General features: G+C 45.7%; 1 protein-coding gene across 2 annotated transcripts; it reads left to right on the top strand.

Annotated features, from left to right (window-relative positions):
- The first annotated feature begins 5294 nt into the window (after positions 1-5294).
- NEK2 (NIMA related kinase 2) lies at positions 5295-18578 on the top strand. Of its 2 annotated transcripts, none has more exons than XM_077813788.1 (9): positions 5295-5439; positions 5964-6181; positions 8674-8914; positions 10505-10587; positions 10871-10997; positions 11176-11395; positions 12479-12533; positions 12614-12684; positions 17605-18578. In XM_077813788.1, the coding sequence occupies exons 1-9, from the start codon at positions 5344-5346 to the stop codon at positions 17820-17822; spliced, it is 1329 nt and encodes a 442-aa protein (XP_077669914.1). In that variant the 5' UTR covers positions 5295-5343; the 3' UTR covers positions 17823-18578. The 2 variants fall into 2 exon arrangements, with proteins under 2 accessions (XP_077669914.1, XP_077669915.1); XM_077813789.1 differs by having other exon boundaries at positions 5964-6073.
- The last annotated feature ends 47987 nt before the right edge of the window (positions 18579-66565 follow it).

Below are 66565 nucleotides of genomic sequence, written 5' to 3' on the forward strand. Positions count from 1 at the left end.
CACAGTCATGCTGGAAGGGCATAACAAGAGGGGTCCCACAGGGATCTGTTCTGGGTCCGGTTCTGTTCAATATCTTCATCAATGATTTAGATAATGGCATAGACAGTACACTTATAAAGTCTGCGGACGATACCAAGCTGGGAGGGGTTGCAAGTGGTTTGGAGGATAGGATTAAAATTCAAAATGATCTGGACAAACTGGAGAAATTATCTGAAGTAAGTAGGATGAAATTCAATAAAGACAAATGCAAAGTATTCCACTTAGGAAGGAACAATCAGTTGCACACATACAAAATAGGAAATGACTTCCCAGAAAGGAGTACCGCAGAAAGGAATCTGGGGGTTATAGTGGATCACAAGCCAAGTATGAGTCAACAGTATAACTCTGCTGCAAAAAAAGCAAACATCATTCTGGAATGTATTAGCAGGAGTGTTGTAAGCAAGACACAAGAAGTAAGTCTTCTGCTCTACTCCATGCTGATTAGGCCTCAACTGGAGTATTGTGTCCAGTTCTGGGGGCCACATTTCAGGAAAGATGTGGACAAATTAAAGAAGGTCTGGAGACGAGCAACAAAAATGATTAAAGGTCTAGAAACCATGACCTGTGAGGGAAGGTTAAACATGGTAACAGTTTTCAAGTACATAAAAGGTTGTTAGAAGGAGTAGGAAGAAAAATTGTTCTTCTTAACGTCTGAGGATAGGACAAGAAGCAATGGGCTTAAATAGCAGCAAGGGAGCTTTAGGTTGTACATTAGGAGGGACGATCAGCGAGTTATCTCAAGTGGCTATACACAAATGCAAGAAGCCTGGGAAACAAGCAGGGAGAACTGGAAGTCCTGGCACAGTCAAGGAATTATGATGTGATTGGAATAACAGAGACTTGGTGGGATAACTCACATCACTGGAGTACTGTCATGGATGGATATAAACTGTTCAGGAAGGACAGGCAGGGCAGAAAAGGTGGGAGAGTTGCATTGTATGTAAGAGAGCAGTATGACTGCTCAGAGCTCAAGTATGAAACTGCAGGAAAACCTGAGTGTCTCTGGATTAAGTTTAGAAGTGTGAGCAACAAGGGTGATGTCGTGGTGGGAGTCTGCTATAGACCACCGGACCAGGGGGATGAAGTGGACGAGGCTTTCTTCCGGCAACTCACGGAAGTTACTAGATCGCAGACCCTGGTTCTCATGGGAGACTTCAATCACCCTGATATCTGCTGGGAGAGCAATACAGCGGTGCACAGACAATCCAAGAAGTTTTTGGAAAGGGTAGGAGACAATTTCCTGGTACAAGTGCTGGAGGAACCAACTAGGGGCAGAGCTCTTCTTGACCTGCTGCTCACAAACTGGGAAGAATTAGTAGGGGAAGCTAAAGTGGATGGGAACCTGGGAGGCAGTGACCATGAGATGGTTGAGTTCAGGATCCTGACACAGGGAAGAAAGGAGAGCAGCAGAATACAGACCCTCGACTTCAGAAAAGCAGACTTTGACTCCCTCAGGGAACTAATGGGCAGGATCCCCTGGGAGAATAACATGAGGGGGAAAGGAGTCCAGGAGAGCTGGCTGTATTTTAAAGAATTTTTATTGAGGTTACAGGGACAAACCATCCCGATGTGTAGAAAGAATAGTAATTATGGCAGGCGACCAGCTTGGCTTAACAGTGAAATCCTTGCTGATCTTGAACACAAAAAAGAAGCTTACAAGAAGTGGAAGATTGGACAAATGACCAGGGAAGAGTATAAAAATATTGCTCGGGGATGCAGGAGTGAAATCAGGAAGGCCAAATCAAACCTGGAGTTGCAGCTAGCAAGAGATGTTAAGAGTAACAAGAAGGGTTTCTTCAGGTATGTTAGCAACAAGAAGAAAGTCAAGGAAAGTGTGGGCCCCTTACTGAATGATGGAGGCAACCTAGTGACAGAGGATGTGGAAGAAGCTGATGTACTCAATGCTTTTTATGCCTCTGTCTTCACGAACAAGGTCAGCTACCAGACTACTTTTGACACGGTCTCCCACAGTATTCTTGTCAGCAAGTTAAGGAAGTATGGGCTGGATGAATGCACTATAAGGTGGGTAGAAAGCTGGCTAGATTGTCGGGCTCAACGGGTAGTGATCAATGGCTCCATGTCTAGTTGGCAGCCGGTATCAAGTGGAGTGCCCCAAGGGTCGGTCCTGGGGCCGGTTTTGTTCAATATCTTCATAAATGATCTGGAGGATGGTGTGGATTGCACTCTCAGCAAATTTGCGGATGATACTAAACTGGGAGGAGTGGTAGATACGCTGGAGGGGAGGGATAGGATACAGAAGGACCTAGACAAATTGGAGGATTGGGCCAAAAGAAATCTGATGAGGTTCAATAAGGATAAGTGCAGGGTCCTGCACTTAGGATGGAAGAATCCAATGCACCGCTACAGACTAGGGACAGAATGGCTAGGCAGCAGTTCTGCGGAAAAGGACCTAGGGGTGACAGTGGACGAGAAGCTGGATATGAGTCAGCAGTGTGCCCTTGTTGCCAAGAAGGCCAATGGCATTTTGGGTTGTATAAGTAGGGGCATAGCAAGCAGATCGTGGTCGTTCCCCTCTATTCGACATTGGTGAGGCCTCATCTGGAGTACTGTGTCCAGTTTTGGGCCCCACACTACAAGAAGGATGTGGATAAATTGGAGAGAGTCCAGCGAAGGGCAACAAAAATGATTAGGGGTCTAGAACACATGACTTATGAGGAGAGGCTGAGGGAGCTGGGATTGTTTAGCCTGCAGAAGAGAAGAATGAGGGGGGATTTGATCGCTGCTTTCAACTACCTGAAAGGGGGTTCCAAAGAGGATGGCTCTAGACTGTTCTCAATGGTAGCAGATGACAGAACGAGGAGTAATGGTCTCAAGTTGCAGTGGGGGAGGTTTAGATTGGATATTAGGAAAAACTTTTTCACTAAGAGGGTGGTGAAACACTGGAATGCATTACCTAGGGAGGTGGTAGAATCTCCTTCCTTAGAGGTTTTTAAGGTCAGGCTTGACAAAGCCCTGGCTGGGATGATTTAACTGGGAATTGGTCCTGCTTCGAGCAGGGGGTTGGACTAGATGACCTTCAGGGGTCCCTTCCAACCCTGATATTCTATGATTCTATGATACTGCACTGGGCAGCACAGCATGGGGAGGAGGTGACCAGCCCTCTGTGGAGAAAGAAGTGGTTCGGGACTATTTAGAAAAGCTGGACGAGCACAAGTCCATGGGGCTGGATGCACTGCATCCGAGAGTGCTAAAGGAGTTGGCGGATGTGATTGCAGAGCCATTGGCCATTATCTTTGAAAACTCATGGCGATCCGGGGAAGTCCCGGACGACTGGAAAAAGGCTAATGTAGTGCCCATCTTTAAAAAAGGGAAGAAGGAGGATCCTGGGAACTACAGGCCAGTCAGCTTCACCTCAGTCCCTGGAAAAATCATGGAGCAGGTCCTCAAGGAATCAATACTGAAGCACTTAGAGGAGAGGAAAGTGATCAGGAACAGTCAGCATGGATTCACCAAGGGCAAGTCATGCCTGACTAATCTAATTGCCTTCTATGACGAGATAACTGGCTCTGTGGATGAGGGGAAAGCGGTGGACGTGTTGTTCCTTGATTTTAGCAAAGCTTTTGACACGGTTTCCCACAGTATTCTTGCCAGCAAGTTAAAGAAGTATGGGCTGGACGAATGGACGATACTGTGGATAGAAAGTTGGCCAGATTGTCGGGCTCAACGGGTAGTGATCAATGGCTCCATGTCTAGTTGGCAGCCGGTATCAAGTGGAGTGCCCCAAGGGTCGGTCCTTGGGCCGGTTTTGTTCAATATCTTCATAAATGATCTGGAGGATGGTGTGGATTGCACTCTCAGCAAGTTTGCAGATGACACTAAACTGGGAGGAGAGGTAGATACGCTGGAGGGTAAGGATAGGATACAGAGGGACCTAGAGAAATTAGAGGATTGGGCCAAAAGAAATCTGATGAGGTTCAACAAGGACAAGTGCAGAGTCCTGCACTTAGGACGGAAGAACCCCATGCACCGCTACAGACTAGGGACAGAATGGCTCGGCAGCAGTTCTGCAGAAAAGGACCTAGGGGTTACAGTGGACGAGAAGCTGGATATGAGTCAACAGTGTGCCCTTGTTGCCAAGGCCAATGGCATTTTGGGATGTATAAGTAGGGGCATTGCCAGCAGATCGAGGGACATGATCGTTCCCCTCTATTTGACATTGGTGAGGCCGCATCTGGAGTACTGTGTCCAGTTTTGAGCCCCAGACTACAAGAAGGATGTGGAAAAATTGGAAAGAGTCCAGCGGAGGGCAACAAAAATGATTAGGGGCCTGGAACACATGACTTATGAGGAGAGGCTGAGGGAACTGGGATTGTTTAGTCTGCGGAAGAGAAGAATGAGAGGGGATTGATAGCTGCTTTCAACTACCTGAAAAGGGGTTCCAAAGAGGATGGATCTAGACTGTTCTCAGTGGTAGCAGATGACAGAACAAGGAGTAATGGTCTCAAGTTGCAGTGGGGGAGGTTTAGGTTGGATATTAGAAAAAACTTTTTCACTAGGAGGGTGGTGAAACACTGGAATGTGTTACTTAGGGGGAGGTGGTGGAATCTCCTTCCTTAGAAGTTTTTAAAGTCAGGCTTGACAAAGCCCTGGCTGGGACGATTTAGTTGGGGATTGGTCCTGCTTTGAGCAGGGGGTTGGACTAGATGACCTTCTGAAATCCCTTCCAACCCTGATAGTCTATGATTCTATGAAATACCCCTGCGAATCACCAGAGTAAATTGCCTAGGGAGGTTGTGGAATCGCCATCGTCCGCAATTTTTAAGAGCAGGTTAGACAAACACCTGTCAGGGATTGTTTAGATAATACTTAGTTCTGCCATGAGTGCTGGGGACACTACAAGAGTGCAGGGGACAAACTGCTATCTGTCGGAATTTGCTTCATCAGGCAGCAGTTTTCTAAAATCGGTAACGCATCAGTAACTGCTACAGGCAGCACATTGCTCCAGGGAGCAGGTTCCTGCACTACACTCCGTGGATGGGCCTTGTCCGCCTGCTCCGAAGAGGAGGGGGCGGTGCCCGCGGAGAGACGCAAAAAGGGGGTGGAGCTAAGTCTTCGGATCCCTCCTGGCGTCGCGCCGCACCACGCCTCGCGCCGCCCTGGTTGCCTAGCAGTGGTAACGGCCGTTACGCGGCGTGCATTGTTTACAGGAGAGTAGCCAATGGGAGGGCAGGTGGGGCTGCGGCGCCGGGCCAATGGGCGGCGGGGGCGGCGCGTTTAAACGACGGCGACAGGTAGCTGCGTAGTCGCTGTTCTGTTGGCTGTGCTTCAACGTGTCGCGGCGCCATGCCGAGCCGGCCCGAGGACTACGAGGTGCTGCTCACCATCGGCGCCGGCTCCTACGGCAAGTGCCAGAAGGTGCGGCGCCGGGCGGACGGCAAGGTGAGCGGTCTGGGGCCGCGCGCGGGCCCCGGCGCTGCGGGCTCCGATGGCCCCGCACCTCTCTGCTGCCCGGGGCGGTTATCTCGCCTCGTCGGCGGCTCCGGCTGGTCGCTGTCTGACGGCGGGCCAGCCCCCTGCTGCCTCTGGCGGCGCCCGGCAGCGGCGCTTCCCCCACAGGCGGGCTCTGGAGGGCTGGCTGGGGCTGCGCTCCCCGAGCTCGGCCCCTGCGGGTTCGGGGGCTCGCTGCTGGCCCCCCGTGGGTTAGGGGTGAGGCGGATCCGCTGGAGCGGGGACACTTAGCACCCCACGGGTCGGCTCGTGGGAGGTGAGTCGGGGCGGCTGCTCTGCAATGTGAAGCTGCCCGTCGCTCGGCCGGCTTGGGACAGGGGCCGCCCCGTGTTCGTCTCCGCCGGCTCGTCAAGCGCTGCTAGCTGGACAGTTAGCTTGTGTCTCGGCTTGACCAGCTGTCCCTAGGGGGAGCATTCGTGTTTTGTCCGCTAGTCGCGGTGTGCACTGTCTTTCAGGTCTTAGTTTGGAAAGAGCTTGACTATGGCTCTATGACCGAAGCCGAGAAACAAATGCTTGTTTCGGAAGTGAATTTACTCCGGGAGCTGAAACACCCAAACATTGTCCGGTATTATGATCGCATCATTGACAGAACTAACACAACCCTGTACATCGTGATGGAGTATTGTGAAGGAGGTGACCTGGCTAGTCTAATTGCAAGATGTACAAAGGAAAGGCATGTGAAATCTGTTTATGGGGATCTCATGCTCTCCCATCTAAATAACCGGAGCATTTACCAGAATTAAGCTAAATCAAAATGCGTCTCTTTGTAATCCATTAGAAACTTGGGTTTGATACATTTAATCACCTCAGACTTCTAAATACTCTCAAGTCTCTTCTTAAAGTATAAAAAGGTATACTTTTTTAAAAGGTATAATTTAGTAGAAGTTGTGTTAAACTGACTTCTGTTGATAAAATACAGAAAAACTGAGGTACCACACGCACACTGGAATAGTCACTATTGCAGGGATTTAAAGTAAAACTAAGAAGAAATTTGGTAAACTGTCTTAAAAGCAAGTTCAAATATATTAAACCTGCCTCAAAGCCCCTTTCCTGTCTTGTGGGTTTTAGAATGTGCTTTAATTTTTTTTCTCTTGAGTCCACTTGCCCCTAGATGTGAGAACTATCTATAAGAGAAGTGGTGAAACTATCCTAACAGAACTTACTGCTTCAGCTCAAACAGAATTCTAATATAATTTTGTCTGACTTGGCTCTAACCATACAAGTCCCAGAGCACTTTAGAGTGGGTGACCTTGACAGCTCCTCCATGCTGTCTGTTAAATGTCCCAGGATGCAAAACTAAAATCACAAATTGAGACTTTGAGATAAATCACTTGAATTGTTCTACATAACAATGCTCTGGGCCAATTATCTTCTAGGTTTTGCTGTGTGATACTTACAAAGAGGAGAGAAAGGAATGGATTTTCTGTCCCAAAAATGGGATGGCTGTGGGGCCCACTTCCATATGGGGTTAGGTGACCCCAGAGTCTGACCCTCTATGGGAAACGCTGCCCAACTGTCATCTTTGAAAAGGCCTTTCCATCATAAGAATGGCTATCAACACTGATTCTCTTGTGTCCAGTATATACCACTAAAAAAAAGGAAATTAATGCCTTAAAACAAAATCCCTGTACACTGTGTGGCATTTTTAATTCCCCAAAAGTGCCAAAATGTCATGAAGTCCACTAGTTGCTCTGAGTTTAATCCCCAAGGCCAATATTTTGGTGCTACTGAGGTCTTCAAAACCCCTGTTCAGCTGCTGCCTAAAGCCCCAAGACATCTAAGTTTTTCTGCCAGTGAGCATGCTCACAGTTGTATTGTTCTAAGGTATAAGACCAGTGTTTAAGTGCCAAGCCCTGAAGCATTGCCCTGCATATCTTGTTGGCAGTACCTAATTCATAGGTGTGCTCTGAGGTTGCTTAAACTCCCACACCATAGTTGAGAGGTGGCCTCCATTAACCCAGGGATGAGATTTGGGTTCAATTCCCCTTCTGCCTGATGTGGAGAAGGGATTTGAACTTGGGTTTCCCACCTTTCAGGGGAGTGCCCTAACCACTGGACTAGTCATTCTCTCTGGCCCAATGAATATTTAATTGTTTATATACGGTGGACTGATTCAATAGGAGAGAGAGCAACCCACACCAGCATAGCCCAGTGGTTTGGACACTCACCTGAGAGGTGGGAGTTCAAACTTCCTCTTCACATAATGCAAGGTCTCCCACATCCCATGTGAATGCTCTAATGAGTGGGCTAAATACTATAAGGGAAGTTCACTCCCCTTTCCCTGGCATTTCTTGGGTGTGTGGTTTTTTTAAAAAAAAAACTCCAGGAGAGAGCTCACTGCTGAGAATCCCAAGCAGAGATGGACATTTCCCTCTTGGATAGAGTTAGACACCTAAATCCCTTTGAGGAGTGTGGATTAAGACTCACCCCTCTCCTCAGCTTAAGCAGTTCCAACAGGTAATGCTATCTCTGCCCAGTGTGCTGGCTTTTTTTGTAAATCCTATTCTTGGGTATCTAACTCTCTCCATGCAGTGGGAGCCTAGGTGCCTAACTTGAGGTTGTGGATTCCACTGGATGGGAATGTACATAAAAGTTAGCACTGTTACAATACTCGCATTACTTTGTGGATCTAGCCCTCTGTGTTACTGCTATTTGCTTTGCATGGTAGATGTTAGGATACTATTGCCATGGGTGGTAGTACAAAACCCTAAGATGGGAACAAATAGTTAATTAGAGGGTGACTTGTATACTTTCTCTATTTACTGTATTTACAAGATCTATAAAAAGGGGTACTTGTGGTACGTTAGAGACTAACAAATTTATTTGAGCATAAGCTTTCATGAGCTACAGCTCACTTCATCGGATGCATGCAGTGGAAAATACAGTGGGGAGATCTTATATACACAGAACATGAAACAATGGGTGTTACCATACACACTGTAACCAGAGTGATGGTAACACCCATTGTTTCATGTTCTGTGTATATAAGATCTCTCCACTGCATGCATCTGTAGCTCATGGAAAGCTTATGCTCAAATAAATTTGTTAGTCTCTAACGTACCACAAGTACTCCTTTTCTTTTTGTGGATACAGACTAATGCAGCTGCTACTCTGAAACCTTACAAGATCTATATTACTCTAAATTAACTTCTTCTCCTTTCCTAGACACTACTTAGAGGAAGACTTTGTTCTCCGCATGTTGACTCAGTTGACCCTGGCCTTGAAAGAATGTCATAGACGGAGTGATGGTGGCCACACTGTGTTGCACCGTGACCTAAAACCAGCAAATATTTTTCTAGATAGCAAGCACAATGTGAAACTTGGAGACTTTGGATTGGCTAGAATATTGCACCATGATACCAGTTTTGCTAAAACATTTGTTGGCACTCCATATTACATGTCTCCAGTAAGTGTTCCAAGATCCTGGTTTCTTCTGCAACACCTGGCTTTTTAACAGAATTCCTCAACATCTTTAGAAGTTTTTAGTTAATGAAACCTATAACTAAATCTTAATTCCTGTAGCCAACTCCTTTTTAACTAGGGACAGACCTTTAAAACTTGTGTTTGGGGGAGGGAGGGGGGAACTTGCCTGCAACAATTCTGCATCATATATCAGAATGGTCTTGTATATGACTGACTTTCGGGTTTGATATGACTTAAGCATCAAGTTTTTTGGACTGTAAAATTTCATAAATTAAGTGTTGTACTGTTTCTGGTGTGTTAGCTATAGGATGGGTTCTCAACCTGAGGGTTGTGGACTTCCCCGCCATCTGAACTGGGTTGAAAATGTGCTCAGGGATCTGTGTTTGTTCTGTCTCTCCTCTGTGTAGGAAGGGTAGTGATGGAGTTCCGAAACTGTTTTTCTGTTACATGGAGTCATGGTATAATTAGTTAGCCTCTTACAGTTTGTATGGCAACTTCCACCATGTGTGTGTAATCTTACGATATGTTCCAGTCTGTGCATCTGATGAAGTGGACTATAGCCCACAAAAGCTTATGCTCTAATAAATTTGTTAGTCTAAGGTGCCACAAGTACTCCTGTTCTTTTTGTGGTATAGAACAAGTTGAGGACCACTGCCATCAGACTATTGTGCATACTTAATAAATCCACAACACCTTTCTCTCAAATCCATGTGTTCAAAGAGAACATCTGTAGCATTCTTGTTCCTATCTTTCTCAGAATGAGGCTGGAATAGCTCCCTTGCCTCCTGATATTTTACTTTTGAAGGCTGCTGTTCCTGAGTCCAGCACAAATTAGAACTGTGCACTAGTCATCGCTCACCATCCTAAGAAGATCCTTTCAAAGACAGCATTCTTAGTTCTTGACTACAGTTGATGTGAAGCTCTTAAGAACCTCCATCATGGCTACTGCCCCAGCTCTTCTCCCTGGGAGAACAGACCTCTTACGAGGTATTGTTTGTTAGTACCATCCTTGTCTTGTTAGGTCTACCCCCTGCAAGTCACGTTTCTGAAGTATCTGCCTTGGTATCTTGGCACTGACTTTTACTTGATTCTTGTCTTCTCACATCTGCATAGTAGTGCTGCAGTGATGGAGTAGGGTACTCTACCTTCTTCAAATGATTGATCTACAAGGGTTCTTGTCCTCTGTGGCACATAGACTTGGGAGTGAAAATCCTGCAAGGTCATGTCAAAGCTCACTACTTCTCTTTTGCTTCTGTGCTCTATGTGCAGACTCTAATGGAAGTTTGTTTTCCCTGTATAATGTCTTGCATTTGTACTGATCCAAAAAACTGATGCAGTTTGAATAAAGCTTTGCTCCAGCTCAGTTATTGCTGTAATATCTTCTTTATTCTGAATTGTACTAGCTTGAAGTAGCTATTGTGAATTAAACTGCAAACTCACCAGTGATAATTTAGTAGGTTGCACAACTATTAGCTGATCCTTCATGGAGAACTTGGTTCTGCTGCATTATTGTAAATGAATTGCTGTACACCTTCCTGATAACACATTTTAAATAAAGGCTTCTCTTTCTTAGGAACAAATGAACCGCATGTCATATAACGAAAAATCAGACATCTGGTCTCTAGGATGCTTGCTATACGAGCTATGTGCACTCTCGTAAGTATAAAGATAAATGATGTGAGACTACTTACACTTCAGTTATAGTATGTGACTAAACTATAAACAGGTGAAGACCAAAGTTTGTCTAAAATCTTAATCCAACAAACTGTTTTGTTTCCAAAATATTTTAAAAATCAAAAACCAGCTCTCTTCTAGACACTAGAAGAACCTTGATTGAAGTGGTAAATGGAGATTTTCCTCAAACACAATGAAAACCCTTTAACACCTTTCCAGTTAAACAGTGAAAAGAGCCTTTACAAAAATACATACTGTTCTTCAGGCCTCCATTTACAGCTTATAACCAAAAGGAGTTGGCAGAGAAGATAAAAGAAGGGAAGTTCAGACGAATACCCTATCGTTATTCAGATCAGTTGAATGAACTTCTTAAAAAGATGCTGAATTTAAAGGTAGGAATTGACTGCTGTGTTCACTAATACTTCAATCTGATACTTAAAGCATTTCAGAGCTTTAATTTTACTGTAGGATGGAACTTGTACAGTTTTTCCTCCATTAAGAAGGGAATTGGTGTCCTAAACTTCTTAAACTGACACTGTCACACTCTTTCCTTGGCTTGTTTCTTTTAAGGACTACTGTCGACCCTCTGTTGAAGAAATTCTACAGAATCCCTTGATAGCTGACTTGGTGGTAGAAGAGCAGAGAAACCTCTCGGAGAGGAGAGGACGAAGATCAACAGAGCCAGAAAGGCTGCAGCATTCAGGCACTGCAGTAAATGAGCTAAAACTGAAGGAACAACAGTTGCAGGAGAGAGAACGAGCCATAAAAGAGAGAGAGCAACAACTGGAACGTATGAAATTCCATTCTGGGAGTGGGGAGGTTAATCAGACTGGTCTGAAAGCCTATGAGGGGGTAGTCCAGATTGTAGATGCAGCCTGTCAGACTTTTAAAACTACCATTTTCTCTTTTGAATTTAATTAAACCTTACCTGGTGGTCTAATCCAGGAGTAGAAACCTAGGTTGGGATTGTGGGGGGTGGAGAATGCTTGCTATGAACAGCCAAGGTTACCAAAACCTACAGAACATGGGGCCTGAATCTGCCTGAAACAATGTGTAGCCATACAGGGTAAAATGCATGGAATGCTACCAAATCAAAATGGTAGCATTTTACTCTGTACTGGCTCTATACTGTGAATATGCAGTTGCCCAACAGATTTGGATCCTTGCTCTGTATAAATGCACAATTAGTGTTAGCTACAATCTATGAAAATTATTGGAGGTTGTGATGTGGCACAACTTAAAAAGGGGTGTGTGTGTCTTTGGAGACTGTCCATTGGAGGAATATCCAAAACTGTTACGAAACACAATTGTCAATAGAGCTCATAGCAGTGAAGCTATATGGTCAGTTCTTTAACTAATTGGATTTATGTAATGGATAACACTTGAGTTGTACTTGCCATCTTTAGCTGCATGCAGTTAACTTATATTGTGCCACAATGGGAACATCTATTTTGAAATTCAAGCCCTGCATATGGCACAGCTAAAATAAAGTGTCTGTGCAAAATGGCAGGACTGAACACTAGTATAGCTTCAGCCAGCCATGCATGATTAGACTAGAAAACAAGACTCTCTCAGAGCATGATTGATATTTTAAAGCAGTATGAGGATTCCATGATGGAAGAACGTTATGCATCACTTAAACTCCTTCGTGTCCAGTCACTGCCATATCCCATGAAGAGCATGGGCTGAGAACCTGTCTCTCTACACAGCAATGTACTACTTTGCTACCTAGAGCAACAAAGCAGAAATTTAGGGGCTTGACACTTCAGTGATTACCTGCTTTTCTACATGAAAATCTGTCTTGGGACCAGGCTTCTCCTGTTTGGAAAACACCAGAAATCTGTGTTAACTTTCTTCATATGCTTACTTCCAGAGAGGGAGCGGGAGCTATGTGTTCGTGAGAGACTGGCAGAAGATAAACTTGCTAGGTATTACACTGTAACCCAGGTTAAACTTTAAGATTGTTTGCTGTAGAAATGGTTTATTAACTTATCTCATTTCAAAACAGGGCTGAGAACTTGATGAAAAACTACAACCTACTCAAAGAACAGAGGATATTGGCAGGTGCAAAAAGCCCAGGTATGAGAATAAACAGACAGCCACTTGAACTAGTAAACACAGATTGGCACAGCCATGAGGATGCCCTTGACATTCTGCATGCCATGAAAAGTCCCATCTTACCAAACAAACTACATAAACTTCTGTAATGGTTTTGAACAGAAACTTGACCACATTTTTTAAAGTGTCACATGGAATGAACAAAAACTGCTGTACAATGGGATCACATCTGCTGCTGTCAATATTTATTGAACCTGAACATCAGAAATAAGGGAAGGGTGTTAATATGAATTTACTTTCTCTAGCTAGTTCTAGGTTTCAGAACGTTAGTAATTTGTGAAATCAGATCCATGTAATTATGATCTAGCTTTAAAATTTTAGTCTTCAATAAAACATAAGGCATGTCTTATGACCACTCAGCCTTCGCTTCATGGATGGCTTTAAAAGAGAAGGCAGATTTACACTACCTTTTTTCCACTGATCTTAAGGGTGGCTCATAGTTCACATAGTCTAACATACACTGAACTTGCAACCGAATGAGTCAAATTATACTTGGTAGAAACCTCAGCTGATTTAGAACAAAGAGCAGTAATTTTCCAAATCCAATCCAAAAAACAGACATGGTACAATACCTTGCATAACAATTTAAAGCTAGATTGTGGAATTTAGGCACCTAAATCAATTTTCTGAATCAGGCACTCTTGTGGTTCAGAGACCTGTAAGCTTCCCCCTTCATTCTGTAGGCACCTAAATTTTTTGCCATAAAAGTTCCCTAGGTGCCTATGTTCTGTCTCTGGGCATGTGCTTTGCAGCAGCATACCAAGTACCTGGATGCCTAAGCCCCAGTGTGTGTGGTGCACAAACCAGGAAAAGATAGGTATTCTTCCACCTAAGTCACATATGCAGGGCCTGATCCTCTAACTATGGCCTAAAGAAAAAGAGTACTTGTGGCACCTTAGACTAACCAATTTATTTGAGCATAAGCGTTCGTGAGCTACAGATCACTTAATTGGATGCATACTGTGGAAAGTGTAGAAGATCTTTTTACACACACACACACACACACACACACACCATGAAAAAATACCTCCTCCCACCCCACTCTCCTGCTGGTAATAGCTTATCTAAAGTGATCACTCTCCTTACAATGTGTATGATAATCAAGGTGGGCCATTTCCAGCACAAATCCAGGGTTTAACAAGAACATCGGGGGGGCGGGGTGTAGATTACCTTGCATAATGACTTAGCCACTCCCAGTCTCTATTCAGTCTCTCTGTTCTAAGTCAGCCATAAAAATGTTGGCATACTGTGGGGCCATGCCGGTACCCATAGCAGTGCCGCTGATTTGAAGGTATACATTGTCCCCAAATGTAAAATAGTTATGGGTAAGGACAAAGTCACAAAGTTCAGCCACCAGGTTAGCCGTGACATTATCGGGGATAGTGTTCTTGACGGCTTGTAGTCTATCTTTGTGTGGAATGTTGGTATAGAGGGCTTCTACATCCATAGTGATCAGTGGCACTGCTATGGGTACCTGCATGGCCCCACAGTATGCCAACATTTTTATGGCTGACTTAGAACAACGCTTCCTCAGCTCTTGTCCCCTAACGCCCCTACTCTACCTGTGCTGTATTGATGACATCTTCATTATCTGGACTCATGGAAAAGAAGCCCTTGAGGAATTCCACCATGATTTCAACAATTTCCATCCCACCATCAACCTCAGCCTGGTCAGTCCACACAAGAGATCCACTTCCTGGACACTACAGTGCTAATAAACGATGGTCACATAAACACCACCCTATACCGGAAACCTACTGACCGCTATTCCTACCTACATGCCTCCAGCTTTCACCCTGACCACACCACAGGATCCATCGTCTACAGCCAAGCTCTGAGATACAACTGCATTTGCTCCAACCCCTCAGACAGAGACAAACACCTACAAGATCTCTGTCAAGCTTTCTTACAACTACAATACCCACCTGCGGAAGCAAAGAAACAGATTGATAGAGCCGGAAGAGTTCCCAGAAGTCACCTACTACAGGACAGGCCTAACAAAGAAAATAACAGAACGCCACTAGCCGTCACCTTCAGCCTCCAACGCATTATTAAGGATCTATAACCTATCCTGAAGGATGACCCAACACACTCACAAATCTTGGGAGACAGGCCAGTCCTTGCCTACAGACAGCCCCCCAACCTGAAGAAAATACTCACCAGCAACCACATACCACACAACAGAACCACTAATCCAGGAACCTATCCTTGCAACAAAGCCCGTTGCCAACTGTGCCCACATATCTATTCAGGGGACACCATCAAAGGGCCTAATAACATCAGCCACACTATCAGAGGCTCGTTCACCTGCACATCCACCAATGTGATATATGCCATCATGTGCCGGGAATGCCCCTCTGCCATGTACATTGGTCAAACTGGACAGTCTCTACGTAAAAGAATAAATGGACACAAATCAGATGTCAAGAGTTATAACATTCATAAACCAGTCGGAAAACACTTCAATCTCTCTGGTCACGCAATCACAGACATGAAAGTCGCTATCTTACAACAAAAAACTTCAAATCCAGACTCCAGCGAGAAACTGTTGAATTGGAATTCATTTGCAACTTGGATACAATTAACTTAGGTTACCTTGCATAATGACTTAGCCACTCCCAGTCTCTATTCAAGCCTATTTCCCCCTGTTTTTTCCTACCCCCCCACCCCCCGACGTTCTTGTTAAACCCTGGATTTGTGCTGGAAATGGCCCACCTTGATTATCATACACATTGTAAGGAGAGTGATCACTTTAGATAAGCTATTACCAGCAGGAGAGTGGGGTGGGAGGAGGTATTTTTTCATGCTTTGTGTGTATATAAAAAGATCTTCTACACTTTCCACAGTATGCATCCCATGAAGTGATCTGTAGCTCACAAAAGTTTATGCTCAACTAAATTGGTTAGTCTCTAAGGTGCCACAAGTACTCCTTTTCTTTTTGCGAATACAGACTAACACGGCTGTTACTCTGAAACCTAACTGTGGTCTGTTTGCTCTCCAGATTGGGTCCCCATAAGCAAGCTTACATAAAATAGCTGGGGGGTGGAAGGGGCAGGAGGAGGATTACCTCCCTCAAACTCCTAGCCAAGTTCTTTAGAGTATTCACATGGGATATAGGAGACACTGATCCAATGCCCACACCATCATCATTCCACATGAAGTAGTCTTCTACAAGCCTGGTTCTAGCTGTCATATGCTGCTTCAGCTTAATCACTAAAAATAGCATTGTTTTAATGTCTAATTGTCTGCCTATTAATCCCTTGCCTCTTGCAATATTACTACTTTCTGATGCTCTCCCTTTCCTGATATAAATGTGGAAGAAGTCTGCAAGAGGTGTCCTGCTTCTCTTTCGTCCCCTTGCCGTCCCCTTGCCGCCCCCATCCTCCTCTTTGTAATCATTCAGGTTTACTTAGTTATGCTATAATGTGACAATTCCTAATTTAATATCCTCTGCATCTTTCATGGTTTTTAACTTTCTCTTATAAAGAGTTTGCTTGCTGTAGAACAGACCTAGCTAGAAGGCTGCACCCAGGTCTCTACCTTCCCTATCTCACTAAGCTCAGCTTTATTACCCTTACAAAGGGCCTAGTTTTACATCAATCACAGAAAAATCAGAGTAACACTGAAACTCTGTTCCAGTTACCTCACACTACCAGATAAATCAATCACTGTTCTCTTATAGCTCTACTAACTTGCATGGGTTTTAACTTTAAGAAAAATGCTAACTAGGAGGTTTTTTCCCCTATTAAGTCCCCTAGTATTTTCTTTCAGGACTAAATTCAATTGTTGCGATTACCACTAGGCTTCTGCACTGGCAGAGGCTCCCTGCAGAATCCATCATGTTTAGGCAGGTTGCTTACTAAGACCTTCTCACTCCCTGTGGTTTGAGAATCAAACAAGTTTTCTGCAAAACCGTGCAGAGCTGGGACTTTATTATGGAAGCATGGCTGAGCAAAATTGAGTTCTTGAATCATTGCATTAAAACTAAACTGCTGCTAGTGTAAAATGGTCAAATGTGAACTCTGCCCTTGTTCTCGGGAAGCCTGCAAGCTATGCTGTCATTTAAAGACAAAAATGTGTACAGGTACGCATGGCTTACCTGCACCAGGGAAAAACATCCCTTACATTTTCAGAAGATACTGAGTACTCCTCGGTGACTTTTTTTCTGAAATAGCATGTCATTTGTTGTGGCATAGAGGGGTAGGTAAAGTGTTCTCAGTACATTAATATTGACTAGGCCTGATTCAACTAGTGTCAGTACATAGGTCAGGCCTCTGGGTTATGTAGCTGTTTTATCCTATACTTCACTGCAACACTCAAGCCATCAAGAGTTTCTATAATCGAGTGCTGAACTTGGAAACTAAACATCTTTCACTATCCAGCACCCTCCACCTTTATTTTGACTCATTGTATCACTGCTATCTGTATCCTTGCTCTTCTGCAAAATAAAGGTACTCTCCTCTTCTTGTGTGCTCGTTGTAAAGAGATGACTAAACCAAACAAAAGTAAGTCTCTACAGCCCTTTCTATCTTAGGTCTTAAGTAAAATTACAACCTCCAGTAACCTATAGCACTGTCATGTTAAACAGAGCTTTTGTATCCTATATAACTGTCCCCTAAATAAGCTGGGTGGGTGGGGAGGCAAAGGATGGCATTAGTTGGAAACTCAAAAGTGTGAATTACATATGAACAGCATTTGACTCTATTGATTCAAATAAAGCTGTTTGGCAGTTACTCTACTTAATACATGTGTTAACTTAGATCCAGATTAGGTTCCCCTCTGCAAAGTGACTGGCACTGATATGAATGAATAAACTAATATTGAGGAACACTCATTCAATGAAAGTCAAAAGCCCTTTTCTTCACTCTTTCTGTCTTTAAGATGAAGTGCTACTTCCCTCTTCAGCAAGAAAGAAGGTTCACTTTGGTGCAAGTAAAGAGAATGCTATATCCAATGATTTGGAGAATTATCCTCTCCCAAAAGAAAAATGCTCTGAGCTGAAGAAACGCCTTTATGCTGCTAACCTGCGGGCTCAAGCATTGTGCGAACTGGAAAAAAATTATCAACTAAAAAGCCGGCAAATTCTGGGCATGCGCTGAAACTGTGTACAGTATTTAACATTTTAATGTCACTTAAGAATGTATAGGTACAACTATTTGTGCTCCTTTTGTCTTGATTTTATTTTTTTACCACCATCTCAATCCTGTTTTGTTTTAGCAGAGATGCTACCATTTTAACTTTCTTTTACATAAAAGAAGTTATGTATGTGTTTCCCTTTTCGATGAATTTTCCATCATAGACTGTCCATGCTTGAAAGGACACTTCAGTGGAACAGAAGGATAGCTTTGATAAATAGTCAAACATGAAAATACTTGTTTGACGTAGAGAGAGAAAGTGGCTAAGTTGAGAGAATGAAGGATGTCTATAAATTAAGAATTAATTCTGAAACTACATAAGTGATGTAGGTAGCTTTTTTAATTTAAAAAAGTGTCTTGATGTGATAGATGTATTTTTCTTTCAGTTGAAAAGTTCTATGAAAACCTTTAAAAAAATTAGTGTGTAAATTTACCTGTTGTACAATTATTTTACACCATTTCCTTTTTTAGATCAAAGAAATCTTGTATCCTTTTGTTGCCACCTTATACTTTTTAATTTTAAAAGTATTTTCTGTAATATTGTAAACATACAACTGCTTGTAGCTATTCTTGTTTCATATGACAACAAGAGCAAAGATGTGAAAAGGTTGCTATTCTACCCCCTTTCACCAATTAACTGATCTACCCGTAACTGAAGGTAGACATAATGTACTAAAATAAAAATCTATTTTCCAGCATCCATTTGCAGGTTCCTAATAATGGAGCTGTGTGTTTTCTCTTGTGTGGCTGATTCATCCCAAATCTGGGGGGGGATAGGCGGGGGGCAAGAAGGGAGAGTAGGTAGATATCCATATATTTACCAAAGACCCACAATTCTAACCTAGATTTGAAGCTGTGCAGGTGTAACAGCTATTTATAGCTTGACAGTGGTGATGTGTAAGGAAAGGCCTAATAATTTTAGAGTTAAATATCATAATTAAATCCCACCTAAGTGTTTTTTAATTAATGCTATAGGTTTTTTGTTTGGTTTTTTTTTTGGGCGGGGGGGGTGTAGATTCTCAGCCTGAAGTAGGTTAGGCTCACAATCTGACCTCCCTTAACATTGTTTATAACTAAGGAAGTACGTCTTATCAGGGTGGATAAAAATCAATGAAATTGGATTTTTTTGATCAAATGCTTTTTCCTCACAAAAAAATCTATCTAAAGATACATTATAGCTTAAAGAGATCTCATCATGGAATAGGGATTATTAATTCTGTAGTATGAGAATATATTCATGTAATGTCTAAGGAAAGTTTTGTAAATGAGTTCCAATAGTTCATGGATTAGGGACCCAATTTTATGCAGTTCCAGGGGCTTCTGTATAGATTTAGATTAATCTTTCTATCTACCCAATGGGACTCGGTGCTCAGTCTAGAAGATACCATCAGAGATGCCTAGTTTTGAAGTTTTCAAACTGAATTTCTCTCTCCAGCGATAACATGCTTGTTAACAGCAAAAATGTTTTTAAATAAGCAGAGGTGAGAAATAACAGACTTCAACCCTATTGTCCCTCTGAAAATCTGTGTATACAGAATCAATCCCTTACCTCTCTCTGAAAGTGCAAAGTTTCAGAAAGTTCAATCATTAGAAGATTGTTGGGGGCAGCATAGACCTGGACAAGCAGAAGAAGTCTGGAGATAAATGTGAGAAGGGAGGGACAGGCAGTAGAAACAAAAGTGAAACTGTTTGAGCAGCATATTCCAGGAGTCTTGAGGCCTTTCTGAGTGTAGCCTTCATTGATTTGAAATCTACCATACCATTCTCATACTAGAAGGGAAAACCTATAATGGCAGCAGGCTGTAAAAGAGACCCAGTTTGGGAATATTTTAATGAAGTTCCTCTACCTGTGGGTCAGAACGCATGTGTGCAAAATGCAAACAGTGCAACAAAGAAATGCAAGGCCTGGTTGCCCAAATGAAACAACATCGTGAGAAGTGTTCCTTCTCGGGAGGAAGCTGCATTGAAGATGATGAAAGGAACATGTCTGAATATGCAGGATCTTCAGGTTGGTAAACTTTTTAATTTCATATTTCTTTCTTAAGGACTGCCTGTATTCCTTCTGGACTATTCTTGAATTGTCATGTTTGCAGAAAAAAATATAGTTATTCTCTGGTACTATCATTTTAGATACAGTTGTGATAAAAAAATAGCTAAAATAGGCAGATTTTCCTTTTTACAATTTCATCTTTAAAAGTGGTACTGAGTGTCAGTGAATGCAATGAGTAATATTAAATGAGCAATATGGTAATAATAATTAAATAACTGCATTGACTTATTTTGTTTAGGAGAATCCATCCTCAACAGACAAGATTCTGAAGACTATCCACCTTCAAGATCACCATCAGTTTCTATAGTTTCAGAGTTATCTGCCAATTAGTGTTTCAGTCACATGTGTGTCACATAGCCACAGTATATTACCTGTAGCAAAAAGGAAAAAAAAAAATCTCCATCCAGAAACAACCAGAGATAGATTTGTGATAAGAACCAGCAGATTACAAAAAGAGGTAATTGATGAAAAAATTGCCTGGTTTGTTTATGCAACAAACTCTCCTTTCCGAATGATTGAGAGCCCACACTTTATTAACATGGTTCAGTCATTAAGACCAGGATACAGTCCACTCAACAGAGCAGATATTGCAGGCAAATTGCTGGATAAAGTGTATGAAAGAGAAATTGAGCAGTGTGCAAAAGGTCTAGAGGGTGAAATTGTTAACCTGAATCTTGATGGGTGGAGCAATGTCCAAAATGATCCTGTTGTATGTGCTTGTGTGACAACAGAAGAAGGGAATGTCTTCCTTACAGAAACAATTGATACATCAGGAAATGCACACACAGCAGAATACTTACAAGAACTAGCAGTAAAAGCTATAACAAGAGGGTGGGGGGGAATTCAAATGTCTTGTACGCAGCTTGGTCACAGACAATGCTGCAAATGTATCCCTGATGAGAAGAAATTTAGAAGGGAGTGAAGAGCATCCCAAGCTAATAACATATGGTTGCAGTGCTCATATGATGCACCTCCTAGCCAAAGACTTCAGTGTTCCAGAAATAAAGGCTATTGTTGTTGAAATTGCAAAATACTTCCGTAACAACCACTTTGCAGCAGCTGCTCTGAAAAAAGTGGGAGGAACCAAGCTAACTCTCCCACAAGACATGCGATGGAACTCAGTAGTGGACTGTTTTGAGCACTATATCGAGAACCGGCCTAATCTGATGACAGTTTGTGAACAAAATTGTGAAAAAATAGATGGCACTGTCCCAACCAAAGTTCTCAACATTGGGCTTAAGAGAAATGTTGAACACATGCTGAGTACCCTGAAGCCTATTTCTGTAGCCTTGAACAAAATGCAGGGAAATAGCTGTTTTATTGCTGACGCTGTTGAAATTTGGAAGGAACTGAGAGATCTTAAAAAGAGAAATGTGCAATGACAGAGATAAATTACAAGCATTAAAAAAGCAAATGGGACGAGTACCATCTCCAGCTCATTTTCTTGCAAATATTCTCAATACTCGGTACCAGGGTCAAACCTTAACTGCTGAAGAAGAAGAGTTGGCTATGACATGGACATCCAGCAATCATCCCTCCATAATGCCAACTATAAGAAACTTCAGAGCTAAGGGTGAACCATTCAAGAAATATATGTTTACTGATGATGATTTAAAGAAAGTCCCACCAGTTCACTGGTGGAAGTCACTTAAGCACTTGGATTCAGAGACTGTTGAAGTGATAATCTCACTTCTGCCGGTGTAGAAAGAATAGTTTCTTCCTTTGGACTAATTCATTCCAAATTGAGAAATCGTTTGGGACCTGAAAAAGCAGAAAAGCTTGTTTTTCTTTTCCAGATTATGAACAAACAGAAACTGAAGGTGAAGATGACTGAGTTAGCTGCAGAAGCCAATATTTTAAGTTTCTCATGTTGACCTGGCTGACATAGTCTATTTAATTTTTGTTTTGTTTTTTAAATTTCATTTGACTGTTTTAGTTAACACAATGTTAACAAAAACAAACTGATTTTAAAAAACTTGAATGTTTAAAATCAAAAGTTCATATGCTTGTTTTGTTAAAATATTATGTTTGCTATTGAAGAAAAAAATTCAGAATACATAATGTTGTTGTTTTAGTTAAATAAAATAATTTAAATGTCTGTTTGGTGATGTTCTCCTCCTAATACAGCATGGCAAGAAAACCCTCCAAATATTAATGATTAACCTGTTGAATTGGAGATAGTTCACCTCCCAATGACTTCATACATATCTGCTTCAATTACCTTTGGTAAATGAAATAATCAAATCATCATTCATTTTCTGATATAGCTGTAAAACTAATCTGAAAAGTTTTCAAAATAAATCACTTTAAAAATGTATAGTGTGTACCTTCTAAAAATGAAACCTACATCTATCTCTGAGTTTTGAAGAATTTAGGTCTGCACTTTTATGTAGAAATCTATGATTAAATAGTCTTCCTGACTAGTGATTTAAATAATTATTTAAATCAATTTGATTTAAATCAAATCCACCCTGCCTCTTATAGATTTAAAACAGCTATATGTGATGGTAATTTGCTATTTGTCCAGAGGTGGTGATTTTAATAGTGTTGAGCTCTGCTGCTTTCTTCCCATGTGGGAATAAGAGAGAAGTTTCAAGAACCTTTTGTGTGGAGTTGGAAATGTGCTTCCTCTCCTCTCAATTTTGAAATGACAAGCCTAGCATAAAGAATACAAATTCTCTGTGTTCTCAGTTGGTTCTGTCTCTATATGGGCCCAAGGCTGATCTCACACAGATGTAACTTCATTGACTTGAATGGAGCTACTGTTGTTGTAAGTGAAATCAGGCTTGGATCCATTGTCTTTAAGCTCACATCTGTTTATATGTAAGTGATTTTACTGTAGTTAATACTACTATTCATGTCAATCAGATGAGATTGAGGCTAGGATTCACATTTTCCCTGTCTCACTTGAGAGGATTTTAGCAGTCTGTAATCTTGAGAGCCATTAGGTCTGGAAATCTGGATTGAATAGTACATTTTTCACTCCTTAGTGGTATATGAAATTCCAACCATTAAACTGAACTTGGAATTGAAAGGAGAGTGGATGCAAGAGCGTAATAATGATATACTGCAAGTGTCAGAGTTTCAGGGCTAGCTGTTCCAGTATTCTCTGAGTGGTCCCTTGAGAGCATTCATTTAAGGTTTCTAGCTCCTAGCCATCACCTCTCTTCACTGGATACCTATACCTCTTTCCCTCCAGACTGGGGTTTTATGCTAATAGTCCTTCCACGCCTCACTGATTTCCCAAGCAGGTCTCACCAAGGTTCAGCACGCGTGGTTAACTTTCTCCAGGGACTACAACAGTATACACTAGTTGCCAACCAACCTTCACAAAGCAAAACATATTTATTCTTAGGGCAAATGCATTTCAGAGAAAGCATAAAAAACATTAAACATTCCTATATGCATGCAAAAACCTTACTAGAGGTCATCCATCAGTTTTATGGTGCTCTAGTAAACCGAAGTCTTTCCAATCCTTCCACAAGGGTTCGGGATCCGCCTTGGACAGAAGATCCTGTAAGCTTGTTAAATCAAAAGGAAGACCACAAGAGTGTGTAAACTTAGCTGGTTATATCAAAAGTCTTTTCTTTGTTGGTCTCATGAAACCCATTTTGAACCAGCATATGCAATCATCTCTGAAGGTGTTTACAGCCTGAGTGATTTGCCTTGATCCGCCCCTTACCCCATTGTTTTTAGTTCCTGGAGGAGCTATAGTAACCCTTTCCCACCCCCTGGAGTTGCATACAATCCTTAGCCCAGAATGATACAGAGACAATAAAATATAGTCCCCAAAGATACTGTGCACAACTGGAATATCTGTCTCAATAAGGTCATATCTATGAACTGCTGAGGTAAGAAAAAGTGGTGATCCAGTATAAATGTTCTTCTTCGAATGCTTGTTAATGTCCATTCCACATTAGATTTGCACGCGCCACATGCATGAGCGTCGGAAACTTTTTCCCTTAGCGGCTCCCGTTGGCCTGGTGGGCCCCCCAGGTGGCGCCACTGCGCCCCGCATATATACCCCTGCCGGCCCGACACCCTCCAGTTCCTTCTTACCGTCCGTGGTGGTGTTGGAACAATCTCTCTCTCTTGTAGAAGAGCAGTCCCTTAGCCTTTAGAGTAGCTGTTATGAGTTTGTTTACATATAGATTGTGAACACTTAAGTGATTAGGTGTTTGGAGGCCTCCAGCACCGGCCCCGGGCTGCAGGGCATGCCGCAGGTCCACGGCTTCAAGGCTTGCGCCACATGCTGCAAACCTATGCCAGTTAGTGACCCCCATGACTCGTGATCTACGTTGCCTGTGGGACGGACATCAAACTGAAAGGTGTAGGATTTGCAAGGTGTTCAACCCAAGGACAAGGAAAGAAAGAGACTTTCGCCTAAAGCAACTGTTGATGGAGGCCGCATTGCATTGCAGCTGCTGGGACCAGAGCACCCGATGCCGGCTCAGGCTTCCTCTGTGCGTAGTGCCCCGGAGCCGTCAGGAGACCCGGCACCGGCGAAGCACCGTAAACTGTCAGCCCCAGAGTGCCAGGCTAGGCCCCGGCACCGATCGTCCTCCCTAATGCTGCCCCCGGCGCAGCCTAAAGGAAGGCGTGGTCGTTCCCCGCACAGGAGGCTGGCGCCTCCCAAGGCACCGAGCACCGACAAGAGCAAAAAGGCCACGGTACCGGCGCTGACACAGGCGGGCCCAGCGGCACAAGCCCCACCGAGCCCAGACCTAAATGAGCTCAGTGCGGACGATGGGCTCGAGGGCATAACGGATCATCCCTCTACGCCTGGCACCTTTGAGGCGGCAAAGGACCTCATCGAGCTGTCAGCGGCGAGCCCCTCCTGTATGGGGAGAACCCTCCGGCACCCATGCCTCAGGCGCCATCAAGGGGTAAGCCGGCAATGGTGTGCCGCTCGAAGACACTGTCCCGGCACCTCTCCCGGAGTTGGTCCCGGTTGAGCTCCGACTTCGCAGACTCGCACTTGCCAGTGGCCCAAGGAGTTTGCGGCACCAGCAGTGGGTCGACACAAAGAAGCGCCAGAAAGGGCACACCGCTCTCCAGCACCGCCCAGAGACCGGCACCGGGAGGACTTGAGACAGCCCTCGCCAGAGGTCTCCCGCAGACGGTCCCAGTCCAGGGAATGCTGGCACAGCTCCTGGTCCCGGTCCCGGTCAAGATCCCGGTCCCGCTCAGCCAGGAGCTGCTTGTTCTCCAACCGGTGCAGATCATTGGCACTGCCATGGCCTTCGCAATCGGCGTCGCCACAGTCCGCGCCGGCTATAGCTACCCGCACCAGGGCCCGGACAGCAGGGACCCTCAGGGGAACTGGCAACCTCCATGGGGGCCACCAGGTCATTGGCCCTTCTGGAACCCTTAGGCCTATCAGGAGCGCGAAGGGGCCCCGTCCAGGGCAAGTTACTCGGTGCAGCGGTCCTGGTCCCCGCACCCACACCAGACGGTGCCGGAGGCAACAGTATCCAGGCTTCCAGCATCCCCCCAGCATAGACCGGAGAGTCCGGCACCGAGCCCGGTGCTGTCCCATGGACTCCCGCCCCGGCCTGAGCCGGGGGCCCCTACTAGGGGAGATGGGGAGCAGGAGGACCAACCAGAGGGGGTCAAGCAGCAGCTAACCTCCTAGTCTTCCCCCGATGAGGCGGTGGCGGGTACAGAGGTATCCGGTCCTCCACCAATAGACCATAGAGCCCACCAGGAACTGCTGCGTAGAGTTGCCCAAAATTTGGGGTTGCAGGCCGAAGAGACAGTTGAGTAGGAGGACCCCATGGTGAACATTTTGAGCCCCAAAGGTCCATCCAGAATAGTGCTCCCGCTTATTAAGACCATTCAGTCTAACTATAAGACTATATGGCAGACCCCAGCCTCCAGCGCTCCAATGGCTAAAGGAGTGGAGTGTAAATACTTTGCCCCATCTAAGGGCTATGAGTTCCTATTCTTCCACCCGAGTCCATGCTCCCTAGTGGTTTCGGCACTGAACGAAAGGGAGTGCCATGGACAGCAGGCCCTGGCCCCTAAGGCCAAGGAGGCGAAACACCTGAACCTTTTTGGTAGAAAGGTGTACTCATCCGGGGGTCTTCAGCTGAGGATTGCAAACCAGCAGGTCATCTTCAACAGGAACAATTTCAACTCCTGGGCAGCGGTGGGGAAGTTTAAGGACAACCTCCCGCAAGGTTCCCAACAGGAGTTCACGGCCTTGGTGGACGAGGGCAAGGCAGTAGCCAAGACCTCTCTCCAGGCCTCCCTGGATTCGGCAGACGCTGCAGCTAGAACAATCATGTCGGGGTGGTCATGAGGCTCTCGGCCTGGCTCCAGGAGTCAGGCCTGCCCCCCGAGGTACAGAATACGCTCCAGACCCTTCGAAGGGTCCGGGCTCTTCTCGGACCATACAGAAGCGAGGCTGCATAGCCTCAAGGATTCATAGGCTACGCTCAAGTTGCTGGGTAAGCACATCCTGGTGACCCAGAAGAAGCCCTTTAAGCCGCAGCCTCCCCCTCAACGCCAGTACCAGCCTCGCCATAGGCATGAGCCTTACTGTAGGCGAGGCAGGGATAACAGGTGACGGTGCAACAACAATAATAACAATAATGCACTGGGCCAGAACCAAGGCCAGCACAAACCCCAGCCATGCACTAAGCCAGGCTTTTGAAGGTGCGCTCGAGGACAGCATACCAGACCAGCCACCAGATCTGTCCCTTTGTTTCCTGAACCTCCCGTCCCGTTTCTCCTGTGCGTGGTCCACCATTACGTCGGACCTTTGGGTTTTACGCACGGTGCGGAATGGGTACTCGCTGCAGTTCGTCTCCCCCCATCTTACCCCCTCTTCCCCGTCCCTCTTCAGGGACCCCTCTCACGAGCATCTCCTAGAGGAGGAAGTCAGCTTGCTGCTACAGGCGGGGGCAGTAAAGGCGCTGCCTCACGGCCTAAGGGGAAAAGGGTTCTACTCCTGGTACTTCCTCATCCCCAAGGCCAAAGGGGGCCTTCGCCCAATCCTAGACCTGTCCAGGCTCAACAAATTCCTGGTCAAGACCCAGTTCCGCATGGTCTCTCTGGGCACCATCATCCCTTCCCTGGATCTGGGGGACTGGTACGCTGCCCTTGACATGAAGGACGCATACTTTCATATCGCCATTTTCCCAGCACATCGGTGGTTCCTACGCTTCACCCTGAGGTGAGAACATTATCAGTTTGCGGTTCTCCCGTTCGGTCTAGCCATGGCCCCAAGGAAGTTCATGAAGTGCATGGTGGTGCTGGTGGCCTTCTTATGGAGGCAGAGAATCCAGGTGTACCCGTACCTTGACGACTGGCTCCTGGCGGGCCAATCCGAGGCGGAGGTGCAGGTCCATTTGGAGGTGGCCCTGAGATTGTTCTACGAGCTGGGGCTCCTGGTCAACGTCCCCAAGTCCACACTCATACCCACGCAGAGAGTGGAATTCATAGGGGCGGTCCTGGACGCGGTGCAGGCCAGGGCAAGCCTTCTGGTATCCCGATTCCGGGCTATCCAACAAGCAGTGGCCTCCCTGCGCCAGTTTTCAAAAACAACGGCCAGGTGCTGCCTGCGGCTGCTGGGCCACATGGTAGCATGCATGCATGTGGTCAGGCATGCCAGACTGAGACTCAGGATTCTGCAGACGTGGCTCGCTCAGGTGTACCGCCCAGGCAGGGACCTCCTGGACTTGGTAGTGACAGCCCCAAGGGCTGTGCTGGACTCCCTGCTGTGGTGGCAGTCCCAGCCTGTGGTTTGCGAAGGCATCCCTTTTGCTGCCCCACTTCCAGACCTGACGCTGGTGACGGACGTGTCAGACCACGGATGGGGGGCTCACCTGGGGGACCTCATGACACAGGGGTTGTGGTCCAGAGCAGAGCGGTCACTCCATATCAACGTGAAGGAGCTCAGGGCAGTTCATCTCGCCTGCCAGACCTTTCACGCCACTCTGAGTGGTCACAGCGTGACAGTTCTGACAGAGAACACTACTGCCATGTTTTATATAAACAAGCAGGGCGGGGCTCATTCCTTGCCACTCTGTTGCGAGGCTCTCCTCCTCTGGGACCTTTACATAGCCCATGCGATTCACCTTGAGGTGTTCTATCTCCCGGAGGTGCGGAAAGAGCTCGGGGACTCCCTCAGCAGGTCGTACCACATGCATGAGTGGATGCTCAGGGTGGACGTCGTACTTTCGCTCTTCTGCAGGTGGGGGTTTCCCTGGGTAGATCTGTTTGCCACCAGGGCCAATGCCCAGTGCCCGCGGTTCTGCTTATTCCAGGGCTGCAGCCCGGGCTCATCGGGGATGCGTTTGCGATCCCATGGAGAGGGGGCTTGATGTATGCCTTCCCCTCGCTCCCCTTGCTGCACAAGGTCCTGCTCAAGGTGCACAGGGACAGGGCGGCAGTGATCCTCATCATCCCAGCCTGGGCCGGCCAACACTGGTACACATCACTCCTAGAGCTGTCGGTGGAGGCCCCAGTAGTCCTGCCCCTACACAGGGACCTCATTACAGAGGATGGCAGGCGGCTTCTCCACCCCGTCCTGCAGTCACTGCACCTGACGGCTTGGAGGCTGTGTGGCTAAATGCCCTGGAGAGCCAGTGCTCCCTTCCTGTGCAGCAGATTCTGCTTGGCAGTAGAAAGCCCTCTACCAGGGTGGCCTATATGGCCAAGTGAAAAAGGTTCTCGTGTTTGTGTGAACCCCGACAGGTGCGGCTGGGCCAGGCCCTGGTGCAGGCCATTCTGGAGTACCTCCTGCACCTCAAGCAGCAAGGGCTAGCCCCGTCCGCACTCAGAGCGCACCTGGCGGCCATCTCCACCTTCCATCCGGGGTTCTCAGGAGGCTCGGTGTTTTCCCACACAATGGTGAGGCGGTTCCTTAAAGGGTTGGAGAGGGTGTTCCCAAACTCCTGCTCCCCAGTCCCTCCATGGAACCTTAACCTGGTCCTTTCTAAACTCATGGGACTCCCTTTTGAGCCCCTCACTACCCGTTGTCTCCTCCACCTTTCCTGGAAGGTGGCGTTTCTGGTTGTCATTACCTCGGCCAGAAGGATGTCTGAGCTGAGGGCTCTCACCTCTGAGCCACCAAATAGTGTTTCACAAGGACAAGGTGCAGCTCCGGCCGCACCCCAAGTTCCTCCCTAAGGTGGTGTCCCAATTCCATCTGGGACAGGACACTTGTCTTCCGGTGTTCTTCCCGAAACCCCATATGACCCGAGTCACCGCAGCTTGCGCACCCTGGATGTGCGTTCTATTTGGAGCGCACCAAGCCCTTTCGCAAATCCGTGCAGCTGTTTGTGGCTGTGGCTGAGAGGTTAAAAGGCCTCCCAGTGTCGGTGCAGCGGATTTTGTCTTGGATTACAAGCTGCATCTGGGTGTGCTATGAGCTCACAGGTGTTCCAGCCCCGGCGGTCACAGCCCACTAGACCAGGGCGCAGGCGACTTCCACGGCGTTCCTGGCACAGGTCCTGATCCAGGAGATCTGCAGAGCAGCCACTGGTCCTTGGTGCACACCTTCACGACCCACTATGCGGTCAACCAGCAGGCCAGAGAGGATGCGGCAGTTGGCAGAGCGGTCCTCTGAGCAGTTGTTCCGTGACTCCTACCCTCCTCCAGAGGTAAGCTTGTAATTCACCTAATGTGGAATGGACGTGAACAAGCACTCGAAGAAGAAAACGGTTACTTACTTTCTCATAACTGTTGTTCTTCGAGATGTGTTGTTCACGTCCATTCCACCCCCCCCCGCCACCCTCTGTTGGAGTTGCCGGCAAGAAGGAACTGGAGGGGGTCGGGCTGGCGGGGGTATATATGCGGGGTGCAGTGGCGCCACTCGGGGGGCCCGCCGGCCCGCTGGGAGCCACTAAGGGAAAAAGTTTCCCACGCTCGTGCATGCGGCGTGCACACACCTAATGTGGAATGGATGTGAACAACACATCTCAAAGAACAACAGTTATGAGAAAGTAAGTAACCGTTTTTTTTCAAGAGCAGTAAAGCTACAAGCACTGGTTCTTCTTCTAGTGCTTGCTCATGTCCATTCCATATTAGGTGGGTGTGCTCACCACATACACCAGTGCCAGAAGTTTTTCCCTCAGCAGTATCCTCTGGAGTGGTGCCCACATGGTGTGGTATAAGGGGCACTGCCAGCTCTCCCCACCCTCAGTTCCTTCTTGCCGCCAGTGATGGTGCTGGAACATGTGCTGCTTCGGCTAGCGTTGTCTTGTTCTTTGTTCGTACGAACTCTGTAGAACTTGTAGTATAGTTGTAGATAGTTGTTGTTACAAGTTAGTTACCCTCAGTAGTAGCTTTGAAGTTCTCATAGTCCCAAGTGGGACTCAGCTGGGGGATGGGGTGTGCCCTGATCCCCACGTTTTAAACCCTGCGACCACTGCAAATGGCCTATGCCTGTCAGCGATCTACATACCAGCTGCCTAAGGTGCTTAGGCGAGGGGCAAATAAGCGACAAGTGTCCTATCTTCAAGTCCTTCAAACCTAGGATGAAGAAGGAGTGCGATATCCCTCTAAAAGTGCTCCTAATGGAATCGGCACTCCAGCACCGGAGCAGCGGTCCAACTCCGCACTGAGCACTGTGGCCTCCGTGTGCAGTGCTTTGGTGGCACCATCCACGAGCTGGCACCAGTCCCCCTCCACAGCTCCAGTCAAGAAGCCAAAAAAGACTGTGAGGGGAAGATCTGCCTCCCAGAAGGAGAGGGCTGGGAGAAAGCCAAGATCCGTACCAGAAAGCTCAACGCCCTCTTTGGGAAGTAGGGCCCCAGCTCAGGTCGAGCAATGCAGCCCATCCCATACTTTGCCTGCAACTCTAGATAGCGGTGCTGGCCCCAGCCAGCTTCAGGTGCCGTCAACGCGGGAAGCCTTTCAAGCAGCTCAGGAGATCCTGATATTCCCAGTGGCACCCGCACCGGGTCCAGCGGTACCCTGGTCTTGAGGAAAACCTGCATTGGGACCTATGCATATGTCCCCGCCTCAGTGGCACCGTTCCCCATTGAGGGGGACGTCCTCTCATCGCTTGCCAGTCCAAAGCTGTCAAGCCTCAGGACTGGACAGGCATGCTCAGTGGAGCCCACTTCAGTCTCTGCAGCAGGGGCACCAATCGAGGGACCTGAGGTATACCTCGCCGGTGGATTGGCGCAGACCCTCTGAGGCATGTGGCACCTGGCAAGAACACTGGGACTGGCCCTGACCATCTCTAAAGGCCCGGTGCTGTTCACGGGACTGATCAGGGATCAGAGACCACTGATCACCAGGCCGTCGTCACCCATCTCCAAGAAGTAGGTTGCCCTACTCAGGAAGGTCTTTCTGGCAACTGGCCCATAGTAGCTTCCAGTTCGACGTCCCAGTAGTGGTCAAGTAGCTTGAGGCGTGGCTCGCTGGGTGTCCGACGCAGATCCGCTGAATGCCATCAGTCCCCAAGACCCTGACTAAGACGCCAGCCTCACTTGGACAAGTTGGCTTCAGGACGCAGTGACTGGCACCAGTCAGACAAGAACCGTCGCTCCACCCGAGACTGGTTGCCTGGTACCGACTGCTCCGCTTATAGCTCCTGCATGGAACGAGGCTCCCTGACTGCAGGACAAGCCCTGGTACCTATGGTGCCACCTACATCATCTGCACCGACGCCTGTCCCATGGCCCCAGGTGCAGTGGCTGGTGCCATGGCAACCTTCCTAGGCTGTTCAGTCGGTATTGGGAGCCTCAGAGAGGCCAGTGGTATCAGTGTCCCATCCTGCTCCGGTGCTCGAGGATCAAGGGAAGCAAGCTGCTGGGCCACCAATGGATGTGGGGGTTCCCGCGGCACCAGTATTATCCTTGTTGTCGCCAGATGAGGCTATCACGGGGCCCCCTCACCAAAAACACCAAATGGATGACACCAAAGCACACCAGAGACTTTTGAAGAGGGTTGCTTTCAACCTGGGGCTTCAGGCAGAGGAATTGGAAGAGCCCTCGGACTCTCTGTTTGACATCCTCTGTGCCTCGGCTCCTGCCAGGGTGGCCCTACTCGTTCATGAAGGGGTTTCCAAAATCACTAATGCCCTGTGGCAGACCCCTTCTTCCCTGGCCCCTATCTCTAAAAGGGCTGAATGCAAGTACTTCATGCCAACCAAGGGGCATGAGTACTTATACTCCCACCCAGCCCCCAATTCCCTTGTAGTTGAGGTGGTTAACCACAAGGAGAGGCAGGGACAACCCAGGGCCACCCCCAAAAATAAAGACTTGAGGAGGCTGGATCTCTTTGGACGTAAGATTTATTTGTCTTCCAGCCTTCAGCTGAGAGTGGCCAACCACCAAGCCCTTCTTGGCCAGTATGACTTCAATATGTGGCAAGCCATGGCCAAGTTCGAAGGGTCACTTCCCAAGGCTTCCAAGAAGGAATTCAGAGCAATCCTCAATGAGGGCACGAACGCAGCCAGGGCAGCCCTCCAGGTGGCATCAGATGTTGCTGATGCTGCTGCCTGCACCATGGCTTCCGCTATCTCCATGCAGCAAGCCTCCTGGCTGCTCCTCTCTGGCTTGTCCACTGAGGCCCAGCAGTCAATGCAGGACTTGTGCTTCGATGGCTGGGCCACAGCAGCATCAGGGCCTGGGGAGCCAGCCTTGGCATGACCAGCCCCACAAACAAGCCAAGGGCTACAAGCACTGCCCGAGCTACCTGCCTCCATCCTCTGCCCTGGGCTCAATCTGTACCAAACAAGGGGCCAAACAGTCCCTCAGAGGGTGTGCCAGATGGTGACCGACTAGACTGTTCCCCCGATCCATCTTTCCCAGTGTTCTCCAACTGCCTTTCCCCTTTCCTCCCTGTATGGATGGCTAATACTTCCTCAGCACAGTGGAGCAGGGTTATACTCTCCAGTTCCTTTCCTGGTCAACTTCCCTTACCCTTTTCGGAGAGCTGGAGTACTGGGGTCAATTGGAGAGCTCTCTGCCATCGATTTAGCAGGTCTTCACTAGACCCGCTAAATTGATTTCTGCTGCATCAATCGCAGCAGAGTCAATCTCCCTATAGTGAAGACCAGCCCAGAGATGGAACGCTTGGTGTGATGTCAAGCTCCCAAATTAACTCAGTCACTTAAGTTAGTTAAAAAGGCCTTTGGAACTGGTATTTCTAAGTGATGCTGTGATGTTACCCGTAAAGGTTCCCTAGCTAACGGCTGGAATTCAAAATACCATCACCGGTGATCACTTCACATACCAATGAAAAGCAGCTGGTCTTCAAAATAATTCCTTTGCAATTGCCTTTTGTTTAATATTATCTGCTAGAATGCTAAGTCTTGAAGGGAGAGCATCAGTCGAAACACAATTTGGTGTTAACTCAGTTCCCAGTGGTCAATAACTCCTGTCACAAATATTGACATTGAAATGGAGACTTATTTTCATCCAGAAGCTAGACCAGTGGTTCTCAGCCCACGGCTGCTTGCAGCCCAATCAGCACACTGCTGCAGCCCATGTGACATTCTCAGGGCCATGCAGGTAGTGTATATATTGTATGGATGTGGTCCACATAACACACAGAGAGCTGCATATGCGGCCCACAGGGGTATATTCGGTTGAGAATCACTGAGTTGGACCCTGGCTTGAATGGACAATAGAAAATGAACAAGAGTTGTGTCAAGATTAGAGTGATCAGATAGAAAGTGTGAAAAATCAGGACACTTGTTTTTTGGGGGGGCAGGATGGGAAGAGGGGTATAGATGCATATATAAGACAAAACCCCGAATATCAGGATGGTCCTCATAATGTTGGGACATCTGGTCATCCTAGTCAAGGTCAGGGTTGAAACATTGGCAGGGGATGCAGACAGGCCTGCCGATGGGGGGGCAAAGGCGGCAATTGCCCAGGGGCCCAGTTTTGCATGCCTAGGAGCCCTGCAGCCCTTTAAAATCACCCGGGCAGGCCGCAGGGCTCCTAGGCATGCACAACTGCTCTGGGCCTCACACTTTGGGGGGCCTTGTGGGCCAGCACAATTTGTCAGCGCGGTCAGCCCCGGAAGTGATGGGCAGTCCCGAAAGTGACGGATTCATCACTTCTGCCTTGGGCTTCCCCCCTGCCCCTCCCCGGGGACGGCCCTGACCCTGTGGCCCAGAATTGCTGTCAGCAGGCCTGGATGCAGGGTAGAAAGGGGGAGTTTGCAATGTCAATATTTGTGCTGAGAATAAATACAATATATGGGGCTCCAGAGCTGTAAATCTAGGACCTTTTAAAATGATTATTTAAGGTTTCCATATTTACCCTGAAAATGAAATCTTCCCTTTGCTCCCTATATTTTTGTGTTCACATTTTTCAGTTACACAGCCTCTGCTCCTAACTAGGGCAAAAATTCTCCTCTCTGATCTGCAGTGCAGATCTATTACCCTTTACCCGGATCTTCACTGCATATAGCAAAAATACAACACAAGCAGAGATAAGGATAAGATTTTGTCATGGATATTTTTAGTAAAAGTCACGGACAGGTCGTGGGCAAAAAAGAAAAATTCATGGAAGCCGTGACCTGTCCGTGACTTTTACTAAAAATATCCGTGACAAAATATTGATCTGCAGGTCCCCACATGGCCTGAAATGGGGCATCCCCGCAGGGGGTAGGAGCTTCCTGCAGCAGCTGGGGGCTGCGGGATACCCCTGCTGCCTGCAGCTCTGGGCGTCCCCTGCTGTCCATGGGGGCTGGGAGCTGTGGGGTGCCCCCACCTCCTGTGTCAACCAGGAGCTGCGAGGTACTCCTGTCACCCACAGCTCCAGGGAACTGCAACTGTGGCGAGTTTGGGTGTTCCCCCATGGCCCCAGTGCCTGGGAGCTTTGTGGGGTGCCCCTACCACCCATGGGGGCTGGGAGCTGCAGGGTACCCCTGCCACCCGCAGCTCTGGGGTCCAGCAGCAGCTGGGAGCTTCGGGGCTCCCCCACCACCAGCAGCTCTGGGGGCCCCCATCGCCCACAGCAGCGGGGAGCAGCAGGGTACCCTGCTACCTGTGGCAGCTTGGAGCTCCGGGGGCTGCCAGAAACAGCAGGGGTACCCCACAGCTCCCTGCCCTTGCAGGTGGCAAGGGACCCTGCAGCTCCCGACCACTGCAGACTGAAGTCATGAAGGTCACTGGAACTCATGGATTTCGTGACTTCCATGACCTCTGAGACATAAACGTAACCTCAAGTATAGAATATGCAATAACATTCCACAGTTCTGAAAAGACTCACCAGATGTGAATGAACGGGGAGAATTTTGCTAGATGTCTCCAGATATCACCAATGCAGACTCTGAGCACTAATTAATCAAAGGAAGAAATCAGGAAATTACAAATAATAAAAAAAATGAAATTAGAAATCAGAAGAACCCACCAAGAACTGTACTGAAAAGTGATAGCTGTTTATAAATGTGTGTTTTAACCAAAGGCAAAATAAGAACACAAATGGACAATCAGTTTTCTCTTGAAATACAGGGATAAAACAAATCTCTCTTTGCTGTCAAAGATAAAACGTCATTGGTTTGTAGGCCAAACCAAATTTTTACCCATTTCTTTAATTCTCTGCTGGCTTCACAAAGACCCCTTAGACATAGTCTGCAGACCCCCAGAGGTCTCCAGACCCCTGATTGAAAACCACTGGCCTAGACAAAGGTTGAGTCCAGCTGTTTCAGCTGCATTACCCAAGGTGCCCACTTGAGGCACTGCTATTTTAATACACTAACCAGAATGGTCTTGAGGATATTTTTAGAATGCTAACTGCACAGCAATGAATAATCAAGGGTAGGGAGCTGAGCTACATTATCCTGCAGGTCTTTGGCTTTGGAATTCTGCTGAACTTTGCATTTTCCTACAAAGGCTAAACATAAGTGATTTTTTTAGATCTCACACACAGCACTGAGGATAACATTCAGGTCCTCGCTTTCAAATATTTTTGGCAAATGAGACTGAGTGTTCATAGACAATAGTAACTGCTTACAAGGTGCTTGTAGCATAACATCATCATACGTGGGTACTGATGTGTGTATGGGAGAGTGTATACATACACTCTCCTGCCCCAGGAAGTGGTAACGGCGTGCTTTCCCCACATACTGCATTTATAAAAGTTAGTGGTCAGCCCACAGAAGGGAAGGTTGTTTTTGAGGCTAAACTAATTAGCCTGTGAGTCAGTCGACAAGATTCTAGTTTTGTCATTTATTTGCTGTGTAACCCTGAGCTAAGTCACTTATTCTCCGATCGCTCCGTTTTCTGCATCTGTAAAATGGGGATAATAATAGTGATGTACCTTATAACTAGTAGTGAGGATAAATTCACTAATGTTTATAAAATGGCTTAAGAGTCCTGGGTACCACGCACTTTAATTATCTATATCTATATATCTGTCTATCTATATAATTTCCCACTGGACATCATGGAACTTGCACATACTTATAGCAGAATTTGGCTTGAAGACAGAAGATCTTAATGTTTTCTTGTTTTGTTGGCAGTAAGATCCCTCTGCTGCCCTTATATATACAGGGGTGAAGGTCACCCTCTTTGCACAAAGCCTGATTAGCTGAGAGGAAGGATGGTCCAGTGTTTAGGTTACTTTGCAAATTAATTGGTTCATGTCCCTGCGTCATCACAGACCTTGGACACTTATCTTCTTGATGTCTCTGTTGCTATTTGTAAAACAGGGACCATAATACTTTCTTACCTCATGAGGTGTTGGGAAGATACATACATTAAAAACTGTGAGGTGCTCAGATACAGTAGTAATGGGGACCTTAGTGAGGCTACTTGGGCTTTGGGTGGAGGACTGTGCAGAGACCAGGTGGCTATGGAATTCACTCCCAGCCTATGGGTGGGCTGTAGGGCTATTTAAGGCCTACTTGTGAGCAGTATGGACAACCCCTCTGCAGCCATGTTGGAGAGGCCATTCCATCTGACCACAGGGTTTATATGGCATGGAAGACCTTGTCACAGTTCAGGAAAGCTGCACCTGTGTTTCCCCTCAGCAGGCCAGCAAAGGCACCCACTCTCAGGCTTCCTCCCTCCCTTCTGACAGGGGTATTTCCAGGCTGAACAGTTCCCTACCTTCCCTGTGTTATTCCCAGCACAGACAGACTGCCCAAGTGCAGCTGCTTATTTCCCCTTCAGAGATGGTTAACAGTGTGAATGCCCACATCTATAGATAGCACACAGCTCTTTTTCTGCTAGCTTATTTTATTGTTAAGGTTAAAGCACCACAGAGAAAACATTAAAACAATCAGAGAACCTACACACTTGCTAATAAGCTTATCAGACGTCACCCCAGCTCTAACATGGACTCTGGCAGAAGCAGCCCTTCAAAACTCCACAAAGGGGGTTCTCTTCTATGGTCACAAGTTCAAAACAGCCTCAGCTCAGAGCTTGCACCCAATCTCATGGACCTCAGTAGCCAAGTCCTTCCAATCTTTCCCTAAGGATTGGGGCCTGCTGTGGACCAGGGGGCCTGTTCATTTGCCAGATCAGGAAGAAAGCCCTGAGAGTTTTTAAGTAGGCTACTTACCCTAAAATCCTTTCTTTGTCTATTGGAACCTGGAGAATCGAGTTCTGAAGTCGTATATGGGGACTTCTCTAGTAGGGAGGCTTCAAAGGGCTGATAATGGAGGAATTACATTAGCATCGCCCTTCCACTATAGGAGGCACATACAATACAATAAGACACACACAACTGCATTTTTAATACAACATACCCCAAATGTATTAAACCTAATTGAATAAGGTTTAAATAATTCAGTAAAGTTTATTTTAATTCCATAAGATTTATCCAGGATATTACAGGATATTGTCAGTCTCTTCACAGGCCTTATGCAGGCATTTTGTATCTGGAGGAATTTGACCTGTAAAGGAATCTAAATTGTAGCCAATGGTTTTAGTTTATTATCCATTTATTGTGTGATATTATGATTAATCAATATGTTATATTACATATATTAATTGTATGGTCATTAGAGTTAATTTGTAGGATTATAAAAGTATAAGACTGATCAGTATTTAGAGGAACCAAGTATTAGACATGAGTAAGACAAGCTGAAATGCAAGAATCTGTGGGTTGACGCCTGCAAGACTTTAGCTTAGGTATTTTAGGCCTTGGAGACAAAAAATGATGACATAAGTGATTGGAAAATAACCCGATGCACTAAGATTATGGGAAAAGAGGTAACAAGTGGTAATATTGTGCAAAATTACCCAGGAGATTAATATTAGATCATAAAAATACTGTAAAGGCACATTTGTCTCCGACGTGTCTTAACCACAGGATACAGGTTATGCATCAATGCTAATGAGAATAAAGGGAACTTATACAACCTAGGTAAAATTGGGGTCCCTTAAGTTTCCTGGGGACACAGATCAATAAGAGAAAAGAGGGTTGATACTTTTACAGACATGCGCAGAATGTAGGTACACACAGAATCACATTATGAAAAGGGGATGCCCAGAACAGGAAAATTGAACTCCCTATGGGAGACTCCAGCAGGAACCATCCCTCCACTGATGATCAAGCCATGGGAGACCCATCAGACCCTAACACTGTTGTTAAGGATGGGAGTATAACTATATTTGTAATTTGCGCATAGGTCTGTATAGAATTTCTATATGCTTGGGTAATCATAACTTTAATTGTAACTTTAATAAAACTTGTAAAACAGTCTAGACCTTGTACTTGTGAATATCTGTATGTGTTGGTCTTTATGTGTTGCAGCGACGCTAACTCTGAAGCAAGTAGCAGAGGTGACTTTCACTCTGTTAAGCTTGAAACTGTAGTTGCCAGAGCCAAACCCACGAATTACTAAATTACTAAATTCACTTTAAATAAAACAAAAGACTACAAAATACTGAGCTAAAAATGCAGGGCCATTAATTCCCTTTCTAAACATAAAGCCTGCCAGACTAGAAAAGACCTATGGGCCACTTCATCTGAATCCCATCCCTGATTGTAGCCAGTACTGGAGTAAAATCCTTATAGGGTAGCTAATCATCTAATTCTCTACCATGGTGAAATACACGGCCCTGCCTACATCTTGGCGAGTAGGCGAGGAAATAATTTTCAAGAGGTGCCAAATTCTGGCAGATGCTGTACATGGGAGCCCACCAGAAAAATACCCTGCAGGTACAAAAGGCAGGGCAAAGCAGAGCAGATGCTTCCTGCCACCATTTTGGCTGCCCTAAACCATGAATGGAGGCTGTTCCTTCCATAAAGCCCATTGCAGAAAGAGCATTGGAATTCAGGGCCTAAGCACAGCCTGCATGATTGTCTGTTTCCTAATGCACCAGTGGGCAGGAACTATGACCCTACCCATGCAGGTTATTCTCCTAGAACTCATAAATTAGTGGGAGGCAGGGCCTGTTCAGTCAGAATAATAAGGGACTTAATGATGTTGTTTTTTACAGTGTGGGCCTGATTCTCCACTCTGGGTATGCTGCTATTACCCCATGTAAGTCCTCTGAAGCCAATGGAGGTCTAGCACCAGAAAACTGGTGTAATGGAGTGAAAAATCAAACTCCATATGGGACCTAGTTGGCAGGCATTTTTGCAGGGAGGAATAATTTGGCCTTACATATGCGCTGGCTAAGTTTACATACACTATAACCCTCATTTGGGGTTGGAAATAGTTGTTTATGTACTTTAAAAGGTCTTTTGGGCCACCTTAAAAACCTAGGCCAAGATTAATCTTTACAACTAATCAGCCTGCCAGGCTTTGGAATCTTACTAATATGTATTGTTACACTGCTTTTTCAATTAATCTTCTTTTTAGTCTGATCAGCAATGCTAAAAAGTTACTAAACCAGACATAAAGATGCCTTTATCTAAGATTATATCACACTGAAAGCAAAGTGCACACATGGGAATTAGTGCATCACAGGAAGGTAATATTTTTTCGAAGAAAACGCTGCAGTCTTTAGAAATGAGCTCATGCCACTAAATTTGGATCTAGATTTCAAACACCTCAAAGGTTCGATAATTCAGATCTAAAATTTTGGTTTGTCCTGTTGTGAAGATAAGGGGACAATGAGCAGATACATAATGAGCAATTTATATATTTTCAGAATGAAAGTGAGTGACTTGCTCTCCTCTCTGATATGGAATGTTCAGGGTCATATAGTTCCATGATAGAACCATAAGAGAAACGCCACAGAAATTCCTAGAGGAGTTAACAGAGCCATTGGGGGTGAATAGCACTAGTTCTGAATTCAATCTCTTTCTTGGTTAAAGAATCATTCGTAAATGGATCCTGATTTTCTTCAGAGGTGTTTGTCACTTGTAAATATTCACTGAATAGTTTGGATAATTAATTTTCAGCCTGTCGGCAGTTCTCCAACTGTTCACTGCAACTCTGGAGCACTTGTGAGGATTGTGTAGGGAAGTTGAGTGATGCTGGTTTATTTGGTTTGAGCTTAGGTAATTGACAGATCTGTTTGTTTATTAGCATATTCTTTTTTTTTAAAGTAATTAAAATCTAAATAAATGAATAAAATAAACTATTCACTATTAATATTGGCTGGTTATTTAAGTCACATGCTATTGTTTCTGTTCCTGAGTGGAAAACTTTGAAGGGGAGATGATGAATAGTGAATAATGCAGTTTCCAGCATGAATTGTCACACATGTATTTGTCCTAAAACACATGAAATTTTTGGTACTTTTGCGCATTTCATAAATATTCAACAGCTGTCTGAATAATTAGGAACAACTAATAATATGATTCCATGATTTGCAGTGACCTGAACTCAATATTTTTACTTGCAAAAATATCTGCTAATCAGTTTTTTTTTATTATTTCACCTGTTCTTCCAGCAGGTAACTACGGTCTGGGTACTGTAAAGGCAATGGAATTGCTCTCATGTGGAAACTGTTCCACTGTTCATAAATAAGGCTGCAAGTCTGTCACGGAGGTCACAGAAGTTATGGATTCCGGGACTTTCCGGGACCTCCTGGACTTCTGCAGCGGCCAATGCGGTTGACCCCAGGGCCTCCCAGGAGCAGCAGTGGGGCCACAGGCCACCCTCCCCCTCCAGAGCAGCAGTGGGGCTCCAGGTCTCCCTCTCCCCCCCAGACTGCCTACCTCCGGAGTCCTCACCCCCAGCAGCAGCAACAGTGCCCGGGGTCCCTGGAGAACCTAAGATTTAGTCAGGGGTATTTATAGTGAAAGTCATGGACAGGTCAAGGCCGTGAGTTTTTGTTTATTACTCGTGACCTGTCCACGACTTTTACTGAAACTACCCATGACTAAATTGTAGCCTTATGTATAAATAATTAATGAGTCACTGGTGTAGAGAGAAAGAGCAAGTGAAAAGTCCAGTGTTTACAGCACCCATATGGGAGAAACAGGGTCCAGTCCTCCTTCTCCAATGACTCTTCATTGATCCTGAATAGATTAGCTTCAACAGGGGAGACTGAGGGACCCCCATGTCAGAATATCCCATAGCTGAGTGGATAGAGCAGCCTCCTGAGAGGTGGGAGATCCCCCTTCAAATCCTTTCTCCAACTCTGGCAGAGAGGGGGTAATGGAATGTGGGTCTTCCAAGTGAGTGCTCTAACCACTGGGATAAAAGTTAGAAGGTGGGCACCACCACTCCTGATTTTGAATGTGACCCATCTTCTGGTTGGCTGTCTCTAAGCATGCAAGATAGGCAGGCAAATGCCTATTTTCCCCTGGATTGTGGGTCACTCTGGGGCCTAGGCAGGGAATAAGTGAGGCAGCAATGCACATGCCCATAAGAACGGCCATACTGGGTCAGACCAAAGGTCCATCTAGCCCAGTATCCTGTCTTCCGACAGTGGCCAATGCCTGGTGCCCCAGAGGGAATGAACAGAACACATAATCATCAGGTGATCCATCCACAGTCGCTCATTCGCAGCTTCTAAAAAACAGAGGCAAGGGACAGCACCATTACCCATCCTGGCTAACAGCCATTGATGGACCTAGCCTCTGTGAACTTACCTAGTTCTTTGTTGAATAGTCTTGGTCTTCACAACATCCTCTGGCAAGGAGTTCCACAGGTTGACTGCATTGTGTGAAAAAATACTTCCTTTTGTTTGTTTTAAACCTGCTGCCTATTCATTTCATTTGATGACCCCTAGTTCTTGTGTTATGAGGAGGAGTAAATAACAGTTCCTTATTTATTTTCTCTACACCAGTCATGATTTTATAGACCTCAGTCATATCCCCACTTAGTCCTACAATTTCCAAGCTGAAAAGTCCCAGTCTTCTTAATCTCTCCTCATATGGAAACTGTTCCATACCCCTAATCATTTTTGTTGCCCTTTGCTGAATCTTTTCCAATTCCAATATCTCTTTTTTGAGATAGGGCGACCACATCTGCACACAGTATTCAAGATGTGGGCTTATATAGAGGCAATATGATATTTTCTGTCTTATTATTTATCCCTTTCTTAATGATTCCCTACATTCTGTTTGCTTTTTTGACTGCCGCTGCACATTGAGTGGATATTTTCAGAGAACTATCCACAATGACTCCAAGATCTCTTTTTTGGGTGGTAACAGCTAATTTAGACCCCATTATTTTAGATGTACAGTTGGGATTATGTTTTCTAGTGTGCATTACTTTCCATTTATCAACATTGAATTTCATCTGCCATTTTGTTGCCCAGTCACCCAGTTTGGTGAGATCCTTTTGTAGCTCTTCACAGTCTGCTTGGGACTGAACTATCTTGAGTATTTTTGTATCATCTGCAAATTTTGCCACCTCACTGTTTACCCTTTTCCCAAATCATTTATGAATATGTTGAACAGCACTGGTCTCAGTGCAGACTCCTGCGGGGGGGACACACCACTATTTACGTCTCGCTGTTTTGAAAACTGACCATTTATTCCCACCCTTTGTTTCCTATCTTTTAACCAGTTATCAGTCCACAAGAGGATCTTCCCTCTTATCCCATGACAACTTACTTTGCTTAAGAGCCTTTGGTGAGGGACCTTGTCAAAGGCTTTCTGAAAATCTACGTACACTGTATCCACTGGATCTCCCATATCCACATGCTTGTTGACCCTCTCAAAGAATTCTAGTAGATTGGTGAGGCATGATTTTCCCTTTACAAAAACCATGTTGACTCTTCCTCAAATTACATTCATCTATGTGTCTGACAGTGTTGTTCTTTACTATAGTGTTAACCAGTTTGCCCAGTACTGAAGTCAGGCATATTGATCTGTAATTGCTGGGCTCAACTCTGAAGCCCTTTTTTAAAATTGTCATCACATTAGCTATCCTGCAGTCACTTGGTACAGAAGCTGATTTAAATGATAGGTTACAAACTACAGTTAGTAGTTCTGCAATTCCACATTTGAGTTCCTTCAGAACTCTTGGCTGAATACCATCTAGTCCTGGTGACTTATTACTGTTTAATTTATCAATTTGTTCCAAAACCTCCTCTAATGACACATCAGTCTGGGACAGTTCCTCAGCTTTGTCACCTAAAAGGGATGGCTGAGGTTTGGGAAACATGAGGCAGACATAGATGACTAGGAATTTTTTTACCCTGAAAATGTAGACACTGAGTTTAGGTGCATAAGGGTATGGTGGGAGTTTTGTGGATTGCAGTGGAGCCTAAAACAGGGACTTAGGTGCCTAAACTAAATACCTAAATACTTTTGTGGTTTGGGGTCTCAGTTCATCTGTGAAGTCTGGCAAATCCTGACACAGACACACGTGTCAGAGTCACTGGCCTACTTGTGTGCTAATTGCTATTAAAAATCTTGTCTGAACAGTCTTACTCAATATTTCGATACCATTAGGGAAAGAGGATATAGGCTTTCTGAGGCTCAAACAGTAATATAAACAAGTCCATAAAGATGGTAGATCATTACAGATAATGATTTCCTGAGGGGTGAAACGAAGACATCATATGGCAGTGACCTCGGTAATTAGCTAGACCTCAGACATAAGTACTTTGTTGTTAAAACTAGAAGTGGAAGGAGGACGTGTTGGGGTGTCTCTGAAGGAAAATGGCATTATCAAGGCAGGGTGCACTTTAATTAAACATCAATCTATATTTAGGAGGGTTATTACACAGCTTCCCCCAAAGAAGAGAAAAATGTTTTTCCTTATAGGAACTGAAAGGTTAAAAATATGTTGTCACTATCATCAGAGACAGGTGTGGTTAGAAAGGCAAAGCTAATGCTGTTTGAGGCTCTGAGCATATCAGCCATGCTCTGAGACAGGTAGCAGTGCCTGATTCTAATTGTGCTTGATAGTCTTACACCAATTTTAATTCAATTACCTTCAGTGGTGTTACTCCTTTAAGTGGATTAGAATCATGACCAGAATCCCTGTTCTGTAACCAAGAATGTGTACAGTGTTACTGAGTTTCCCTTAGTAATGAGTCAAAGCTCTCATTCCCTATTGTATAACATTATATAATCTTACTTGGAAGCCATATCTAGGTATTTTGTGTAACCCATGTCTGTCTTAATTTGGTGTTTGGGGCCCATTTTTGCAACTGATATCTATAGGTGGACACTCACACCTGCACAACAGCCCAGTTGTATCTATCAATTACAGGAGTAAGGCCTTGGAGGGTAAACTGTATTGTAAGCCTGGGATTAGACCCAGGTTTGAGACCAAGCTGTCCACACACAAATCTTTCTGGCTCAGGTCAGCAAGATCTCAGGATCTGGGTCCTAGGAACACTCCAGGGGTATATGTGTTTGAGCCCAGGTCCAAATCCCATCATTCTGCAGTGTGGATACAGTTCAAGCCTGGGTCCCCATGTCTGGAGAGTTTGCCAACACTATCCAACAATCCCCTGGGTCTGTGTTTCTTGACCCTGGAATCCCCAGAGCTCCCACTCAATTCCCAGGAACTAGAAACAACCCCACTTGTCTGAGTACAGCTGCTCAGCATTTAACTCTTCCTTTCCATGCTGACTGCTCACCTGGAAAGATATTTGACAGTCTCCAATGACAGCTATGGCCACCAGTGGGAAGAAGCCCTACCCACAGATTGCTGCTTAGCTGGCTAGAGGAACACAGCTCAATTCTGGTTAATCTCTGCTGTGAGGCAAGCAAGTAACTCAGCTTTGGTAAGAGTGCAAGGAATGATCATGTCTACAAAGAAATGGAGAAGAAACTTGCAGTGTTTGGGTGCCATCAGATCACCTATCAGTGCAAAGATTGAGTCAAGTGCCTGAAGACCAACTACCCGAAAGTCAGGGAGAGTAATGACACCTCTCAGAACTCCCTGTCTACCTGCCACTTCTATGAACAATTTGACCAGGTGCTGGGGGCTTCAGTGAGCACTGAGCCCACAGTGGTGCATGAAAATCTGCTGAGCAGGGATGGCACCTTTATAACCCTGAGACACAGGCATCACCAGAGGAGACCCCGCATGGATGAAAGTGAGGAAGTGGCCCTGGCTCTCATACTGGTCACTGAGGAGGTGATGTCCCAGAGCTACTACAGCACGTCCTAGTCCACAGTTGGAGGAGCTGTCTGGGAGGGGGTAGCTGCGCTGGAACTGGCGGGAGAAACAGAGATAACAGTGGAATCTAGAGCTGGAGCTGGAGCCAGGTATTCTGCCGCCTCCATATGTTTGGTTATTAATATGCAAATGGGTGGGATTTCTGGCTTAACACCCAATAAAATTATTATTACTCGTGGGGGGTTGTAGCCATTAACAGTGGAGCTGTCACTGAATACGCCCAAGGGTCATGGAGAGGTTCACCTCTTCCACGCCACCAGCACTTTTCCCTTCGTAGTAGACATCTTCAGGCCACTCAGCGTCATCTCCTCCCTGGGCTATAAACTGACAAACCTTTAATTCTCTGGAATAAAAGGGCTTTAGAGAATTAATACGGTACACCTTAGGCTTTTGGTTGGAGGTGGGGAATGCTATGAGATAATTAACAGCTCCCAGGTGCTCCTGGACTGTGAATGGCCCTTCCCACGACGCTTCCATTTTATGGGCCTGGAGCGCCTTTAAGACCCTGACCTGGTCTCCTACATGCTCTCTGGCATGTTTATCATACCAGGCTTTTTGCTCTTTTTGAGCGTCCTGTAGGTTTTCTTCAGCAAGGGCTGGAGAGGTTTGGAGGGTGTTTTGTAGGTTGGTTACAAAGTCCAGAATGTTAGTTCCTGGAGAAGGTGTAAATCCCTCCCATTGCTGCTTCACCAACTGTAACGGCCCTTTAACCTCACGGCCATATACAAGTTCAAATGGTAAAAACCGTAAACTTGGATGTGGTACAGCTCTGTAGGCAAAGAGCAACTGCTGCAACACTAGGTCCCAATCACTGGAGTGCTCATTTACGAATTTATGTATCATGGCCCCCAAAGTTCCATTAAACTTCTCCACCATGCCATTTGTTTGATGGTGGTAAGGAGTGGCAACCAAGTGATTTACCCCATGAGCTTCCCAAAGGCTTTCCATAGTTCCTGCCAGGAAATTAGTTCCTGCATCTGTGAAGATGTTGGAGGGCCAACCTACCCTGGCAAAAATGTCTGCTAGTGACTGGCACACACTTTTAGCCCTGGTGTGGCTTAGAGCTACTGCTTCCGGCCATCGGGTGGCAAAATCCATGAAAGTCAGTATGTACTGCTTTCCTCTGGGTGTCTTTTTCGGAAAAGGACCCAGAATATCCACAGCTACTCGCTGAAATGGAACTTCAATGATGGGGAGTGGCTGGAGAGGGGCTTTGAACTGGTCTTGGGATTTTCCCACTTTTTGGCATACTTCACAAGACCGGACATAGGTAGAAACATCCTTGCCCATTCCCTCCCAGTGGAATGACCTCCCCAAACAGTCTTTGGTCCTGTTCACCGCAGCATGGCCACTAGGATGATCATGGGCTTAGCTCAAGAGCTTGACCCGGTACTTCATTGGAACTACCAACTGTCTCTGAGGATGCCAGTCTTCCTGGTGTCCACCAGAAAGAGTTTCCTTGTATAAAAGTCCTCTTTCTACAACAAACCTGGATCGATTAGAAGAGCTGAGAGGCGGTGGGTTGCTCCATGCCGCCATCCAAGCTCTCTGGAGGCTTTCATCTACTTCCTGTTCGGTCTGGAACAGTTCCCTTGATGCTGGAGACATCAGTTCCTCATTGGATTGTGGACCTAGGCTTGGTCCCTCTGGAAACGATGTAGGGTATGGGGCTGTTTCTGTTGACTGTGAACCGCTCTCCGCTGGTGCACTATGTTGGGGTTCAGGCTGCGGCTGAGCCTCTTGTGTAGGGTTATTGGCTGCTGCCGGTTCAGGTTCGGTGAGGCCCTCTGGTGTTGGGGTTGCAAGTACTGGGTTCAGTGCTGGCAATGGGTCTGGTGCTAGTTGTTCCTCCAGTTCCGGTTCTGGGACTGGCTCTGTCTGGGTCTCTGGGACTGGATCCACTACTGCTTTTGCAGACATTGGCCTGGGGTCCTGGTCCATCACCTCTGACCGGGTCCTGGTAGAAGTTTCCAGAACAGAGCTAGGCATGACAGCTGGTTTAGCCTGGCTGCGGGTGACCATTCCCACCCTCTTGGCTGACTTCACACGATTGGCCAAGTCTTTCCCCAGCAGTATGGGGATGGGATAATCATCATAGACTGCAAAAGTCCACGTTCCTGACCAGCCCTTGTACTGGACAGGCAACTTGGCTGTAGGCAAATTGAAAGAGTTGGACTTGAAGGGTTGAATCGTCACTTGGATCTCTGGGTTGATTAAATTGGGATCCACTAAGGAAGCATGGATAGCTGAGACTTGTGCTCCTGTGTCCCTCCACGCGGTGACCTTCTTCCTGCCCACACTCACAGTTTCCCTCTGCTCCAAGGGTATCTGGGAGGTATCTGGGCCTGAGGACCTCTGGTGTGATTCTGGTGCAATGAACTGTAATCTGTTGGGGTTCTTGGGGCAGTTGGCCTTTACATGCCCCGTCTCGTTTCATTTAAAACATCGTCCAGCTGACGGGTCACTGGGGTGAGGTGGGTTGCTGGAGAATGGTGTGGCGGGACGATAAGGTGTCTGGAGGGTTCCTTGGGTGGTAGTTGGGGCCTTGGGCGGCCCCTGGTAGTAGGGGGTGGTCTGAGGTTGTCCCTTCTGGTATCCACTCCAACTGCTACCAGTTTTTTTCTTTTCTGCCACCTCCACCCATTTGGCTCCAATCTCCCCTGCCTCGATTACAGTTTTGGGCTTCCCATCTAGGATGTATCTTTCTATTTCCTCAGGAACACCCTCTAGGAACTGCTCCATTTGCATTAGGAAGGGCAAATCTTCTAGAGATTTAACACTTGCTCCTGATATCCAGGCATCCCAATGTTTCGCAATGTGGTAGGCATATCGGGTAAATGACACGTCTGGTTTCCACCTTAGGGCTCTGAACCGCTGATGGGAATGCTTGGGTGTTAGCCCCATTCTGACTTTCGCCTTGGTTTTAAACAGTTCATACTGGTTCATGTGTTCCTTAGGCATTTCAGCCGCCACCTCAGCTAAGGGTCCACTGAGCTGCGGCCTCAGCCTACCATGTATTGGTCTGTAGAGATGCTGTACCCAAGGCAGGCCCTTTCAAAGTTTTCTAAGAAGGCCTCGGTATCATCGCCTGCCTTGTAGGTGGGGAACTTTCTGGGATGGGAAGCTGTACCTGGAGAAGGATTGCTAGGGTTTGTTGGTATATTCTGCTGAGCCTTTGCCTTCTCCATCTCCAGTGCATGCTTCCTCTTTTTCCTTCTCCTCCATCTCCATCCGTCTGAGTTCTACCTGTCTTTCATGTTCCTTTTGTTTTTCCTCAGCCTCAAATCTGGCTAATTCCAGCTTTTGTTGAACCGTGGAGTCTGTCATCCTAACCTCTCTGTTTTTAACTAACTTTACACCCGGGAGTTAGAAAGAAAACAAAAAAAAACCTTGGCTTGTAAAATTTTGCTGTGCTGTAATATGATACCTATATTCTCTGATAATGATTGTCAGCCTACAGAGAAATCCTAAAAAAAAAAAAACAAAAACAAAAGAAAAAAACCCCTAACACCTTTGTCTCCAGGCAAATAGGCAGAAAACCCCTCTAGTTGCTCTTAGGAAAAAAAAAACTTCAGGTCTGTGAAGACTTGTGAATTTCCCTGCAGGAGGTTAACTACCCTGCCTTTAGGTAGAGAAAACTCCAGCTCACAAAAGACAATTCCCTTTTGTCTCTGCTCTGGCCCCAAAGCAGAAAAAAAAAACACCTCTAAATGCTTTCAGTTTAACCTGCTTTCCAGCAGCCCAAAGGAAAAAAAAATTCCTTTTCAAATCTGTGCTTCTGGTTCAAAAAATCTCAAAGTTGAGATTTCAAGTTGATCCCACCGCTCCCACCATGTCAAGGTTCCTTCCCCACTCTGAACTCTAGGGTACAGAAGTGGGGACCTGCATGAAAATCTCCTAAGCTTACTTTTACCAGCTTAGGTTAAAACTTCCCCAAGGTACAAACTATTTTACCTTTTGCCCTTGGACTTTCGCTGCCACCACCAAATGTCTAACCGGTTTTATTTTATTAGGAAAGAGCCCGTTTGGAAAAGTCTTTCCCCCCAAAATCCTCACCAAAACCTTGCACCCCCCTTCCTGGGGAAGGTTTGATAAAAATCCTCACCAATTTGCATAGGTGACCACAGACCCAAACCCTTGAATCTTAAGAACAATGAAAAAGCATTCAGTTTCTGAAAAGAAGAATTTTTATAGAAGAAAAAGTAAAAAGAATCACCTTTGTAAAATCAGGATGGTAAATACCTTACAGGGTAATTAGATTCAAAACATAGAGCATCCCTCTAGGCAAAACCTTAAGTTACAAAAAGATACAAAGACAGGAATATCCATTCCATTCAGCACAGCTTATTTTCTCAGCCATTTAAACAAACAGAATCTAACACATATCTAGCTAGATTACTCACTAAATTCTAAGACTCCATTCCTGTTCTGTCCCTGGCAAAAGCATCACACAGACAGACTCAGACCCTTTGTTTCTCCCCCCCTCCAGCTTTGAAAGTATCTTGTCTCCTCATTGGTCATTTGGTCAACGAGGTTATCCTAGCTTTTTAACCCTTTACAGGTGAAAGGGCTTTTCCTCTGGCCAGGAGGGATTTTAAAGGGCTTTACCCTTCCCTTTATATTTATGACAGCACAGTTCAAATCAACTGCAGCTTTATTTCCCACTTGTGGTCCAGCAAGATCATCCACTCTAGGCTCCCGGCTCCTCAGCAGTCACCTCTCTTGGGCAGAGACCCACAGCTCTCTCCCTCCTGATCGGGGTTTCTCCAGGCTGTGCAGTTCCTTGCCTACACTGTGAGTTCCCCAGCAAGCCGGCCGGCCTAGCCGGCCAGCGTCTCCATATTCTTTTCTCCTCAGAGTCTATAAATAGCAAAATAGCAGTTATCTCTCAGCCTTTTACAAGCAAGCATATTTATTCTTAAGGTGGAGTAATGCCAGAGAAAATATATTAAAAACAATAAAAGAACCGACACACTCTAATAGACTTAGCAGAAATCATCGCAATGCCAGCAAGGGCTCTGGCAGGTGATCAGTCCTTCACACCCCACCAAGGGGTTTTTCTGTGGTTACAAGTTCTTAACAGCTTTAAGCTCAGAACAAGCACACTCATGAATCCATGAGTCACTCCTTTATGCAGTTTGAGCCTTTCATCTTGGGATTCTGGGAACAGGTAATCAGCAGACAATCACTCTCTCCTCTGGGTGTATCTTCAAAGGGCTGGGTTTTGGCATAATTGGAGGGAGGGGGGAATTACCATTCACCTCCCCCTAGATATTTCCCAGGAAATCCACTTCATACATTGTCCCAAAAGCTCATTCTTGTCTGCCACATTGCTCACTAGAGTCCTTTGATCAGCCAGGCCCACACTAATACATAATGGCATTATATCCACAGCTACTTAAACTTAATTCAGTAAGAGCTCCCAGAGATGTTGCAGGAAATTGCCATATCTGTCATTGCTTGCTCCTGTGTAGAATGGGGATGGTGATTCTTACCCACACTGGTAAAGTGCTTTGAGATCAATGGATGAAAAAGCAATATATAAGTGCTGAATATTCTAACTGCTATGATTTATTATTATTATAACATTTTTAATACTGGGCCACTTTTAGCTTTGGAGTTATTGGTAGATTTGCTGAAGATATCTGTCCAACCAAGTAGATATTGGTACTTATGTGGGATAATATAATATAATTAATTAATTTAATTAATATCTTTCTTTAGCGCGCCTATTGTGAAACTTTTTTCTTCTGCAAAAGACAGAGCAGCAATGAAAAGTAATTGGGAAAAAATCAGTTCACTTTAAAGGAAGTGGTAATAGTCTGACCTCCTATCTATTGCAGGGCACCACCTGCCCCCAACACTTGTGCACTAAACCCAACATCCACATGACACTGACGTATTACAGCCATAGGAGACTAGACTATTGTGTACTGCAGGCAGATAACAGGAGGGACCAAGATGCAGGGAAATAATTAAGTGAGAAATACCCAGATAATCCTGACAAATGACCCACACCCACACGCTGAAGAAGGTGAAAAAACCTCAAAGTCACTGCCAGTCTGACCTGTGGAAAAAATTCCTTTCCAACCCCACATATGGACTGTGGTGGGCTGGACCCCTTGGGAAGTCACCTGATGTGCTGAGATACCACTGAGTCTACCTGTTCTGCCAGCATGGGCCCCATTTTACCTGTCTTGTTGAGCCAGGCTCTTAAAACCTCATCTAACACACACACAGGAAGGGCCACACCCAGCTGCAGTTCAGCTCTGGGAAGATGCAGTTTAAGGGACTTGCTCCAGCACTCAGATGTCCACGTCCCTTGGACAGGGCCAGATTAACTCTCCTGTGGGCCCAGGGCTATTAGATTTTGTGGGGCCCCCTGTATATATGTCTTTTTCCTGAGAGGGAGTTTGGTGCAGGAGGGGGAACGGGGTTTGGGAGGGAGACTGGTGCAGGAGGGGACTGGGGCACGGGGTTGGGGTCCAGGAGGGGGGGCAGGGTCTGGGAGGGAGTTTGGGTGCAGAAGGGGGCTCCAGGCTGGGGCAGAGTGTTGGGGTGCAGGAGAGGGTGAGGGGTGCAGGGTCTGGAAGGGAGTTTGGGTGCAGGAGGGGGCTCAGGGCTGGGGCAGGGGATTGGGGTGCAGGAGAGGGTGGGGGGTGCGGGGTCTGGGAGGGAGTTTGGATGCAGGAAGGGATTCTGACCTGGGGTAGGGGTTGGGGTGTGGGAGGGTGTGCGAGGTGCAGGCTCCAGCTAGGAGGCGCTTGCCACAGGTGGCTCCCAGCCGGCGATGCAGCAGGGCTCAGGTGCTGGAGGTGGGGGCAGCATGCAGAGCCACCTCCAATGCTCTACCCCTGCCAGGGGCCGCAGAGATGTGCCAGCAGCTGGTCATTTCCGGGAGCAGCATGGGGCCAGGGCAGCCAGGCAGCCTGAGAGCACCTTTTAGCACCCCGGAGACTGCTGCCTGTGATTTATTTTTGCGGGGCCGCCCTGGAGCTGGGGCCTGAGGCTGCAGCCCCTAAAGCCCCTGCCTTAATCCGGCCCTGCCCTTGGAGTACAGACCCAAAGATATACCATATTCGCCTCTTCCTTCAATGTGGAAGAGGGAATACACAATTTCTCGCCCCCCCCCAGTTAGAAATCACAAAAACTGGGTTATATTATAAACCAGAAACGAATTTATTAACTATAACAGGTGTATTTTAAGTAGTTAAGGAGGTAGCAGACAGAACAAGGCAGATTTCTAAGAAAATAAAATGGAGCATGCAAACTAAGCTTAGTACACTAAAGAAACCAGTTACATGTAAGTTCTCACCCTAAATGTGGTTCTACTAATCTTCTTCACAGGCCAGATGCCCTTCCAGCATGGGCCCAGTTCTTTCGCCCTGTTTAGTCTTAGTTGTTTCCAGCAGTTTTAGTTGTTTCCAGCAGTCATCTTGGGTGGGGTAGCAGGGAGAACTGAAGACCTGGATTACCTCACTCCCCACCCTTAAACAGGATTTGCATAAGGCAGGAGTCCTTTGTTTCCTAGTTTGACCCCCCCCCTTCCCTTACAGTGCCCATTAATTTCATTTGGTGGCCCCTAGTTCTTATATTATGGGAACAAGTAAATAACTTTTCCTTATTCACTTTCTCCACACGACTCATGATTTTATATACCTCTTTCATATCCCCCCCTTAGTCTCCTCTTTTCCAAGCTGAAAAGTCCTAGCCTCTTTAATCTCTCCTCATATGGGACCCATTCCAAACCCCAAATCATTTTAGTTACCCTTTTCTGAACCTTTTCTAATGCCAGTATATATTTTTTGAGATGAGGCGACCACATCTGTTCGCAATATTCAAGATGTGGGCGTACCATGGATTTATATAAGGGCAACAAGATATTCCCCGTCTTATTCTCTATCTCTTTTTTAATGATTCCTAACATCCTGTTTGCTTTTTTGACTGCCCCTGCACACTGCGTGGACGTCTTCAGAGAACTATCCATGATGACTCCAAGGTCTTTCTCCTGATTAGTTGTAGCTAAATTAGCCCCTATCATATTGTATGTATAGTTGGGGTTATTTTTTCCAATGTGCATTACTTTACATTTATCCTCATTAAATTTCATTTGCCATTTTATTGCCCAATCACTTAGTTTTGTGAGATCTTTTTGAAGTTCTTCAGTCTGCTTTGGTCTTAACTATCTTGAGCAGTTTAGTATTGTCTGCAAACTTTGCCACCTCACTGTTTACCCCTTTCTCCAGATCATTTATGAATAATTTTACTAGGATTGGTCATAGGACTGACTCTTGGGGAACACCACTAGTTACCCCTCTCCATTCTGAAAATTTATCATTTATTCCTACCCTTTGTTCCCTGTCTTTTAACCAGTTCTCAGTCCATGAAAGGATCTTCTCTCTTATCCCATGACAACTTAATTTACATAAGAGCCTTTGGTGAGGGACCTTGTCAAAGGCTTTCTGAAAATCTAAGTACACTATGTCCACTGGATTCCCCTTGTCCATGTGTTTGTTGGCCCCTTCAAAGAACTCTAATAGATTAGTAAGACATGATCTCCCTTTACAGAAACTATGTTGACCTTTGCGCAACAATTTATTTTCTTCTATGTGTCCGACAATTTTATTCTTTACTATTGTTTCAACTAATTTGCCCGGTACTGACGTTAGACTTACTGGTCTGTAATTGCCAGGATCACCTCTAGAGCCCTTTTTAAATATTGGCATTACATTAGCTATCTTCTAGTCATTGGGTATAGAAGCTGATTTAAAGGACAGGTTACAAACCACAGTTAATAGTTCTGCAATGAAAAGGCAGTGGGAGACACACCTAAACCCCTGGGACAAGGGTAACAGGATTAAGAAAATTCCCCTAGCCTCATTTGCTTCAAAGATGGGACAGGGAGGCATCTCCATTAGCATACAGAATGGAGAATAGAGATTCCAAGGCAAGAACCGCATGGAACTCTGGGACCAGAAAAACAAGAAAGCACTGCATGATGGGGGTCTCTGCTCCAGATGTTAATGAACCCACGCCTGCACACACCCAGCTCAGTAGCTTTCAGACCAATTCTAGTAATGAATCCTTTATTGGTATCCAAAATAGTTAAGCTCCCTAATTGCATTGTGAGCTCCCTCCAAGGAACACCGCCCATAGCTAGGAATTATCAGTTCTTATTGTCTAGCCTGAACAAAAAAACTTTGGTATACTTCCTTGAGCCATCTGTTTACCCATAAGCAAATCTAGTGTTCTCCCTTGAACCATTGTTGTTTCCCTGCAAAAACTCCTACCCATGCTCAAGTATGTGTTCTGATGCCTGGATCCAAAATCTGCATCAGTACCATTGGGACTTCATCTTCTCCTGACTGATCGTGCTGGGGGCTCTGCCTGTCTCCTGCGCTCTGGACCCTCAGCTACCACCACTACCTGGGACCTCTGATCGATTCAAGCTTCACTGAGCAGTGAGAACCCAGCTCTCTCTCTGTCTTGCTCTCTCTCTAGGTATAGCCTTCTGACCCTGACTTGTGTGATCAGTTATAGTTTTCTAAACTTTAAATTTAAAAGTAGCCATACTTCAACAAAAAAACTTCAAAAACAGACTTCAAGGAGAAACTGCAGAGCTACAATTCATTTGCAAATTTAACACCATTAATTTGGGCTTGAATAGGGACTGGGAGTGGCTGGCTCACTACAAAAGCAATTTTCCCTCTCTTGATATTGACACCTCCTCATCAATTATTGGGAGTGGACCACATCCTCCCTGATTGAATTGGTCCTGTCAATACTGGTTCTCAGCTTGTGAGGTAACTCCCTTCTCTTCATGTGTCAGTATAATAATGCCTGCATCTGTAATTTTCACTCCATGAAGTGAGGTTTTTTACCCACAAAAGCTTATGCCCAAATAAATCTGTTAGTCTTCAAGGTGCTACCAGACTCCTCGTAGTTTTCTAAACCTGCCTTTTAAAATCAAATTTAAGTTAGATTTAATATTATCACTGTTTTGTTTGTTTGGCTCCCCTATGGTTATTACCTGGCAATAAATAACTTTAATGGTTAAGCTGGTTGCTTCTCTCTCTCCCCCCCCCACCCCATGGGTGTGTTTGGGCTTCCGCATTCGCTCTGCAGCAACGCTCCTCGTACCTAAGCTAAAAGATCCCTGCAGTGCCCAAAAATCCTGTGGGGTTTGCTCATCAAGTGGGTTACTACCAGAACAATTGTAACATGAAAGTGGGGATAGGGACATGCTGAACCTGGGACATATGAGGGTGGCAGCTTGGAAGTGCTGTTCGACCTAGCCCTCTGAGTCCAGGGACATATAAGGGGTCAGCTTGGGAGTGCTGATTAACCCGGTCCTCTCAGACATGCTCTGTTAATATGTGTGTGTGTGTGTTCATCTGATTCTGCGACTGGAAGAACCTAGCCCTGGGGAACCTAGATCCTGCAGGAGAGCTCCATTGGGAGGGAACTTGCAGAAGGGAGAAGTAGAACTTTGTATGAGAACACAAATGATACAAGCAGTACATTGATTGAATTACAGAAGGCTCCCTCTCCCCCCCCCCCCGGAATAAAATATCCCTTTTCCATTCTGGAGCCACAAGAATTCTTATGTCCTCCAAAACATGGAATGCCCGAAATGATAGAAAGGGCTTATATAGGAAGATGCGGGCCACACCCCACCCCAAACCCTAAGGATTCCCAGCAAGTGGAAAGCACAGGCAGGCTGCAGAGCTTGAGGAGAGAATTGTGGTGCAGGAGGAGACACTAGCATTGCAGTGGAACAGGAATGTTGGTTGAGGGAGGAACATAGAGTGCAACAGAAAGGCCTGTTTGAACAGCTGCTTTCACTAAGGGCTGCTAGACTGCAAACTCCTGCTGCACCCACTCCATAGCTTGAGTCCCCTCCACAGTACCATGTGATGCAGACAGGAACACTTTGGACAATTCCATGGTTGGGTGGCCCATGCAACTGGAACTTAATTAGGCTTTGTCGACACTACACAGCCTCTAGCGACATGGCTGTGTCGACGCGGCCATGTCGCTAAAAGTCGGGCAGTGTAAACACTGTTTGTTGGCACTTCTGCCGTCAGAATACTTCCACCTCCTACGAGTGGGGTTCGCGCTGCCAACAGGAGAGCACTCTTGCTGAGAACGAGCTGTTTACACTACCACTTGCCACAGCAAAACTTTTGTCTTTCAGACAAGGGAAGGCACCTGTGAACGACAAACCTTTTGTTGTTCAATTGGCAGTGTAGACAAAGCCTTAACAGCATCTGGACATGAAAAATCTACCTCCCCCAGTCCAGGCTTCCTTCCCCCTGCTGCTGAACCCCTTTCCCAGCAGGCATCCGCACCCATGCAGCCACACCAAGTGCAAGCTAAATACACAAAAAAGGGAAAGGAGAACATGCCAAAAAACATACAAAATTAGAGGATTGCTTTGATGGCACTGTTTTCACCATTCACTGTCTGGTTTATGCACTTTGTTTTATTACTGGTTTTGATGTTGGTTTATTAGTGTGTTTAGATGTTCTAATGGCAGCTGGCCTGCCTGGGAATGCTTGAATATTTTTTTTAGTAATACAGCCAAATAAGAGCTTTTATTAATTAAGAACATTTACTGCCATCACTACCTCACATCATACAATGTGTATTTTGAATAAATAAAGATAAACACATGGTACAGCACAACAGGGACAATGTATCCAAATACAATCTCTCAATATATTTCTGTACCACAATCCACAATGTAAATGCACAGCTCCTCACCTTTCATAAACAGTCATCCCCCACAGTACCCCCCCACGTCCATTGGATGTGACTGTACCTTATGTACTGCTGTACAAAAACAATCATAAATGTACTATTCTCCCTCTTTCATTGGTTCATCCAAGTCCACAATGTGGGAGCACAGAGTATTCCTGATTTCTGTTGCCCAGGTGCATCCTGCTCCAGCTCTGATTGGTGCACTTTCTGGCTCAGTATACCAGTTCAGCAATCCATTACTGGAATGGGTCCATTCAGGAGCAAATGACTTACCTTTGGCCTCACAAAAATTGTGAAGAGTACAGCAAGCCACAGTAACGCAGACAGCATTGATGACACTGAAATCAAAATGGGTCTGTAGACAGCACCAGCGGGATTTCAGTCTGCCAGATGTACATTGGACCACCATTCTGCACCTCCTGAGTGTGTAGCGAAACATTTTTTACCAGGGCCTCTGAGATCAGGGTATGGTTTCATAAGCCAAGGCAAAAGATTGTATGTAGGGTCCCCAGAGTAACAATGGGGACAGTAATTCTGTTTATGACAATGTCATTTGGTGAGAATAGTGTCCCAGACTGTCTATGAATGTGGAGTCCTGACCAGTGGAAAACCCTGGCATCGTGAATTTTTCTGGTGCAGCCCACAATGGCATCCATACGTTGGCCTCTCTGGTCCCCGAGGGCTTGCATAACAACAGAGTACCCTTTGTGGTATATGTATACTCGTGCTTCTCGAGGAAGGCAAACTATGGGCACATGAGGGCCATCAATGGCCCTGACACAGTTTGGAAACCTCATTCTCTCAAAATGAGAGAATTTTGAGAACCTCATTCTCTCAGTTACTTCAGGGATATTGTTTACACCCACCACCTTTGGGTAAATCACCTGCCTGGCGGCCTCACAAACATCTACGATCACTTTACCCACAGTTTTACTATTGACTTGGGTGGGGTCAGGATTTCACTCCAGGTGTTTTTTGTTTCTGTTTTTCCCCCAAGTGTGATTTATTGTAATAAACCCAAGTCTGGAGAGGCCGTGTGATTCAGTGGACAGAGCACTGGGCTGTGACTTAGAAGGCCAGGATTCAGCTCCACTACTGACCGGCTGTGTGGCTGTATGCCTTTTTTCTCTTCCTAGCCTTCTTCTGTCTAGTCCATTCTGTCCGGAAACTCTTCTCCTACTGTTCATACAGTGCCTAGCGCAATGGGGCTCCATTCTCTTTGGGGCTCTGGTCCTGATTTGGGAAAGCACTTAACTGTGAATATAAATCTCTTCCTTTTCAGCAAAGCACTTAAGCACATCCTTAGAATTAAGCATCTGCTTAAATCCTTTGCTGAAAAGAGATTTTCTTTCTGTAATGGGGCCTCTAAATGCTACTATAATAGAAATAAGAAATAATAATAATACCAATAAACCTTTCAATCTAAAGGGAAGTTTATGTTATTTAATGGGGACTCCTCCTACTCCCCCAAGACAAGCAAAGCTGGAAGAGGTAGGTAGAAATCTTGGCTATAGTAGGAATTGTCTTTGTTGTTTTCCTTTGAGTTTTCTCTGTGTCTCTGCTCCATTGTGTGTTTTGTCCATTTCCTCTGTATTTATTTTTCACTCTGCTTATTTTTCAGCGCTTTGTTTTTTTTCACAGGATTTTTTCTCTCTCTGCTGCATTCTGCTCCTTTTCACACAGTCCGGGAAGAAGACAATTGTGTGTGCAAATAGCTGCCTATGTAATTGCCCAATTTGTGCATGCAAATGTATGTTTATGATGTACAAATGGATCTATGTGTACGTTTTGTGACACAGTTTTGAAATTTTGCTCCCAAAAAGGAATAGTTTCAACCCACCTTGGAAATACAGCCACCTCCAAGAGCAAAAGCAGCTTTTTGTCCCAGCAACAATAGACCAGAGTGTTTTTAGGACTGACTTACTTAATTGGAAGTATTAGAAATGTAGAATGTAGCACTGAAAATAGCATACTAAGTGAGACCTAGTATTTACCTTGGGTGTCTGAATAATCCTTTGATATAAAGGAGAGCTGTATTCTTCCTAATAGTTTGCTATGAAAGCATTTTTCTAGCAGCGAAACTAAAAAACTAGGTTTAATTATCAGCTCCATTGCCAGCACACCGAGTTCAGCAGGCTGCTCATGTCCTCCAGAGATAACGATGCTGTGCCACACCCAAAGGCTTGCACACAAAGATGCTCATTACAGTGGAAAGCTTTGGGTGTACATTTCTCTTTATAGGGCTGTGTCTAACTGAGATAAACCCATGTTCGGGAGTCGGGGTGGGGGGACCTTTGCAAACCAAACTTTGGGAACTGCCGCAGCTTGTTGTATCCCTCTTGCTGGGAGGAGCAGTCTTAATGCTCTCAGTATCCAAGCAGTCCCAGAGAGGAAGGATCTATGCCTTTTTTATTTATTGGGCTTTCTGGGTGGAGCACTGAATGTGAAACATGAAACTGTCCTGCATCCAAGCATAGGTTTAAATTAGGACATGTCAGTAAGTGGATTTCTGCTCTGAGTCGAAACACCACAACCGGCTGTGCTTTGTTCATTGTCAGGAATCTAAGGACGGAATAGGGCTATATCCTCCTGGTGGCGAATCTGTAGGGGGATTTCTCAAAGTTCAGCAGGTCACTGGGAAACATTTCTAATCCCCTTCTATCTGCCAGGCTGGTCTGGTGTTTGTGACTCTGGTTGGTGGAAGGCTGTGATAAGGCTGGTAAGCATTCAGACACATTTATTATCATTATTATTTGTATTATTGTAGTCATGGACCGGGACCCTAATGTGTTTGGTAGTATACACACACAACAAAGTGTCAGTCTCTGCCCCAAAGAGCTTACAATCTAAGACAAGAGACAACAGCTGGGGAATGCAAGGAAACAAAGAGACATACTGGTCAGCATGATAGGTGGTGGTCTGTACAGTACACACCAGCAGCCTAACGTCTCTCCCCATATGTTGGTTAGATGGCATATGTGTTACTGGGACAAGATGCTGTGTTTTGGCTGGCAAATAAAGACCTGAAGAAAAACTCTGTGTACGCTTGAGAGCTTGTTTCTTTCACCAACAGAAGTTGGGCCAATAAAAGTTATTACCTCACCCACCTTGTCTCTCAAATAAAGACCTCACTCCCCAGTCTCCACCATCACCAGTGTGTACAAAGATGATCATCCTGTCATAAACAGACTGAGTCAGTTACGATACACAGGAACTCTGCACTTAACGTTGTAGTTATGTTCCTGAAAAATGCGACTTTAAGGGAAACAATGTTAAGCGAATCCAATTTCCCCATAAAAATGAATGTAAATGAGGGGGTTAGGTTCCACGGAAATTTTTTTCACCAGACAAAAGACTATATATATGTAAGCAGTGTCAGGATGAGCTCCACCCTGACATCTGGTGGTGAGGTGTGGCAAGTTGTGGAAAAGAACTTCAGGGGCTGATCTCATTTGCATAGGCACACCCACCCCGCCTAGAATGAGGCCATAGCTGCCCAAATGGTCACTTTGGCTGCTGTGGGATCCCCAGTGTCTCTGTTATTGGGGCAGGAAGAATAAATTGTTATTACCCTGATTATGGGAACTGTGCTTGGAACTGTACTTGGCCTTTTGTTATGATGGAGGGATTCACTATCAACTAAGTAGCACTCGCTAGACAAGGGTCATGGGTTCCAAAACTGTGAATTGACAGAGAGGCTGGGGAGAAGTATTAATACTTGGTGGCATGGGCCCCTTGGTGAGGGTCTTACATGCTAATTGCACTTTCTCCTCTCTCTATTGTGTAATATCAGAGCTAATTTTGATTCTGTTAGGAGTCTAGTTACAGGCTGCTGAGCTCACTTTGGGCTAATGGTGCACCAGCACTGAGGCTCCCATACTACAAGCTGAATTCACCAAAGAGATGAACTGACTAAGAGCTGAAATCACTGAGTGTTGTGTTAAGTAGTGGGGGAGCCTGAAGATATATTGTGGAGCAGTTTGCGGGATGGCTGGAGTGCCTTGTGGACAGGCTGGTAGAGCAGTTTGTGGGACAGCGGGAGCTGCTTGTGGGCCACAGAGCGGAACTGAGCAAAGCAGTTTGTGGGGCGGCTGGTGGAGCGGAGCGGAGCAAAGGCCTATGGAGCTGTGGGGCGGTCAGCTTCAGATCAAGTAAGGTGCCCCTTACCTCTCTCTCCCCCCTTCCCCTTCCCCCCCCCATCTCCACCCAGGTTGGGAGGTAAAGCTCTGCAGATAAGCTTTCGAACTCTGGGGCTGCCTTGACCAGGGACAGAGACTTTTGGGTCATTGGACTTTTGGGACTTTGGGTGATTTGGGGTTGCTGGACTCAAGAACCAAAGGGAAAGGGCATGCCCCAATTTGCTTGGTGTGGGTTTTTGCTCATGGGTTGTGAATCCTATTGGTGGTGTTTCCCCAAAATAATGCCACATTGTTTCTCTCTGTTATTAAAAGGCTTTTTGCTACACTCAGAGTATGTGCTTGCGAGAGGGGAAGTATTGCCTCTTGGAGGCGCCCAGCGGGGGTGGTATATATTTGTCCCAGGTCACGGGGTGGGGGCTCAAGCCGGTTTGCATTGTGTTATTGGAATGGATCCCCTAGATATTGAACCCGGCCCTTGTTGCTGCCAACTCTGACGGGCAGAAGGATTACATATATATACACACACACAGAATATAAGTTTTAAACAAACAGTTTAATACTGGTACACAGTGATGATGATTGTGAAGCTTGGTTGAGGTGGAGGAGTCAGAGGGTGGGATATTTCCCAGGGAATGCCTTACTGCCGAATGAACTAGCAATTGACTGAGCCCCCAAGGGTTAACTCGCACACTCTACAAGGCAGCAGGAAAGGAGAGAGGGCAGATAGAGACACAGACACATACCCTGGTGTGAGAGGAAAAAATGCACATTTCCCCTTTAAGTAGCTGACCCCAGGCTTAAGTACACTGCCTTGTTAATTAAATCAGCTTGCTCAGACCTGAGACCATAGCTACTGCCTAGAAGCTCCCTCAGTAGTGTGTCCCCCCTGCTCTATGGAAGATGGGGTAAGTGGAGTGCAGGAGCAGGGGGGAGGGGGAGGCACCCTGACATTAGCCCCCGTCTTCCCTCCTGCCCCATACAGCAAGCAGGAGTCTCTGGGAGCAGCTCCACGGCAGAGGGCAGGAGCAGCACATGGCAGTGGGGGGAGGGACAGCTGCTGCACAGGGAACTTAGGGGAGTGGGGAGCTGATAGGCGGCTGCTGGTCCACCCTAGTTCCAACCACCCACCAGCTAGCTGCAATGGGCTGCTCTTCCTGCAAGCAGTGGACAAAACAGGTGGCTGCCAGATGTTAGAAGGGAGCATTTCACAACTTTAAACCAGCATGTTCCCTAACTGATCAGCAACTTAACATCGAAACAACGTTAACCAGGATGACTTTAAGTGAGGAGTTCCTGTATGTGTGTGAGATGAACTATAGTCACTCTTTTGACATTAGAGAGGGAAAAGAGAAAACCAACCAGGGGAGTAGAAACCCGGGGGCTCCAGGTTTTCCCAGAAGGCTGGTAGTGCAAAAGCCTGAGAGAGGCAGAGTAGGAAAAGGCTCAGGGAAATAGCAACAAAGTGGGATGATGCAGGCCTTGATTAGAAGAAGGTCCTTGATCTGGAAGCTGGAGTAGAGAGTGGGCCTGGGTTCCCCTACCAACCGCTGGGGAAGTGGCACAGTCAGGGCAGTGGATTTGAAAACCTCCAAGGACAATTCTTTCTGTGGGAGTTTGATAACCCAAAAGGGGGGAAACCCATAGTAAGCTGGCTGGAGGACCAAGTCATGAAGACTGAGCACATCAAGAGCGAGAGAGGCTGTGGCAAGAGCAAATGATGGAAGGGGGCGTGAGACCTAGACAGAGCTAATCCCCTGAGCAGACAGGAGGAAGTGGCCTGACAGTAAGTAATGGATCCCTTTACAGTGTGCTTAAATAAAAGGGTCAGAAGGGAAAGCATGGCTATGAGGCCATCATTAATCTTCTCAGTAAGCAGAACCTAATCATGTCCTATAGCAGACAACCTAGAGCATCACATAACAAGTTTGCAGGACTGTCCAACAAGTCCTGATCATTGATACTAACAGTTTAGACCCAATACCAGGATAATACTACACATAATTACAGTGTGACAAGTCTCTATTAAAACAGAATGGAGAACCACAGCAACAGCTATAACCCATCCCTTGTTATCCTGCATCTCTTAATAAAGTAGAATTGAGTAAGGGTTCAATAACATCCAACATTTCATGCCTTTGACTCCATTAATAACACATCCTAGAGGACAACTCAGTGACAGTTGCCACATGTCCCCAAATATAGCACTAAGTTGTCACACAAATGAATGTAACAAACGTTCTTGACCCATTTCATTGTAATGTGGATGCACAGTCACTTAGTGATGCAGTCATTTTCAACTGTGTTTCTGGGTGCCTACATGCTGGAATGTGAGACTCCAGATGTTCTGAGTATCATGTGGGATGGATCACATATTTCACAAGCTGCCACCCTGATTACATGAAGACTCTGTGGACACGTCCTTCCAGGAGTGGCTACAATCAATTCCATATTCTTGATGGCTAATGTTGGTCTTGTAATCTTAACAGTGGCTGTGTTGTTGTACAGATGGCTTCACTCAGTTGCATCTTCAGAGGGTGTTGAGCAGTAATTAATCCTTGAGTAGGATGGAGGATCTTTTCTGCAACACGTAGTCTGTGTTTTCACAAATGGTGAGATAGGAGAGTCTATATGGGTGCTGCGATGTGCTAAAAATGCCCCTTTTGGGGGATCCTTTTGAGCTAAAGCAGATGTGTTGTGCCAGCTTCAGAAATCCCTTCTGGGTGTACAGATGCCTCTGGAAAAGCCATATTTTCACATTGCAACCCAGGAAAACAGATGTATCTGGTTCTTATCTCAGATCTACCATGCAGACCTCATGGATGTATATGGTTTACTATTTAACTAAGGTAGATATAAAGTAGGGAAATACAAGTTGTGCTCCCAGGTACATGCCACTCACAATCACCATTTTATCATATGAATGACTTAATGAACTGTATAGAATAACAGCATGAGAGGTTTGGACCAAGAGTTTTAAAACTGGGTGCCTAAAGTTAGGCTTCTAAATCCTCATTTAGGTGCCTAAATAAATGGCCTGATTTTCCAAAGGGTTGAGCACCCAGCAGTTCCCATTTACTGCTATTTATTTAGGCAACTAAATTTGGATTTAGGGGCCTAACTTTATGCACCTGTTTTTGATAATCTTGGTTCTGGTTTAGTGGTGTGAGGATGGGAATGGGAGGAAGGACCCCTGAGTTTTACTTCTGGCTCTGACACACTCTCTGTGGCCTTGGGAAAGTCACTTAGGCTCAGATCCTCAAAGGTGTTTAGGTGCCTAACTACCCAGGCCTGTGGAGTGCCATTTAAAGTGGGCTGAGGATTTAGCTTTGCCTGCCCACCTGAACCTCTTCTTTCTCTCGCACGTGCCCCCCATCAGCACTCTGACCTTCCCTAGTCCATGAGCACCTATGCCATTCCCCTTCCAAATTTAAGTGAGTGGTGTTGCACTCTGACACATGGGGTCACAGTGCCACTCATGTTTGGCCCGGCCAAAAAATGGTTGGATCATGGGCTGGGTGGCCCCCGGACAGCTCCAAAGCTTATGTTCCTATTGATTTCCATCAGAATTAGGTGCCTAAATACAAATACCTTTGAGAATCTGGGCCTTAACCCCTCTATCTCGGTTAACCCTGACTGGAAAATGATGATGATAACAACACTTACTTGTCTAACTCCAAGAGCTGTTGTGAAGATTAACTGGTCATCTAGTTGAGGGATTTAAAGGTAGAACACTTCAATTCTGCAAGATGTTAAAACCCCTCTTTCCCCACTGAAGGCCATAGGAATTGAGGGTACTCAGCACTTTGTAGGACTAGGTCTGAAAAGCATCACATACCATTGTCCCTTCCAACAGAAAAGCAGTTTTTAAAATGTAATTAGATTTAACACACATACTGGCTGATCATTCATTTGAATCCCTGTCCTAATTTAGAAAGTATGTTTAGCATACAAGGAAAGCAATAGAATGCACAAGAGCTCAGAGTCAGGAATGCAGCGTGAGCCAAACCATGGAACAGGACAGCTGGCAGGTCCAGGTAAATGTTGGTATTAGATGACTTAAAAGGACCAGTGTTGGCAGACAATAAAACGTACCTTTGCCTCCTGGTGAAACTGGTGTTTCAAAAGAACCAAAAGCAGGTATTGAAAGAAAATGTTTATTGTGACTGTGTAGATCCGATTGTGACTGTGTAGATTTGATTGCCCAATATTTCATGCCACAATAGGACATTTCTTTTGTGGCAGCATTTACATATTTAATAATGTCACACAATTAGGGTCTGTTTCCCCATTGCATGTGTTAACTAATTTTAACTAAAAGTGGTGTCTTTTCAAATGACAGATGTGCACACTCATCATTTCCCCAAAGCATTCATTTTTATAAGTGTCATAGTATTTCATGTGTATCAAGTATCTTGCCTTCTGATGGATTTCTTCACAAACCCTACAAAATGCATCACTGAAATTCAGTTGCATATTGAAATAATTGCCCCAGGTTCCTTAAGACATGAATTCTCAACCTGGGAATTTCAGAGTAACAGCCGTGTTAGTCTGTATTCACAAAAAGAAAAGGAGTACTTGTGGCACCTTAGAGACTAACCAATTTATTTGAGCATAAGCTTTCGTGAGCTACAGCTCGCTGTAGCTCACGAAAGCTTATGCTCAAATAAATTGGTTAGTCTCTAAGGTGACACAAGTACTCCTTTTCTTTTTGAGAACCTGGGGATTGCAATTCTCAGGATGGTCATGAACAAGTGTCAGAGGGTCATGGCCACCCTTATCCTTTCCTTATTGCTAACTGGGAGGGGGCTCACAGGGGAGTCTTGGTATGAAAAAGCAGGTTCTAGTGTAGGAAAAGTTGAAAACTACTGCAATGAGAGATTGGGGGAAGGGCAGGGGAGGCCCTTGCTCTAAACACACAACACAAGAATGAGAGGAAAGCCCTGCTCTTACAAAAGCACCATGGGATCTTTAATGTCAGCACAGAGCAGACGGGACCTTCGTCCACAATTTTCAAACTTGAGTGCCTAAGTTTGGCACCTAAATATGTGGCTTGGTTTTTCAGTAGTGCTGGGCATTTGCAACTGCCTTTTGTTTCAATGAGTGTGCTCAGAATCTCTGAAATTCAGGCTATGGGCCTAAATATGGATTCAGATGCCTAGCTCTAAGGGCCAAAGTTTGAATATATTGGCCTTAGTTTTTAAGGTTTCTTCCGAAAGACACTTACAGTGCAAATGTCTCTGCACTTACTTTACCTACTGTGCATCAGAGACTGGTGAACTGAACTTGCTGAACCTGTGGTTCTAGGGAACATAAGCATGCCTAATAAGCTGTTTAGATCA

This window comes from Eretmochelys imbricata, chromosome 3 (genome assembly GCF_965152235.1).
Source record: "Eretmochelys imbricata isolate rEreImb1 chromosome 3, rEreImb1.hap1, whole genome shotgun sequence".
Lineage (NCBI taxonomy): Eukaryota > Metazoa > Chordata > Testudines > Cheloniidae > Eretmochelys > Eretmochelys imbricata.

Coding starts and splice junctions, on each gene's coding strand:
- NEK2 (XM_077813788.1), top strand. CDS start 5,344: ATGCCGAGCCGGCCCGAGGACTACGAGGTGCTGCTCACCATCGGCGCC. Junction 6,182..8,673: donor GCAAGATGTACAAAGGAAAG/GCATGTGAAATC, acceptor CTCCTTTCCTAG/ACACTACTTAGAGGAAGACT. Junction 11,396..12,478: donor GAGAGAGCAACAACTGGAAC/GTATGAAATTCC, acceptor GCTTACTTCCAG/AGAGGGAGCGGGAGCTATGT.